Source organism: Triturus cristatus, chromosome 3_1 (genome assembly GCF_964204655.1).
Source record: "Triturus cristatus chromosome 3_1, aTriCri1.1, whole genome shotgun sequence".
NCBI lineage: Eukaryota > Metazoa > Chordata > Amphibia > Caudata > Salamandridae > Triturus > Triturus cristatus.
Genome location: NC_140583.1, coordinates 936,890,063 through 936,962,151, shown reverse-complemented (window position 1 = coordinate 936,962,151; position 72,089 = coordinate 936,890,063).

The following is a 72,089-nucleotide window of genomic DNA, read 5'->3' as shown; positions in this document are numbered from 1 at the left end:
AGACTCAAAGGCTGCCTGGGACTGGGTTGAGTCCTAGCAGGCAAAAGGCCCTTCCAAGCCACAAACTGAACGACGACTGTCTGGTGCTGATTGCTCGGGGAAACGGCTGCGTAAACGCCATAAGCGGACGGAGTTCAAGAGGTCGAGTCCATCTCGGATGGTGGCAGAGAGAGCGGCGGCGCTGGAAGCTGTTTTCCTTCTGATGCGGTCGGGAGACTTCTCATCAGAGAAAGACTCAGAGGCAAAATATGGCGAGGAAAAAGCTGATTCGGACGCCTCTCGGGCCACAAGTGTCACCTTGCCCATAGTGACTCCGCAAAGCTCAAACTAAATGTAGGACTGAAAGTCTTAGAGAGGGGGGGTTTCCTTTCTTTCTCTCTCCTGCCTCTTTGTATTATTTTGCCACCTTCTCCCGGTCTCCTTGGGCAGGGACACACCTTGAGGGCACTCAATCTGCTGCATGCCATTGGGGGTGGCGGGGGGGTTCCCTGGGCGGGCGCTCCCGGGTGCAGTTTTGGAACGGCCTATCATGGCTCCTGCCATGGGAGAATAGCATTTGGAATACTCGCTAGTTTCCTTGCACACTGCGCCCCCTCGCATGTCCTAGTGCAGTTAGCCTTGGATCTTTCCGAACTGGTGTAAGTTCCTACTATGCGATTTGCTTGTGTGTTTGGGCAGCTGACTGTTGTCAGTCCGCTCTTGGGACGGGGAGTTGTTCCGATGGGGCTTGTTGTTACATGCCAGGAGGGTGGTTTCAGGTCTGACATTGGGCATTGGGTTGGGGCCATGGGGGGGTTTGCTGATCGATACGATGGCTGGGTCTGATGGCAGCCTTGAGGGGCTTAAGCTTATGACCTGGAATATTAGGGGAATGGGGTCACCGTCTAAGCACTACAATGTACTGAATTATATCAAACGACAAGGGGCACATGTGGTATTACTGTAGGAAACCCACCTTATGTAGGGGGAGGTTTCCTGCCTGAGACGCAGGTGGCAAGGTCAACTCTTTGCAACTATGTACTCGGCCTTTTCTTGGGGAGTGCTGATATGGGTCAGACCGGAGGTTCCCTTCCAACTTATTCGGAAAGTTATAGATATTGAAGGGAGGTATGTGGTGCTCACTGGCATTTTGAAGGGCAGGGAGATCACGCTGGGCAGTGTGTATGGCCCTTACTGAGACCATATCCCTTTCCTGGACCGGCTGTCTGGGGTATTGGCGGGGTTCCCCCATGAGAATTTGCTACTGCGAGGCGATTTTAATTGTGTTTATGACTTAGAGTGGGATAGATCCACCCCTCCTCTACGGGGCACCACGGCGGCGACCACCTCCAAGGGACTTAGAGGCTGGGCCACGGGTTGGGATTTACATGGTGTTTGGAGGCTGCACAACAATGGTCGCAGAGAACATTCCTACTATTCCCTTCTTTATGACCTGCACACACGCCTGGACATGTTCTTCTGTTCGGCCACTCTGTCCCCCATGATGTCCAGCGTGGAATACCTCAGCAGATCCCTTTCTGACCCTAGCCCTCTGCTCGTAGTGTTTGTCCCAGTCCCAGAGAGAGCCCTGATGCCTCGGTGGAGGCTGGACTCGTTGCTGCTAGAGGATGATGGTTTCCGCCAGGGTCTTTCTGAGGCCTTAACTGATTATTTTCCGTCAATCAGGGAACTGCCAGCTCCCCTCTGGTGGAATGGGAGGCATTTAAAGTGGTGACACGGGGCATTGTCTAGGCAAGACAGTGGGCACTCGATGGCTGGTCACACAAGAACTGACAGACTTTGAGGTCCAAATCCTGACATTAGATAGGGAAACCACGGGAGTGGTCCAGAACCAAAGGAAACTATCGGAAGTGAAAAGCCTTTACAGTGCCACTTGGGACAGACTAAGGGCTCTAGATTTTAAAGCGTATCAGACCACACAACATAAGGAGGGGGGCAGGGCCGGGAGACCGTTAGCTTGGTTAATCAGACCAGACAGTAGAGGTTCACCCTTAGTGAGTGTCACAGATTTTCTGGGTCAGGTTCTCTCCTTCCCGAGGTCTATCAATGACACGTTTAGGGAATACTACGAGTCCCTCTATGAACCACCGGGGTGTCCCAGGGGGAACCATTACAGACATATCTAGTCAAGCAACGACTGACGCGATTGGATGCCCGAGACCAGTTAGCTTCGCCTATTAAGTCAGGTGAGATTAGGGCAGCAATTAGGGAAATGGCAAGGGAGAAAACAACCAGGCCACATGGCCTTCCAGACACATTTTATAGTACCTATATGGATATTCTGGCTCCACAGTTGGACCGTATGTATGCCGCCATGCTCCACGACATGCAATTACCACCCTCGCTTCGGGAAGCGCTAGTGATCCCACTACCCAAAACTAAAACGGCCCATCCTGGATTAACTGAATTCAGACCATTATCCATGTTAAACATGGACCTTGAAATTTTAAGTAAAGTACTGGCCTTGAGACTCCTTCCGCATATGTGCCGGCTGGTGCATACAGATCAGAGCGGTTTTATTCCCTTGCATTCCACGTCCAGAAATCTTAGGAGACTGTACCATGTTATGTTCCACTCGGACCTGCGAGACTATCCCGAAGCAGTGGTAGTGGCGATAGATTTGGAAAAAGCCTTTGACACCCTACGCTGGGATTATTTATTTGCAGTAATGGGCGTGATGCAGCTGGGAGACGAGTGGTTAGAGTGGGTCCGGCTGCTTTATGGAAACCCCACGGCTCGAGTGCGAACGGGGACTACGATCTCGTCGTCTTATCCCATTTATAGGGGGACCCAGCAGGGGTGCCCCTTGTTGCCACTGATTTTCACTCTCGCCATGGAGCCTTTGGCGGCGCAGGTGCTGAAGGAGAGCGAGAGGTTGGGGGTGACCCTCAACGGGATTCACCATTTCATCAAGCTTTACGCTGATGATGTACTGATTTATTTGCGAGACAGGACATCAGGAGTTCGCCAGGTACTGGACATACTATATGAATTTGCCACGCTATCTGGCCTGCGGGTGAATGGAAGGAAAACATTTGTGTTCCCGTTACACCACACTATGACCAAGCCACTGAACCTGCCGGCTACCTTAGCATGGACACCTGTGTCTGTTAAATATCTGGGGATTCAGATCTACCACACGTCGGCAGACTTGTTTGATGGAAACCTTGGAGGCACCTTGAGGACATTGCAACTGCAGGTGGCCTTTCGGTGCACTCTCAAGTTGCCACTTATGGCTCGGTTGGCATTGTCGAAAATGATAGTGCTCCTCCGCTTATTGTATTATTTTGTTAATCTTCCAGTGCTGATCCCAAAATCGTGATTTAAGACGCTGGACGGGCTCCTTAGAGACCTTGTATGGGATGGCAGCCGTAACAGAGTGTTGCTGCAGACTTTATGCCTCCCACTTACAGACGGAAGATTGCGGGCCCCAGATTTCGAAGCGTATTACTTGGCAACCCAACTCCAATGGGTGGCCAGATGGCTGGATAGCAGGGATTTGAATGCGTTCTCACTTCCCGCCGGGGCACTATTTACTAGGTTAATTCCCAGGATCCTGAACCGATGTCAGAAGATACAACATATGGGGACGTTACTCTCAGTAGCAATGAGGTGTTGAGACAGGTGTATGGCCCGCTCAAGAGACAGACTGCTTTCTGCCCCAAGACTCCCACTCGTAGGCATTCCCCAAGTGAGGCTAGGACCTCCCCTCACGCAGAGTCAATTGATGGGTTGGGGGGAGGCGGGAGTACAGAAGGTGGGCGATTGTTATAGGGATAAAGAGTGGCTCCTGTTGGCCGATTTTCTCGAATACCATGAGCTTCCTCCGGGGCAATTCTTGAACTATCACAAGCTCAGAGGGGCGGCATCGAAGCTGTGGGGGGCTGCCACAGGTGAACCGGATACTCACCAGGCCCTAGAAACGGTGGTGACCTTGGGCTCCACGGGACATCTGATATGATGGCTTTACCTAGCCATAAGGGAGCTGTTGCCTCGAACGTTGTTGGGCCTTCAGGAGAGATGGGAAAGGCTGCTGATGAGACAATTGACAGGTAAAGAATGGCAGAAAGTCCTAGCAAGCCTGAAAAATGTCTCAAGAAATATGGCCTTTAAAGCCCTTCAATTCAATATTCTCCATAGAACTTACCTCACCCCGCACTGGTTGAATGTGGTTTACAAGAGAGATGATCAGAAATGCACTAGGTGCCTACTGGGGATTGCAGATTTTGACCATATGATCTGGTCTTATCCTATGATTTCTACCTACTAGAGCAGAATTGTAGATATGGTCAACAGAGTGTTGTCTCGCGCCTTGATGTGCAGCCCTGAGGTCTGTCTCTTAGGCCTCTTTCTGAGACCTAAATCCCGCAAATTGGGGCATAGGTTCACAGACCTGGCCTTCCTCCTTGCCAAAAGGAGGATAGCGCTCCACTGGAAAGCAAAGAATCCGCCTCTGGTAACCACGTGGGAGGCAGATGTCACATGTTGGGTTAGAGCAGAGGAACGAGCACTAATTTCCGAAGACAAAATTAGTAAGCCGCATAAGCCGTAAGTGGAGTCATGGGGTGACATTACTCGGGCACGGGAGACACGTCATGTTCTTGATCAGGACCCTCAGTGCGACGGGTTTGAGTCTGGGGAGTAGACAGTCACATAAAGGCAGATACATACGCTTTACCCCCCGCTCTATTATATGGGCACACTTGCCCCCCTAAGCCCCCAACCCCCCTACAGCATCTCTACTAAGTTCATTTCTACAGACGAAACACATAGACTCCTGGCAGTTGTTGTTTTTTAGACGTTTTGGGTAAGTTTCCTTTACTGTTAGCAAGAACATACAGTCTTCTGGATCTGAGTTTGCTTTCCCTTTATTCTATCTGCTCCTTCAACAGCTACAGTGTATGGCCTATTGCACTTGTGGGGTCAGGTGAGTCTGCCCTTAACAGGCAACCGATGGGATCAACTAGAAATCTCCAGAGACTGGTTACTATACTCTGTGCTTGGGTCTGAATTTACACGCTACATATGGTGTAGGAAATGAGGGATCATGTTCTGAACGGGGAGTTGGGGAGGCATAGCAACTCTCTATACGCATTATTGATGGACGTGGACATAAATTGCAAGAACCATGTACGATACTCACTGAGACACTTGGCAAGGCGGTTCCACATCCTTTGGGAGACAAAACAGTTTTTGCTTAGAATTATATTTGTGCATGTTTATGTATGGTGGTAATCTCTCTATGCAGGCAATGCATTTGTGTAATTGGTATCCGCTAACATGTTTAAAAAATAAATAAACAGATTTTAAAAAATATATATATATATATATTTTAAACCAGCCAAAATTCCTTAGGAGAAACTGGTCAACTTAAAAAAAAGTAAAACCTACTCTGACAGTGGGCAGTGATCCCCTGCAACACTGTCTATTCCACCCAGAAACCTTTTTCACAATACACAAACGGGAAGAGGTCCAAAGGGGACCCCTTCCCTTTTGTAAATGAGTTACCACCCAAATTCTAGGGTTGATAACTTTTCAATGGTTTGTGACTGGAATTATGGCCACAAACCATTACACAGGGTAAAGATTCTGTATATGACACCGAGAACATGCCTTTTTTCCAAATACCAAATCTGTATCAAGACACAATCCCGTTTTAGGAGTTGGTCAAACTTATAAAATGGGATTGAAAAATAGAAAAACTCAATTTTGAGCTCACAAACTCTGATTTGGAGTATTTATAACTACAAAAAATGTTAGCACATCTGACCCCAAGTCATTAAGATACTTTGGGGCAGATTTACAAGCCCCATGCGCCACTTTTGCGCCGCCGTTGCGTCACTTTTGTGACGCTGCGGCAGCGCAAATCTAGCGCCATGCTGCGACAGATTTACAACGTGACGCATCTAGGGAGATGCGTCATGTTGTAAAGCCCTGCGCCACATTAAACCCGCATCAGGTTTAATGTATGCAGGGTGGGCGTTACGTCGGAAAAAGCCTCGGAAAAGTGACGCAGTGAAATCTACAAGATTTCACGCAGTCACTTTTCCGACGCTGGTGCGTCAAATCCTTACGCCTGCTTCAAGCAGGCGTAAGGCGTGACGCACCATGTTAGGGATAGCGCAGGTTGGAACAGTGCTGGAGTTGCGTCGCACTTGCGACACACCTTCAGCACTGCGCCAACCTTACGCCGGCGCACGCATCTGCTTGTCCTTGCGCCACGATGCACTGCATTGTAAATGCGGCGCATCTGCTGTGGCACAAGGGCAAACTTGCATAACGCATCTTCCCTGGCGCATCCCTGCTGATTTGCAGGGATGCGCCAGGGAACGTAAATCTGCCCCTTTGTATATGCTAAGGGTGCAGATTTAACATGCAGGCACTGTAAAAAGTGAACATTGACATAGTTGGAGCTATGATCACAATCTTTGTGTAGGTGCTGGTAGATACAGCTAAAAGCTGGATGTGAACAAAAGGAATTTAGAAGAGTACTACACATTCCATAAATTAACCCGATATGCAGGGAGTTTGTATCCTTTGTATGGGAGCAATTAATTATTTTCACTGCCATTCGCCACACTGTCTTGCTAAGAGGTCCTTGTCAGGAAAAATATGCCTTGGAATGCTTGTCATACATAAGTCTGGCCTTCTGACTCATTGACTGTGCATCCTAGTTGTAAATGAACCTCCAGGTCATAGGTTTCTGATAGGGGACCCAGCTGAGGCTCTGCCATGATTAATCCAGTGTTTCTCCAATTCTAAGTCAGATTGAAATACCACAGCTTTGCCTAGGTGAGACCCCTAATTGTTTAAAGAATGGCTCCTTCTCCACCATGGCATAAATGGCTCTTAAAGACATTTTTGTGTCAAAGTTGACTAAGCCAGGTCCAATCAATTGAAGGATCACTTCTATATTCCAGGATCATGTGTTGGTTTCTGTTGGTAGATGTGAATTATCAATCTTCATTCTGGGAACAAACCTAGATAAGGTTAATAAAAGGGCATTCAAATTGGAGAAAAGGTCAGTTTCAGCATTAAAACGATTCTAGAAATTGACAAAAGAGTAGCTCCATTTCAGACAATTCAAAAGATATTTACATCGAAGTTCTCTTATTCAAAATGACACATTGAAGACCTGTAGAAATCGACCTGATGGGGCCGGATGGGAGATGGTGAGGTTGCCACAGGCCCAAGACACCAAAGGATCTAAACTATAATTTGGAAGAGGACAGCATTCTAAGGAAGAGATTTTTTCAAATCAAGACATCATTCAGCAAGTGTAGTCAGAGGTGAATGACCAATCTGATAGTATGGACAACATACTCTTAGGCCTCTGCTATTTAAGGATCAACATGAGATTTGACTTTTTCTTGGTTACAAAATTAATGAGAATACAAAGTTGGATAATTTAAAAAAACGTTTTCTCAGGAAAGTAAAACAAACAAGCTTATGTCAGCAAGCCAACCTGTAGGTGATCTGGGGGAACAGAAAATGGTAACTTATAAGGACTGGGACTGCTGAGAGGATGATTCAAGCTAAGTGAAACTCTACAGTCTATGATGTGCAGCTATCAGTAAGATGCGTGAAATTTCTTAGAGAAACACTAAAGCTACTACAGTTACCGCCTGAGAGCTGCTAAGCAGGGGAATCTCTTCTTAATATCCTTCTTTTTAACCTTGAAGTCTCCACAACCCGGGCGAGCAGGTGATGCTGTGAGGGATATGACTGCAGCCTTTGCAGTCCAGTTCTAGTTAGACTTCTTTTGGATCTCTGGTTTGTCACCTCCAAAATAGTCACTCGGTGTATAGCTAAAAAGGACGTTCTCCATTCTACTCTATCAGCACTTTTTTTTATTCTTTAAACATACATTTTCACTTCAGTTTCTGACACAGTGGCAGAGATGCTTGCTAGATTTTATTGCCCATGTCACTTTCATGAGTCCATTCGGCTTGGGGTGGTTTGTGATTGCTCGTCACTGATCTAAAAAGAATCGGATCAGTAGAGTACAGCCAAAGCAAGCTTGGTCAAGCTGGTCGCAGTGCCACTTTATTCTATTAAAGGTTAAAATCACACCTTGGTTACCAGGGGATCTGCAGGGTTGCCAGTCACTTTGTAATGCACGATGCACTTTTCCAACAACATTTGGTTTATTGCCCATTGGTCTGCTACAAAAGTCTCGAGCACACAAGTCATTTTGCTGGCCAAATAAGACTTCCTCGACCCCGGAAGCCCAGCAAACCTCTCAGGTAGGGTTTCAGTTGCTTAATTTCATAGGATCCTCCAAATGCATGACAGTCACTTTTGAGGACAATATGGAATCGACTGGGGCTCCAAATTATGTCTTAATTCTTTCCATCTCTCTGGCCATTGCAGGTCAGCCCTTTTGTCTCTCATGTGACCTCAACACATTATCCAGCCCCTTTCAGCTCGGGGCTTGAACTCAGTCCTAACCTCTTTGTTGTATAGCATTGTTGTATAGCATTGCACCCTGCACTTTAGTGGATATTGCTTATAATTGAGTTCATTGAGTTGCAGTATGATTGGCTGGTTGAGCATGGTTGTTATATTATGTTAAATTTTGGAACTGAACATGCTGCATTATGTCTTCATGCAGCTTTTATTACTTTTAAGACAAATGTCATTTTTATATTGTGATGGTTTTAAATAACTTTAAACACTAAAACAAATATCTAACAGTCTATTTATCCATCCATCCATCAATCTATCTATCTATCTATCTATCTATCTATCTATCTGTCTATCTATCTATCTATCTATCTATCTATCTATCTATCTATCTGTCCGTCCGTCCGTCCGTCCGTCCGTCCGTCCGTCCGTCCGTCCGTCCGTCCGTCCGTCCGTCCGTCCGTCCGTCCGTCCGTCCGTCCGTCCGTCCGTCCGTCTGTCTGTCTGTCTGTCTGTCTGTCTGTCTGTCTGTCTGTCTGTCTGTCTGTCTATCTATCTATCTATCTATCTACAGTCCATGAATTAAAATTCTTTAATTGAAAGCAAGAGGCGGTACATCGATATGAGCACTGATCAACTTTGAGTATATTTGGTGAGTAAGCTATTATCATTTACATTTTTCCCATTGTGGTGTCTTTGTGGTGCGTGGCTGCCCTCAGAGCAGGGCGAGGAGTGGTTTGCACCTTCTACGTTAGCAAGAGTGCTTGGTCGGTCCTCTTGAGCCGCCCAAAACAGTCATGCACACATACAGTGTTCACCATGCCTGCTGCATTACAGCCTGCGTGGAGAGCATTTCCACCCGTCCAGCCTGTGGCTGAGCACTGTGTCATGTGTCTCAGACCAATCACAATGCTGCATTGCAGCGTTGTGATTGTCTGCACGGAGCCTGGGAGCCCTGGTGCTTCCTGTCTACCCCAAGAAGCCAGGAAGAGGACATAGGAGAGGCAGCAGCCGGCCAGTTAGTAAGTAATTTATTTTTGCCCATCTCCCCCACCACCCCTTTCCTCCCCCGCCCCACTGTTTCTTCCAGGTAGCAGCTGCTCCTGCAGGACTGATAACAGTATGAGTAGCCTCATTGGAAATTTCTGGCCTCTTGTTTAAAATGGTCATAACTATGAGTTTCCGTTATGGTAAACTACTTGCAAGGTGTTTAACTCAACTATTGTATGAGTTTATGGATTCATTCGAAGTGGGACTCATCTAAAATGCCCACACACCCTTCCTTATACCTTGATTTGCAAATGTGGAAAATTCTTGCACTATCCAATAATCTATACTTGCAAATCCATGTTGTGACCATGAAACTATACGGGTCTCTGTGAAATTTATGAAATGAGCTTGCTTTTTTCAAGTAAGCCAGATAAAGAAGCATTTTTGATTGTCAGGATAAAACTGCAATATTATTATAATTATATGGGTCTAATGTTAAAAGGACACCATTAATGGAAGAATATCATTTGAAGAGAATATCTTCCTACAAACGTGCACTACAACTGACAGGATACGTACGTTTTGGAAACCGGCCCATATAGGAGGTCTTGGGTGAGAAACCATTTATAATTGAATGAAAAAATTATAAAAATAAAGGTAACGAAGTGGGATTGATAGCACGAAATGTGTTTTAGTGATAATAGAGTGTACAATGAACCAACCCAGGATAGGAACATTCTTTTCTCTTTTATATTCTTTAGATTTTATGCTTGGTTTTTAACAAGAAATATATTGTAAATAAGTCCCGAAGAAGGCGGAGAAATGATAAAAGAACTGTCGAAATGCTGCGTCGACATTAGTTTTCTATAAATTGGACTCTGCACTAAAGGAAATTGCACAGTTTTTAAAGAGAAGGTTGTAACAATTTGTGTATAGAATTGTATGAATATATAAGAATGTGTTTTCCTATTTGTGATTTGTGAAAGAGACTTGGAATTTAGGAACTTGAAACCATTAATTAAGCCAAATCATTTTAATTATATTTCAATGAAATTTGTGAATAATAATTATGTATTTCTATGTGAATTGGATGTAATAATTGCATTTAAATAGATTGCAATTGCTAGACATTCATTATTCTGGTGTGAGGCTTTGGTTCAGTGTATACTATTATCAAAATAATTCTGGTACAGAAGGGGAATCTTGTTTTTTGTGACCATGAAAGTCTGCCATTCTTCATTATGAGACTCAGTGTGCGACATTACCTTTCCAAATGTTTTTTACACCCAGAGGCGAGTTTATTCTAGAAAAACCTTTAAAAATTGGCCTCAATAAGTATATGAAATGCAGTGTACACCACAGAGAATATAATCAAGAAAAATACATTAACATAGTTAAATAAGTGGCAGTACACAGGACAGTATTTCCCAATTTGAGATCCATGAATAACAAAGAGATGATAATTTACATGCATGGTGTTAGATGAACACAGCTATTGTAATTGCTTCAAGTAAAACCTCTATACCTATTCGTATGTTACATATGCTGGTTAAAAAGTGAAATCAAGAGAAGACAAAACTGTAATGTAAACAAATTTGATTATTTTAAAAAACGTTGTCAACTGCTTTAAAAGTTGTATTTGCACATTAAGGAAAAGTAGATGTATTCAAGAAAGTGAAGTATTAATTGGTGTGGATGTTAGTCTAGCACAGGTAATAATGTCACTAACATGTAGGTTCCGTCAAAGGTTTCAGTAATTTAAAACTAAGCTCAACCCTGCTAACTATGATACAGAGCACACAGGCTTAACCTAGAAACAATGTGCATACTATTTAGAAATACCAATCAGTTAAAAAGTCAAATCCCAACACAATAAAAATGTCAATAAAATCTATAAAAAGAGAGAACAAATTAATAAGAAACATTACAACGAAACAACCAAAATTCAGTAAGTGGAACTAGAGGTATGAGTTTTTTAAATATGTAAGTGAAAAAAGCACCAAGAAAAGTAAAGCACCCAATGTAAGCCAATGGATGTGGTATATCAGGACAAAGATGCAATTTTAGTCTGACTGTGATGGAACCTGGGTCAGATACACTAAGTGGATTGGTGCTCATGAGAGCCTGGATGTCAAAAAGGTTTCTAAATCCCTGCGCAGGTCACTATTTTGAAGAAAAACATTGACATTTCTTCAAAGTTTTAACACAGAATGGGATCTTGTCACTTTTTGATAACAAAAATCCTTCCAACAAGCCCGCTGATGAAATTGTAGTCACTGCCATGGGCCTATATTCCGGATATCTGAAGCTGGTTAGTCAACCTGGAATTCTGTGACTTTTGTTGATTTCTCGCAAAAAATGGTAATTAGTCATCCTTTCAGAGGTGCAAGAACCTTTGAATTGGACAAAGCTGATAAACAGCCTAACACTATGGACCTGCTGGATGAATACTTTTTCTGGTTGGTACCTCTGGAGTGCTGGAGAAAGGTTTCCCAACTTTCTTCAGGTGCCCAAATTACCACTGAAAAACACTTCTAATGCACTCAGGCCCCTCATTTGAGGCACTTAGAGACTCTTAGGGTGTCAGGCAGAGCAGGCTACAGATTAGGTGTAAATTTTGTTCAGTTGGACACTTTAGGAAAAAGGTCTCTTGCAGCTTGTTGTGTCCCTGCAGCCACACAGGAGGTCAGCCAATTAATCTTTGGAGTAAACATCTTTGCCGTGTGTACAAGTGGGAGTAGGTGCGGCCCTTCAGGTCCCATCCCAGCTCGGAAACAGAAGGTACAGTCCTTCTGTTCTTCCACAGGTCCAGAGAATGTTCTCAAGAGGGTGTCATGGGCTGCCACATTTATCTTTGGCGCTAGCTTGTGTGTGGGGGTGACTCTTGGGGACTCTCTAGCCAACTGGGTAAAGTTTAATGGGGCCAACCCTATCCACTTTTTAATGAGTTCCTTCTTGCCTTACTGCAAAAAGGTGCAAATGCCATGTCCCAGTGCAATGTAAAGATGGCCGGGATCATTGGCAACACAAACATGGGTTCAGGGAGTAGGAGGTGTGTATGGGTGGGTGTAGGAAAGTAGTTTCTGCTTCTTATGATTACTTCCACTTTTTGCTTGATGTCTCACTGTTTTTGACTAGTCTGACTGGGATACTGCTAATAAGGACCCCAGTCTATCTGCTTTCTCCCTTAAATTGACATACATGTACTTTGGTACACTCCAGCTTGGATACTGGGGTACCCTTATCAGTCCCTAGTATATGGTACACATGTACCCCGGGCATAGTTACCACAGAGGCCTCCCATGGGCTGAAGCATGTATTATGCCACCCATGGGAGACCATGTAAATTGGAACTCGAGGTCTGCTACTGTGTAAGCTGGTGCTTGCATCACTTACATTAGATATAGGTTCACTATATCAAATAGTCACTACACTTAAAACTTATAAGTCACCCCTATAGCAGACCTTGACAATCCTGAAGGCAGGGTGCTGGGTTTTATGTGAGAGTGTGCCCCTGCATGAGTAGAGCCTCTCTGCAGCCTTCGGAGACCATTTTTCCGGGTTGTCTGTGACTCAGCTGGACATATAGCTAGAGGTGCATTATAGCTTCGCGGTAAATGCTATCTCGAAAATGGCTGCATAGAAACATATCGAGTTTGATATCAAACACCTTGGAATCATACCTCCACATCAGTAACTGGTGTGGGAGGTATGATTCCACCCTTCTGCAGTGAGCTTTGTAGTGTCACTGGTCTTACCGGTGCCAGCCTTCTTTACCCAGACAGCACAAAATGGATGCTGCCGACCAGAGATACGGTTTGGTTTTTAAAGCTTTATTCGACATTTGTCATAAAAGCATTCCCCTATCCCTAATACAATAAATACTACATATAAAAAATACTTCTAAAAATACATATTAAACATGAAATGTCGAATAAATACATAATACGAATACAAGTACTTCAATTTATCAGATTTCTTAAAATATAGATTTTTCTATAAATAAAATACAATAATCCATATGGCAAAGTGCAAGATTAGGAATATACATAATTTCATTACGATGCAATTACCATAAGTGAACGAGTACGAATTAACCATGACCAAGCCAGAAATTTTGCTACCCCAACCACAAGCAATATGGAACAATCTGTTTCAAGTATCCTTAGGGCTACGGATTGGCTGCGGGTTCCCAAACTAGAGCACACAGGTTTTAACCATTTACGTCTTGGGGACGAGTACAATGGGCAACAGAACAAAAGATGGGAAATGTGCTCAATTTGTTCATTACAGTGGTGGCAATGTTCATCCCATGCTGGGGACCAGTGCTTCTTAAACGCATTCACCGGGAGTGTACCTATGCGAAATTGAAAATAAAGTTTTCTATCATAGGGTTTTTCAATAATATCCCAAAAAATTTCGCAAGAAGGGTACATTTTTATGTCTAAGAAGCGAGATGTTAGGCTTGTGCTTGTGCCGTCACTAAACATTGTAAGATATACCATTTCCCAATATAGATCTTTCAGCTTTGCCTTCGTAGGAAAGCAGGTTACGTCTTTGGTGTCCCATAGATGATTCAAGTTCAATTTTATAAGGAGTCCCCGGAGCTCCCTTAGCCATGGGATAGTATGGAAACGGTCGAATTTAATAACGTCCGTCAGTGCCGCCGCATAATGGCTTAATTCTGGGGTCACCATAATCCGTCTCCAATATAGAAGAGGGCGTAGCCTCGCTATGTCCTCTATTCCTTTTCTTCCCATATCCAATTTTAGTGGGATTGTGGGTGTGCTTTGGGGGACCATCACAATCCCTCGTAAAAACCTGTTTTCTGCTCGGCCCAGTTCTCTCAAATTAGAAAACCCCCATAATTCAGAGCCATATAAGCAAGCCCCCAGTACTTTCATAGAATATATTTCCAACACACAATTTACTGGCTTTGTCAGCGAGGAGCGGTGTTTTAGGGTAATTGCGCCTGCTAGCTGCCTAAACTTTAGTAAAGTTGTGGTTATGTGTGGTTTCCAACTCATTTTTCCTTGTAGAGTGATACCTAGGTAAGAGAAAGAGTCCACCCTTTCTAAGGGTGTACCTTTATATTTTATTACACCTTTGAAGGTGGACTGCTGGTTGAGGCACATGAATTTTGTTTTGGAGGTGTTCAGTTCAAGGCCCCTCTCGTCACAAAATATACCAAAGGCATCAACCACTTTTTGAAGCCCACTGGGGGTGCGGGAAAGTAAGAGCGTGTCATCCGCGAACATGAGGACAGGTACACGAGAGCCTGCGATTACTGGGGCGTCACTAGCAATCTTCTCTAGATGCTCAACGATACCATTTATATAAATTGAGAAGAGAGTCGGTGCTAGGACACACCCTTGCCTCACCCCACGTTCTACCGGAAAGGGATCAGTTACTTCTCCTTGCTTGCCCCACCTTATTCTTGCAAAATTATTTTCGTGGAGACGAACAAGGAGCGTAAGCAATTCCTGGCTTAAGCCCACGTCCGCCAAGGTCTGCCAGAGTTTTTCTCTGGGGACCAAGTCAAAAGCGGCTTTTAGGTCCACAAAAACTGCATACAATGTCCCCTTCTTTAGAGTAACATTTCTCCAGTAGATGGTTAAAATGTGGAGGACTTGATCAACGCTGCTAGTTAGAGGGCGAAATCCAGCTTGATAAGATGACAAGATATTATTTTCGTTGATCCATTGCTGCAGTTTATTTTGGACTAATCGGCCCATTAGTTTTTGTGCTGTATCAATCAGACTAATGGGTCTATAATTTTTGGCCAGGGTTCTATCACCTTTCTTGAATATGGGAATAATTTCGGCTCCCTTCCATGAGGCAGGCACTTTCCCTCCCATTGCCACCGCATTAGCCAGCATTGCAAAATAGGTACACCAGGAATTACGATCCGATAAAAATATATCAGCCGGAATTCCATCCATGCCTGGAGCTTTGCCCCCAGCCACACAATCCAGTACAATGCTCACATCCTTTTCAACAAATATTGGAGATTTGTAGAAGACTTGTGGAGGCGGACAACCAATGATAAATATGGGATTACAAGCATACTGTGGTTGGAAATATTCCACCCAATTGCTTTTCGAAACATGGTTCGTAGGATGGAGTGCTGTGCCACCCTTTTCCCATTTTACTGTGGTCCAGAAGCGCTTAGAATCCTTGGAGGCACACGCCTCCTTGAGTTCGCGCCAACATTCCTCATCCCAACGCTTCTTTGCCAGTTTTTGGACCTGTCTATACTGGTTTCTCGCCAACCTTACTGCTGTTGCATTTCCTGTTCTCAGTTCCACGCTAAGGTTATCTCGTGCTATCCTGCAACTCCTGTCATACCACCCTTTACTCTCTTGGACTTTTTTCTTTTTATTTGAGGCTACTGTTTTGACAAAGAAACTTTGAATTTTCGAAAATAGTTTCTCGTGGGCAGCCATCATGTAGTCTGTAAAATCAATCCTCCCATAATGGCACTTAATCTTGAATACCTCGGTCACCACTAATTCCTTTAGAGTCTCTAGATTGACAACATCTTCTAAGAGCATACTCCACTTCAGGTGGCGAAGATTGTTTGAGCTTACAAGATCTTGCGTCACCATTTGGTTCCCTCTTGGAAGGTCGGACATTTCATGGTAGGGATGGAGTGTCAGGCACAGTGGATTATGATCACTTTCTATTTTGTCTTTCACTTCCATATCCACCAATTTATCCCAAGCCCTTACGTCCAGTAGTATATAATCTATTCTGCTGGCTGCTCGACCGTTATCAAATGTATTTTTCCCCATTAAATCAGAGGATGCCCGTCCATTTACTGCTCTGAGCCCTCTTGATAGACAAAGACTCTTCAGTTGGATTGCTACTGTGCTCCATTTTCTAATTGCTGGGATATCCAGTTGGGGAATTCTCCACTTGGTATCCTCATCTTCGGCCAGGGTCCTATCCTCTTCGCCCAAAGGTTCGAAGGTGGTGTTAAAATCCCCGCCTATTATTACATGGGGTAGCACTGGTAGCATTTCAATATAGTGCTCGAGGGTCGTTAGGGTCTCTGATGGTTTACCCCTACCAACTCCCCTGGAATAGAGATTGAACAGGGCTAGTTGTTGACCATTTTGCCAACTAATGTCAAGAGCTATAATATCATTAGAGGGTATAGACCTTTGTTTAACTGAGCAATTCAATGTTTGACGTACCCAAATTAACAGGCCCCCAGAGTGTCGACCCACTCGGTTTCTTATGGCTGGGACATGAAAGTTCAAATACCCTTGCCGGAAAATTGGGGAGAGCGCCCAAGTTTCTTGCAACATTATTATATCGTAAAGGTCGATAAAATCGACCCAATCTGGGATGTTTAGCTTGTTTGTAATGCCAGCTATATTCCAAGAAATAATAGATAATGGCAATATGTCCAGTTGGTGCTGAATCTGATCAATATCAGAAGTGTATATTCGATCTTCGAGTTCTATACCTGGCGCTAAGTCACCATTCAATATTGGTGGATTCTCAATTACCTCTAGTGTTCTTTTTTGCCCCATCCAAACTCTACTTAGATCCTCTGGGGAGGGAGTGGGGGATGCCTTAGAGACCGGGGTCAATTTATCTAATACAGGCTCATTAGAAATAAAAGTCCTATCATGTCCCTGGTGCAGCTGGATTTCAGGAGCGACAGGAAAAGCACATGCGAGTCAATCACACTCGTTTAGGTCAGATAGCGCGGAGTAGTGGTTATCCAACCTTAACCCCCACTCGTATAATGGGTCAGTCCTGGCCCTTCTATTTCCCACAACTGTCCACTTTGTTCTCAATATGCTAGGTTTAGCTACTAGTCCTTTTCTACTATAGAAGAAATCCAGTGTCAGTGGTATTATTTCTGCTGTTCTAAGTTGTGGAGGGAAGATGTTCCGTAGGACATCAGATAAAACTTCAGGGCCCTTAAAATTCAAAACCACACAATCCCCTTGAAATTTCTTTGCCTTAGTGCCTATCCACTTAACCCTTCTTGCTATGAGCAGATCATCAGATAATTTTTCCTTACCCCAGGGAGATATGTGCATGTTATTGCTAAGCCACTGCAAAGCCTTATTTCGTAAGGAGTCCGAGGACTCGATCTGCCCTATTTTCAGCGTTGGTGTGTTTGCAAGTACTAGAATCAAGGGGGAAGCTTCAACGATTAATTCAACTGGGCCGGTTTCTGGATTAAGAGTCTCAGAGGCAGTATTTCCTACTGATTGAACTGTTTATAATGTTGAGGCGGTATTAGGAGTCTCACCATGTCCAGAGCAGGTTCCCCCAAGTGTTTTCCCTGCAGCCTCTATATGTTCAAATTTGGTTATTATTAGGTTTGATATTTCCCCCACCCCCTCATTGGTTTTTCTTAGGAGGGTCTCTAATTTATTAACTTTATTAGCTAATTGGTCTACTTTTGATATAAGAGGTTTCATTAACCCTGATAATTTGGACTCCAGTGTTCCCATGAGCTTATTTAAAAAGGTATCCTCCCAATCTACACTTTCGTTCTCTTCTTTCCTTATCCCTTCTTCCACCCTTTTCTTTGCTCTTCTTGGTAGGGTTACAGATTTAGTTTTACAGGAACGTAGGCCACCTCTTCTAGGAGGTACCTTAGTAATCCCTTTTTTAGCTCTTGGTGCAGGGACAGGAGTGGGAGGAGTGTTGCTCTCTGGATCTAGCTCCACAATTGTGTCAGATTTATTTGGCTCTTCTAGGATGAGTAGATCAACAAAGGGATCAAGTTGTTGGACAATAGAAGCCGTGGATACATTTATTGTGGAAGAATCATAGGGGTCCTCAATCGGGTCGATGGTGGTGATTTCATCTCTAGCGGACTGGAATATCCCTGATTGGTTAATTTGGGCACAAGGTGGGGAATCCATAAGTCCCAGGGAAGACCTCCGATCATTATTAATCTTTGCCACTACCTGGACCAAATAATTGTCCATTGTGTTTGCCAGGGTGACAGGTGTTTTTTGTCTCGACATTATGATCAGTCAAACCTGAGCAGAAATGCCCTGATGGTAAATATAATAAGTCAATTACACTTTGAATATGAATATATATCGTCTTACCACAGGTGGATTTGAGGTTAGGGGAAAGAGGGCTGGCCCAGTCCAGTCTCTCACAGTCTAGAACGGGCTAAAACGGGCCCGCCCTTGGCCCGGGCTTCGCCCGGCGTCCCGCGAGACGGGGGTGACAACAATTTTATGCGCCTCCTGGCGCTCGATTGACGCGGTCAGCGTCGCCGGGAATGCTGGGAAATGTAGTTTTGGCAAGCCGCAGCACCGCGCTCCGCTCAGCGGTCCGACCCACAGATGGAACAAGGGTCAGGCGGCGGGAGACGGGTGGGCGAAGACTCGGCTTCCTCAGATGCTTGTTCTAGGCAGCAGGAGTACTTTAGCAGCAGATAGGTTTCTCAGTTACACTGTCCCACAGTGCCAGTGTGGGGACTGCTAATTCACCAGCATCCTATAATCCAAAAACTGTATCTCCTTTGCCTGAATCACCATCTTAGCACAAGATTCTGATTTCTTGCTGCATGGTGCGGTTATCATCCGGAAGGCTTCAATATGGCTTCTTTGACAGCAGCCTACTGAAAGCTGTAGAAACTGCAATGAGTCCAGGTAGTAGGCAGTGATGTGGAACTTCAGTATGGCATTTCTGGCAATTAGCAAGTTTGGTGCCGCTCTTTGTTGATGGTGTTGTACCTCTCTTGCATAGGCTGGTCTGATAGAAATACAGCAGTGCCTATGTGTGCATGCTGCACTGTGACCCAGATAGGCTACACTCACGAACACCGGTGCTGTTCAGATGTGTCAGAAGTCCTTCAGCTACTTTAGGTTAGGAAGCCGAGACGTTTACAGCGAGAGGGACAGGCAATGTCATCGAGTTAAAAGTCAGGGAGTTCCTTCACCATCGGGAGGCGGGACAGGCAGCCGGGAGACTCTGACAGGACCAGAGATACATTTCTGCCCTCCTGCTGCTGAACTAAGCTCAAGCAGAGGTAGGCAGTGCAATAGGCATCCTGTCACAGGGAGGTGTGACCACCTCCCAGACAGGATTTAGTGTATTGGGGCAGGGTGGGTGCACTCCGCGAGTGCCTGAAAGTCTGCACTGGGGGCACATTTGGTGTCACTGTGCATAGTCCAGCTCAAACCAGTTCAGGGAGCCATTGCCTCCTGCTCTGGTACGAAACTGGACAAAGGAAATAGGTGTAGCCACCCCTCTGTCCTGCCCCTCCTCTAGGAGGGTCCCCTGAATCTGTCCAACCCCCTTCTATTGTTATAAAATGGGTTACCTGGCTACAGGACATTAGATTTTACATGGACAAGATTCTACAAAGAAGAAACCATTGACCTTCGACCGCCTGGACACTTGGAATTCTCTAGACCTCGACTGGGCTCGACTTCATCCCCCTTTCCGTGCCTTTGCTTCATACAGGCTCCGTGCAGGACCTATGGTGCACTTAAGACAACAGAAGAATCTCCCTTGGAGTGAAGGAGTCACTCCCCTGCTTCGCAGGCACCTGAAGCAAAAAGATTTCAGCAACACAGGAGGTGGGTTCCTGAAGGTCCCTGAGGTTCATCTGCCCTCTCACCGAGTTTGAGGCCAGTATCCCTCATGGGGGCTGCGTAACCTGAACCCCTGTGCACAGCGTCCATTTGCAAGTGCATCTGCTTGTTGGTGATTCCCGAGCTTGTGCATTGGACTCCATGTAGTCCTGGTCTGGAGCAGTATTTGCACCAAAGAACTCCAGCCTCCTCGCACCGTGTGCTTTGTGGACTGGTGCTTTGCAATCTTGCTCGAGGACCCCTCGCGACTCCTGGTCATTCGGCCTGTGGGTCCTCCTGAGTGTCATCTTGATTGTTCTTGGGCAATCCTGGTTGCTCCAGACGTGCCCTGACTCCCCATTGATGGTGAGTCCCCTTGACCTTGCTGGTCCACACCGTAACCTGTTTGACCTTCCTGCATGGGTTGCTTTTGCCAAGGCTTGTTGGTGCTCCTGCCAGACACTGACCCCTCAGCATTCGACATCCTTCGTGGGACAGCTCACCTCTGGCTCCTGGTCATCCTCGACATTTCCTTGTCCTCGTGGCTGCAGAGTCAAGCACCCCTTCTTCGCACCTTAAGCACCCAAGATCGGTGGGCATTTGTCTCCCAAGCCCCTGGTCTCTCTGAACCAGACTCTGTCCCCTCTGCTTTTTAGGTTCCTTCCTTTCAGAATCCAGGCTTGGATTCCACCGGATCCTTTTCACCTTCACGGCAGCAGTACTTTTCCACAGCCTTCCACTGAGAACAACAAGACTTTCCGATGTCACTTCAGACCTATGCATCCGGCTCCCCTGGGATAGGTAACTCTGGTACTACGTTATCCACAGGTGGGTGGCTCTCCAAACTCTTAAGTTCCAAAGGCTTCGCTCCAAGTCCTCTTAGAAGGGTCCTTAAACTTTAAGAAAGCAACCGCGACTTTCCCATAGAATTGTAAGGAGCCTGCAGTCGTGTTCCCACACTGCACTTGGCCTCCATGGGATCCCTGTCTTCTCACCTTGGGTGGCTCCTTGGGGCCCCAGCGATTCTACGTGCTTCAGACCTTGTCTTGATCCAATTTGTGATTGTCATACCACTATTTTAGTATCTGGTTCGGTCTCCCCCGGAGCCCGCTGTGTGTTATGCTACTTACAACTGTTCTATTGATCCAGTATTGTGTGCTTTGTGTTCTAATCTCGTGTAGAGGATATTAGAGAGTGTTATAATAATAAATACATATTTTTATATAACTACTGTGGGGTTCTTCTTCATTTAGTCATTCAGGAGGTGATATTCAGGTAAAACAAGCTGCTTTACATTCCTTCAAGATGAAGCCTGAAGGCTGCTCTCCATAGCTACCACTAGGATAGCTTTCATAAAGGTTATCTTTGACCTCATACATCATAAGTGTCGTGTGGACTGGTACAAGGTGCCCACTTTAATTAGTGGAAAGCATATACCAGGCCACCTCTCACAGTGGGTACTATACCAGTCCCCTCTCAAATCAAGCTCTAAAATCCAGTTTGAAGAAGGCCCTCAACCCACAACAAAACAGGAGAATAAAGTCTAGTAGGACAAAGGCAGGCTTACTTAGCAACCAGACAGGGAATACAGATATATTGTGTGATGGTCCTGATCGATCCTTCTCAAGGGTGCAATCTTTTACATGTGCCTAAAACAGACCTGCCAGGCAGGATTTGCCACTGGAGTGACAACAGAAGGGGCAGTAGCTCCCACCCAGAAGGACCCATTGAACTCAGAAGAGTCCTCCCTGCCTATTCAGGCAAATCTATCAGTCAATTATGTAGCTCCCGACCTGAGAGCAGTTTTACATCTCATTGTGGTCTAGCCATTGATTAACAGGTGCTGAAAAGCTAATGTAAATTAGCTTACTGGAGTTCCAGGCATGGAAAAGGTAACTTTCTAAAATGTACTTTCCCTAAATATTTATTAAAAGTCCAGCTTCATCATTGAATTGCGTTTGTGATAAATCATTTACAGGAGTAGTTGAATTATTTTTCTAGCTGGTCCTAAACTTAATATAACAGAATTAACATTTTAAACTGCACTCTTGTTTTCTCAGACAGCCCAAGCCTTCCACGTTGAAAATAGCTTTTGGGGCCTTGTCTCTGTAGGGACATGGTGACATTAATTTCTAAATCTCTATTTTTAAATACAATCCACCCTACCTTGCGAGCTAGGCTTACATAGGCGTGATTTATTAATAATTATACAGACGATTTTCTCCTGTCAAAAGGGTTATTTTGACAGGTCAGGCAACAGGTTGAAACTGCAGCAGTCAGGCTACAATGGTAGGCCTGCAGCCATTTTTATTTTCCTTGTCATACTACTGGATGGTACAAAGAGTGCTGCAGTCCATATGTGACATTTATCTTTCTATGCCATGGGTATAGCTTCGAAACCATATACTATGGAATTATAGTAGAGTTAAACATACCAATCAGGAATTAGTCAATCTTTACATGTTTTCGGGATCAGAGCACATACATTGGGCACTGAACATGAGTACTCTAGTGTGTAAAGTCAAAAACCAGCAATACATTTCTTCAAAATAATTGGGGTGAGCATCATACTAAATGGTGCATTTTATCACAATGTACATTGAAGATATGCATTGAAATGTTTATTTTGCATGGATGGTTATTGTTTCAGAGTGCATTCAGAATTTATTATCAGTTAATAGTTTCACATATGCTGCAATCTGGTTTACAAAATGATAATTGAGATCCATGCAGATCTGTTTGAAAACACCTGATGTTCGCCTTATTGCAATTGAGCCTTATAAATGTTGTTCTCTTAGATGGATATGCTGCATGAAAGTTGTGCTTCTGAAATTTGGGTATATTTTTAACATAAAAAATTATCTGCTTTTGTGTGTGAGCCATTTTATCTGCATAATTATGTTCACTCAAAAGAATTGAAAAGGTGTAGAACAGAGAATTCTGTACTTGATGTCACTATTGTGTAGATTTTAATTGAGAACACATGAATAGACCACTGTCAAAAACATAATTGTTTAGTTTGATTTCTTAATAATGTGCAGTACACAGATATATTTCCTTATGTGCAATATACAAAAAATATTAACCCAACTACATATGATGGAAAAATACAAACGGGAATTCATCTTTTTTCAGTTATTAATACTTTTACTGCTTGCATTTATAATCTGCAATATCTATGATAATTTCACAATCGGTATAACTTTGAGTAATTTTATATCACCTATTAAAAGGTCAAATCAATTAAGAAATGGCTGCTAGGTATAGATTTAATATCAAAGATGGAGAAACCGACTTTTAGCTGACTGTGTATGTATATATTTTACATTGAGAAGGACAGAAATGTTTTTTTTTCTTATTTACACTCATAATGCATTTCCGCCACATTCTTATTAATTTTGAATGTGTATTTGAATTAATTTGATATATTGTACGGGTTTTCTTAAAATAATTTTGAAAGTCTGTCTTCTGTTAAAAATTAGGCCTGGGCGAAAATTTCGTTCCGTTTGCGGAAATTGCGATAATTTGACATTTTCGCGTTCCGCGGAGAGCGCGAAAATGTCAAAAATTCCGGTTTCCGCAGCTTGGCGATAATTTGTTTCTTGCTCGCGCTGTAAAATAATACATTCTCGCACGCGCGCGATCGCCTTACCTGAATCCCTGCGTTCGCCGACAAGTTTTCTTGATCCGGTGGCGTTCTCCATGAGATGTTGTATTGTTTTTAGCCATTTGCGCTGTCTCGCGACAGTTCGCGCCCGCAGTGACGTCATGCATCGCGCGATCACGTCTTTCTTCTCACGATCATGCACCGCGAGACAACTCAAAACAAGATGGCCGCGCCCGCAAGCAACCACATGGGTAAGTTGGCGACCCGCAACCATGCAGAAAATCTCGCGAACATGCCGTAAAAAAACTTCCGCATCTTCGCGATATTTCCGCTTGTTTGCGATAATTTTAAACATTTTCGCGATAATTTGCGAAAGTTAATTTCGCAAATTCCGCCCACCCCTATTGAAAATGACATGGGTATCAACTGTAATGTACTCTGTTTTCTATGTCTACTAATTCACAGGAAGTGTTTTTAAGTTCACTCCCACTTCCGGGTCACTGTATGACTTTTTGACAAAGACTGGGTTGTTGAAACGCGTCAAAGTCAAATAAATATTTTTTTCGCTAATTTCAAATCCTGAGTGGGACTCCTTCTTGTGCTGTAGCACCGTGAGGTGATAATAGATATATATTTATATATATATATACATATATATATTATCTACTGGCGGTCGCCAGTAGATAGTTATAGTTAGGACCACGTTTCCATAGGAAATCCGCAACATTCTATTTGGAATAACTTTGGCGCCGGTCGACGAATCCTCGCGAAATTTTCAAAATAGGTGGGGCGCTATGCTCCGCTCCTACCCTGAAAGTCTCGGGGGGATTCGTCAAGCGGGGGCTGAGAAAAAATGGGGGTCCCAAAACGCGTTTTTCCCATGCATTTTTCCGTAGGACCTTTAGACACAGCTACAGACCGAACGGCTGAACAGAGTTACTTGAAATTTGGCAGAGAGGTAGTCTACAGGTCAAGGAAGTGCCTTTTGTAGGTTTGGTGTAAATCTGTTCAGTAGATCCTGACAAAATAGCCTTTAAATCAATATATATATCTGTGGCAGCTTACGGTGCGCTTACCGTGCGCTTACGGTAAGCTTACCGTACGCGTACGGTGCCGTGCGCGAGCGCGATTCTGATTGGCTGTTAGATCTTAGTAAACATTCGAATCGGTCGAAACCAGGAAGCGGCGGCCGCCATTTTCTATCTCGCACTCTGAGGGGGTGGAGGAAAAACCAAGGCAAAAAACATGTAAAGGGGCTGTTTAGACTGCTCCCAACCACTTAGCCTTGATGAAGGTGTCCCCAAAGAACCCCCAAGGCAAAAAGTTCTATTTTAATTTTTTTCGAAAAATCGCCGATTACGCTTACCGTACGCGTACGGTAAAAAACTCTAAAAAAAAAAAAATATCCACACTCTCCACACCCCATGTGCAAATTGTGCCTGAAGCGCACCATTTGTGCACGGCATATGGTATTTCAAAAAAATATAAAACATTAACTTTCACAACGAAGCGCATAATATGTCCTCCATGTGCGCACGGTGCGCAAAGCGCATCGTGCGTACATGGCCCATCCAGCGTAACGTGGGCACCGCGTGCCCACCGTTCGTGCATGGCACTAACTGCGTAAAGTGGGCGCACGGTGCGCAAAGCGCACCGCGTGCTCACTGTGCGCGCACGGTACGAACTGCGTTAAGTGGGTGCGCACGCCACGAATGGCGTAAAGTAACTTAGCATTTAAAAAAACGTACAAATTCACTGAAAAAAACATAGGTTTCACACACGTTATAGTTAGGAATTAGCATTTCAAAAACCTTGCAAATTCACTGAAAAAACCATAGGTTTCACACATGTTATAGTTAGCTGGACATTTTACTGATAAAAAACCAATGAAATTCCCCCGTTATAGTTAGTGCAGGCAACTATAACTCACGCGACCGCAATCCTCTGCTGATGCTAATACTGTATTTAGACAATTATTTGCCCATGTCTTCTTCCATTAAATTTTAGCTATACATATATTACAAATATTTTTTTTTCATAAAGACACATATGTCATCAGCAGAGGATTGCGGTCGCGTGAGTTATAGTTGCCTGCACTAACTATAACGGGGGAATTTCATTGGTTTTTTATCAGTAAAATGTCCAGCTAACTATAACATGTGTGAAACCTATGGTTTTTTCAGTGAATATATATATACATATATGTATATATTACCTACTGGCGATAGCCAGTAGGTAGTTATAGTTAGGACCACGTTTCCATAGGAAAACCTCAACATTCTATTTTGAATAACTTTGGCGCCGGTCGACGAATCCTCGCAAATTTTTCAAAATAGGTGGGGCGCTACGCTCCGCTCCTACCCTGAAAGTCTCGGGGGGATCCGTCAAGCGGGGGCTGAGATAAAAGGGGGGTCCCAAAACGCGTTTTTCCCATGCATTTTTCCATAGGACCTTTAGAACGAGCTACAGCCCGAACGGCTGAACAGAATTACTAAAAATTTGGCAGAGAGGTAGTCCCTAGGTCAAGGAAGTGCCTTTTGTAGGTTTGGTGTAAATCTGTTCAGTAGATTCTGAGAAAATAGCCTTTAAATCAATATATATATCTGAGCCAGCTTACGGTACGCTTACCGTACGCTTACGGTAAGCGTACGGTGGCGTGCGCGAGCGCGATTCTGATTGGCTCTTAGATCTTAGTAAACATTCGAATCGGCCGAAACCAGGAAGCGGCGGCCGCCATTTTGTCTCTCGCACTGAGAGTGATTTTTAAAATATCAAGCCCAAAAACATGTAAAGGGGCTGTTTTGACAACTCCCTCCCACATAGTCATGTTGAGGGAGTCCCCAAACATCCCCCAAGTGCAAAAACGGTTTTATTTTTTTTTCGGCAATTTCGCGGGGTACGCTTACCGTAAGCGTACGGTAAAAAAATAAAAATAAAAAAAACACTATCCACACTTACCCCACCCCCTGTGCTTTTGGTGGCCGAAGGCCACCAAAAGCATAGGGCTTATGTTAAGGGCAAAAAACACTATCCACACTTACCCCACCCCCTGTGCTTTAGGTGGCCGAAGGCCACCAAATGTACAGGGCTTATTATAAGGGAAAAAAACTTAGCATTTAAAAAACCGTACTAATTCACTGAAAAAACCATAGGTTTCACACACGTTATAGTTAGGAATTAGCATTTAAAAAACCTTGCAAATTCACTGAAAAAACCATAGGTTTCACACATGTTATAGTTAGCGGAAATTTTACTGATAAAAAACCAGTGAAATTCCCCCGTTATAGTTAGCGCAGGCAACTATAACTCACGCGACTGCAATCTTCTGCTGATGACATATGTGTCTTTATGAAAAAAAAATATTTGTAATATATGTATAGCTAAAAATGTATGGAAGAAGACATGGGCAAATAAGTGTCTAAATACAGTATTAGCATCAGCAGAGGATTGCAGTCGCGTGAGTTATAGTTGCCTGCGCTAACTATAACGGGGGAATTTCACTGGTTTTTTATCAGTAAAATTTCCGCTAACTATAACATGTGTGAAACCTATGGTTTTTTCAGTGAATATATATATATATGAATATATATATATATATATATATATAGATAGATAGATAGTTAGATAGATAGATAGATAGATAGATAGATAGATAGATAGATAGATAGATAGATAGATAGATAGATAGATAGATAGATAGATAGATAGATAGATAGATAGATAGATAGATAGATAGATAGATAGATAGATAGATAGATAGATAGATAGATAGATAGATAGATAGATAGATAGATAGATAGATAGATAGATAGATAGATAGATAGATTCACTGAATAAACCATAGGTTTTAGGGTAGGTTATAGTTAGTTCCTTGCATGATTAAATCTGTACAGACAGACCAAACAGGCAGATGGATCATCGCACAATTGTTTTTCGAGGGAGTAGAATTGACATGTTCATCTTTCTACGGCCTCAACTCAGATGATCCAACTTCTCTGGTCAGACTGCAAGATAAACTGATCAGGACGAATCCCCCTTTGGTAATAGGTGGGGATTTTAATATAAGGCTTGATCCCGTAGAGGATAGGTCTAATTTGAGTCACGTTAAAGGCAACCAGTGTTTTCGTAGGGTTATGAAAAATCTATTCTTAAATCTAAACTTGGTAGATCTCTGGAGAGCTAAGATGGGGAGTGTTCAAGGCTTCACCTTTTACTGTAAAAGATATCGTCACTTCTCCAGAATAGATTATGTTTTGATTAATAGAGAGAACTTAGATAATACTCTCAGTATATTGGTATTGCCCTCTCATTTATCCGACCATGCTCCCCTTCTGTTCTTATATTCTATAAATAACAACAGCCCTCAATCAAAATGGACATTGAATAGAACAATGTTGTTAGATCCAGGAATAATGCAGTCAATTAGAGACTTCTCACTTGAATTTTTCAACATCAATGTAGGTTCCACATCTATAGAATTTGTGTGGGACGCCTACAAAGCCAGTTTAAGAGGGTCATTACATAGCCTAATAAGATTTAAGAACAGAACTAAGGCCTTGGAACTCCAATCCCTGGAGAATAGAATATCTAAACTAGAAGTGGAATGGAGGCGTATAAATCTGGAGGATATCGAGAAATCGACCTTGATAGGGAAGAGATTAGAGGAGGCTGGGCAGGATTTTAGGATCTTCCTGGACTCGAAATGTAAGGCCCAGTGGCAAGTCCGTAACATGGAAAATTTTGAATACGTTGAAAGAGCCGGATCCCTACTGGCCTGGAAAGCGAGGATAGACCGGGCCAAAAACGACACGAACAAATTTATCATAGATAATGGGGGGACCAAATCCAGCAATCCAGAAGAGATGCAGAAATGTCTTCTGTCTCTCTTCTCGAATCCATATGAGGAGAACATAGACCCCTCTCATGACTTGATTTCATCGTGGTTAAGTGATAAGTCTTTGTCTGTCCTCACTGATTCCTCCAAAGACGCCCTAGACGCCCCCATATCTATTGAGGAGATTAGGGATCAAATTAAGAGATCAAAAGACAAAAAAGCAGCCAGTCTTGATGCCCTCGCCAATGAAGTGTACAAATTACTATCTAATGAACTTCTACCTATGCTCCACACCTTATTCAATTCAGTTTATAGCTCTATAGGGTTAATCCCCCAGTTCCTGGAGGGAGGCCACGATTGTTTTATTATTGAAGCCAGGAAAAGACCCATTGATGGCCGACTCCTACCGTCCAATCTCCCTGCTGAATGCCCACTATAAGATCTTTATGGTCATTCTGGCAGGGAGACTGGCAAAATTGGCACTAAGCCTGATCAACACCGACCAGAAAGGCTTCATGGTAGGGAGAATAATCCAGGAACAAACCCAACTTTTGATAGTAAATATCAACCTAGCTGAGACAAGGTCGGATTGCCTAGTGGTAGTGGCCTTGGATGCCGCCAAGGCTTTCGACCGTGTGTTGGAGATATCTTTGTGGGGTCCTGGAGGCCATAGGCATTAGCCCCATTTTCGTGCAGACTTTAAAGAATTGTTATAATGGGGCTATGGCGAAGATCATATTGAATGGCTCTCTGACCTCCTGCTTTGACATTCAGAGAGGCACAAGACAGGGATGCCCCCTATCTCCTCTCCTATTTAATATATATATTGAACCCCTAGCGCAAGCAATAAGACTGGATAGCACCATCATTCCATTCAGATCTCAGAATTATCAGTGCAAAATAGCACTTTACGCCGACGATTTTATTGTGTATACTAGCAACCTCGATTCTACCATTCCGCGGCTTGAAAACATACTGAAGGAGTTTGGTTTGATCTCAGGATATCTTGCTAACTCGGTTAAAACCGAAGTTATTTGTTGGAACATAGCTTATGAAGGCGGCCCCTCCTGCAAAGAATTTAAGTATCTAGGGGTTAAAATAGTTAAAGATCTGAATAAAATTCCTCTGATAAATCTGGCAAAAATCGAAATGGAAATCGACTACCTCTTTGCCAGATGGAAAAACCTCCCTTTGACGATCTACGGGAGAGTCAATCTGGTAAAGATGTCCATCCTCCACAAGCTGACATACCTTTTTAATGCTGTCCCCTTAACTTTCTCCCAGAAAAATATCAGCAAAATCCAGGGCAAAATAGGGAGCTTTATATGGGGACAAAAAAGCTCAAGGATGTCGTGGAAAAAATTAAGAAGAAAACTTTTAAAAGGTGGGTTAGCCCTTCCAGATATTACCTGGTATTTAATGGCTTTCCAATTCAAGGGCATCAGGATGCTGTTAACTACCCCAGAGGAAACGGCTTTAACGGAGGGAGGCAGTGGAGGTGCTGGGTTCCTATATAAATTCGGGGCACCCAGATTCTTCAAGCGTGTACGTCTTAAGGTCTTGAAGGCTGCTCTGTCGACCTGGTACAAACTGAGACGTATTTGGGGCATAGGTTATTTTTCCGATTTTACCCCCATTTGGGATTCCCCGGGGACCCCCTCCTGCTTGTGTCGGACCTGGTGGATTCAGACGGGGTCCTCCCCTGGGAGGTTTTACTAACTAAGATCGGCCCCACTTTTTCGAGGTTCACATTTCTTCAGTTAAAATCATGGTGTGAGGTTGAGGTGGGAGACATTAAAGGGAGATGGGAACTTGAACAGTTACTACAAGATCCGCAGCCTAAAAAGAAGGAAATCTCTTTGTGGTATACAAGGCTCCATGAAGCAGAGGACAGCAAGGTTCCTTCTCAAACATCAATATGGAACTCAACTCCACTCGTCCAAGGCATTGAAGAATCATATGAAGCTTCCCTCAAGTTACTCTATTGATATATATAGCCCGCCCACCTAAAGAAGAACCACTTCTTTGTGTTAAACAGGCTATATTATACCCTGGCCAAAATTGCCAAATTTGCCCCGGCACCTATTCCAACCTGTCCAAGATGTAAACTAGATAAAGCAGATGATATTCATATTTTCTTTGACTGCCCAGAGTTAAGCTCTTTCTGGAAAAATGTGGGGGATTCATTATCAGCTATTTTTGAAATTGATATTGAGGTTGACCTCCACCTTGTGTTTTTTTTTTTAAAACAAGCTAGTAAACGGGTCTTCTATACAGTCTCACAAGGGCTTATTGTTATATCTTATAATTCTGGCCAGGAGGGAGATTTGTATTAAGTGGAACGATCCGTCCCCTCCGGTCAGAGATAGCTGGTTAAAAGCCGCGCTGAGGATGGCCCTTCTTGATCAAGACAACATCTGGTTCCCATTATTATCCTGGGGACGTTGTCTTCGAATGATCCCTGGTTAGACAAAGGTGCCAACAGTGGGTCCTATGATTACACCAGACCCCAATAACGTGGGGAAGGCAATGATGGCCTAGACACAAGCAGTTACCCGAGAGGTGCCCAGTTTTTTAAGTAGTCGGCTTGTTAAATCTGCCAACGTCTTTGGTGAGAAGAGGACTAAAAAAAAAAAAAGGTTTTTTAAATGCTAATTCCTAACTATAACGTGTCTGAAACCTATGGTTGTTTTCAGTGAATTTCAAAGGTTTTTTAAATGCTAATTTCTAACTAAGCCTACAGAGGTAGGACATGTGAAGAAATAAGAAAAAAAGCAGAGAAAGAAGCAAAAGAAATGCCAAAGAAGCAACAGAAGTCCACAAAGACGAAGAAAAGTGCAGGAAGAAGGAAGACATGCAGAAAGAACCGACAGAGGAGCAGAAAGAGGCCTTGTTGCAAAATCATCCTGTGCCCACAACTTTTTCAGATGGGTACTGGTGGTAACTGACTCTGACTAACCAGGCCTAGAGCCAGTGCAATGCTAAAAGACACTTAGAATACAGTGACAACACCTACATACACTAGGGAACACTATGCGTTGGGGTACCCCTGTGATTAGCATGACCTCCTCTGTAAGTCCCTAGTACATAATAGGGCAGGGGGATTAAAACTACCTCTTAAAATGCGCCACGGGACGCGTTTGCACAGTGGTGAAGGGAGGGGGGACCTGAGGTGACATGTGTGGAAACACGCCATGTGGTCGTTTTAAGTTGGGAGATTAAGTCCTCTTGAATCCTGAGGGTCCCTGGGGTCCAACTAGCCCACCAGGTACCTCCAGTATGCGCCACAGAGCTGTGTTGCACAGACGTGTAAAAAGGGGCATGGCCTGGACTACCTCTCTGCAACGAAGCCCTGTGGTGCTTACTGGAGGTACCTGGTGGCCTAGTTGCCCCCCATAGGCCCTCAGGATTGAATGGGACTTAATTCCCCAACTTAAATCACGCCACAGGGCGTGTTTGCACACGTCACCTCTGGCCCCGCCCCCTACCTTTACCACTGAGCAAAGGCACCCTGTGGCATGTTTTAAGTTGGAGGATTAAGTCCCCTTGAATCCTGAGAGTCCCTGTGTCCAACTAGCGCAACACGTACCTCCAGTAAGCACCACAGAGCTGCGTTGCAGAGAGGTGATCCAAGGCCATACCCCATTTTACACCTGTCTGCAATGCAACTCTGTGGCACTTATTGGACGCACCTGGAGGGGTTAGTTGGCCCCCAAGGACCCTCAGGATTCAAGGGGACTTAATTCTCCATCTTAAAACGCGCCACAGGGTGCGTTTGTGCACTTGTGACATCAGGCCACGACCCCTCCCTGCACCACTGCGCAAACGCACCCCCTGGTGTGTTGTAAATTGGGGGATTAAGTCCCCTTGAGTCCTGAGGGTCCCTGGGGGCCAACTAGCCCACCACTTACCTCCAGTAAGCGCCACAGAGCTACGTTGCAGAGTGGTGTAAAAAGGGGCATGGCCTGGGCCACTTCTCTGCAATGCAGTGAAGTGGCACTTACAGGAGGTAAGTGGTGGGCTAGTTGGCCCCCAGGGACCCTCAGTATTGAAGAGGAATTAATTCCCCAACTTAAAATGCACCACAAGGTGAGTTTGCACACATGTCAACTCAGGCCCCGCCCCCTCCTTTCACCACTGAGCAAAAACGCACCTGTGGCGCGTTTTGAGTTGGGGGATAAAGTCCCCTTTAATCCTGATGGTTCCTGGGATCCAACTAGCTCACCAGGTACCTCCAGTAAACACCACAGAGCTGTGTTGCAGAGAGTTGTAAAAAGGGGCATGGCCATTGAACACCTCTATGCAATGCAGCTCCATGGCGCATACTGGAGGTACCTGGTAGGCTAGTTGGCCCACAGGGACCCTCAGTATTTAAGGGGAATTAATTTCCCAACTTACAACTTGCCAGGGGGTGCATTTGCACAGTGGTGAAGGAAGGGGGCGGGGCCTAAGGTCACACGTGTGCAAACACACCCTGTGGCGTGTTTTAATTTTGGGAATTAATTCCTCTTCAAACCTGAGGGTCCCTGGAGGCCAACTAGACCACCATGTACCTCCAGTATGCGCGAGGGAGCTTCGTTGCAGAGAGGTGTTCAGAGGCTTACACCTCTCTGCAACGCAGCTCTGTGGCGCTTACTGGAGGTACCTGGTCATGTGATCAAGGCCGTGGGATGGCCAAAACGCGTCATGGTGGACTAGCTAGGTGGCAAACAAATACAAAATTTAGAAGCACGGATTTGGGTTTACACTTGTTTTTTCTTGGAGAAGCGCAGAACGAGGAATTATATATATGAAAACACCCACTCTCGCCGTCACGAAAATAAACTCGGACTCCGAAGCTGCATGCAGATACTTTAATGTTCAAGTGCAAAAACGACGCGTTTCACCTTTACGGCTTGATCACGCTCGAAAGTGCAAACGAACCACCATGTTTAAATACATTAGTTCATTAAAAGACGGGCTTACACATGACAGCAGGAAGGATGTTACTATGGCGGCCATCTTGTAACATTGTCTAAATGAAATTAATACATACATGTGATAACAAAATGTTTGCAAATTCAAAAAAATACATATTGGCAGACCTGAAATATTCAATTGTGTTAACGATTATCGAAAATCATGTATTAAATCGCCCGAATGGACGTAAGCACGTAGTAATTACACATTTGGGGCCTCATGTAGGTAGCATACAAGTTACCACTTCTTAAATACCGAACGTTACCGAATCGGTATTTAAGAAGTGGTAACTTGTATGTAGGTAATCATTTGGGAAATATTACCGAATCGGTAAAATTCGGTAATTACCGAATCGGTATTTACCGATTCGGTAATGAGGCATACCTTCCCATTGATGGGAAGGTATGCCTCATTACCGAATCGGTAAATACCGATTCGGTAATGGGGGGAACACATGCAAGGGTGGCAGGGTGTCACATTGACACCCTGTTGCACCCCTGATTCGGCCATGTGTGCACATGTGGCACACATACATGCCCTAAGGGCATGTATGTCTGCCACATTGCACACGTCTAAGCGCTTTAAAATGCTTAAACACATCCATTCATTATTTACCACCAACTATTAGTTGGTGGTAAATACCGACTCATAAAAACACCCACACACTCCCCCTACATCTCATTTCTGTATTCGGAATTTACCGAATCGGTAAAATTACCGATTCGGTAATTTTACCGATTCGGTAAATTACCGAATACAGAAATGAGCCCCCTACATCTCAAAAGCCAAAATACCGGTCGGTAACGGTATAATTACCGAAAATCGGCCGTTACCGACCGGTATTTGGCTACCTACATGAGGCCCTTAATATCGAGTAGCCTGTCATTCACAGGTAACTGTATATAACAATGTCAAATTGTCGTAAGCCCTTGTAATTGTTCAAATTGTGTCTGCCTCTATAAGGCTGGACCCTAAGGAGAAAAAGTCAAACTTCCTGATGACGTAAATTACGTTGTCGTTTGTTGTCCAATCGCCCAAGTGGGCGGGACCAAAAAAAGACTCTGGTTAATGCAGAAATCATGCGAACAATAAAATCTACATTACTTAATATTAAGACAGGATTTGTTATTGACATGTCCATCCTAGGTCAAAAGAGGCCTTCTGATAGGACTGCCTCACACTATACATATAGTAAAAATTACATACACTTGTGCTCCCCAAGTGGGGTTAAAAGGCAAAAAACAATCAACCAAGAATTCAATTCATAATGAGTGAGAGTATATATTACCTACTGGCCGTCGCCAGTGGGTAGTTATAGTTAGGACCTATTATCCATAGCATATCTGCAACATTCTATTTGGAATAACTTTGGCGCCGGTTGACGAATCTTCGCCAAATTTTCAAAACAGGTGGGGTGCTCCAGTCCGCTCCTATCCTGAAAGTCTCGGTGTGATTGTCAAGCGGGTACTGAGGAAAAAGGGGGGTCCCAAAACGTGTTTTCCCTATGCAATTTTCCAAAGGAACCGTTAATCGCAGCTGCAGCCCGAACTGCTTAACGGAATTACACCAAATTTGGCAAAGAGGTAGCCCTTGGTTCACACTCGTGCCTTTTGGTTAAATGGTGTAAATCCGTTCAGTAGCTGCTGAGAAAATCAAAAGTAAAATCATAGATATATCTATGGCCTTGGAGGATTTGCGCACCCTATGCACACCCAGCGTGCACCCTCCTGAGCACGAGCTGCATGCTAATTGGCTGTCAACTGGCTGTAAACACTCCAAACCAGGAAGTGTTGGCAGCCATTTTGTGCCTCGGTAGAAGTGAGGCTTAAGATATCAGTAGATGAAGTGCGCAAAACACATAAAGGGGGCAGGGTAGAAATACCCTGACCCTCTAGACCTGCTTAGGGGGTCCCACGCGGATCCTTCCGTAAAAACAAAAAAAAACGAAGCGCAAACTCCGGAGCTTCTTTAATAAATAGCCCCGGGGATCGCCACCCCCCGGGGCTTCAAAATAAATGGGTGGGGTGCTCAAATTCCCCCCAAGCTCCGGGGACAACCGCCCCCGGGGCTTTTTATATTGTGGGAGGGGGGCATGTGGCTCCCCTCCTGGAGCCGTCGATAGCCCTGGGGACCGCCACCCCCCAGGGCTGGCTCTGGCAGTGTCTCGGGGTGCCCACCCCCGGGACACTGCTGTTTGCTATGGCAGGGCATGAGCCGAGGCTCCCGCCCTGTCATAGCAAACTTGGAAACCTGCTCTCTCTTTCAAAATGCAAACCATATTGCTTTTCCACATGGGGAGCTGCATGTTAGCAGCTCCCCATGTGGAAACGCAATGCGGGCTCCCGAAGGATGGGGGAGCCGGCTGGAACTGTGGGGGCATTGGGGCTCCCTCCACGGTCCCCATCATTGTATATAGGGGGATGGGGTCCCCAGGGAGAATAGAAATTAGTGATAGGTGTTATTTCCTTTTTTACGGGCAAATTAGGAGTCGTACACCCAGCGCGGCACTCAGCAAGGCCCCCTGGTGTGCACGCATAGGCTGCATGACTCCTATAGCGTTGGGTGCACGATTCCGCTTGCAGCCCCTGGTGTGCACGTGTTGGGTGCACAATTCCTCTCGCGTAGGGTGCGCGATTCCTAAAGCTTCGGGGCGCGACTCCAAGCAAAAAAAAATGAAATATTTTTTAGATAAACATCAAGCTTATGTGTTTAGATCTTGAATGGCTCTAAAACGAGCCATTGTGTTTATTGAGAGATTTTGGTACCTACAAGTAAGTACCTATACAGAGTCTAAAGTTGTTGAGGAAGACTCTGTTACCCTCATCAGTAAAATGTACACCATCTCTCCTATAGATGCCTTGCATATTAAAACGCAGATTGTTGTTGTAAATGGACCGCATCCTATAGTCTCTGAGATAAGCAGAAACAGCTTTATTGACATGTTTCCTAGCTTTCTCAATCTGTGGACAAAAATGATTGGACCAGTTCCATTTCTGTCTTTGGCATATGTTAGAATACACAAATGCAGTTCTGGGGAAAAGTGACATTAATTCGCCAAAGGTGTCCTTCATAAGCATTTCCAGACCTACCCCAGTCAAATTGCCTAGGTCATTGCCACCACAGTGCACAATTATGAGGTCAGGGTGTTGGAGATGCAAAAAGGATTTAACCAATGGCATCAATTGGTGCCACTTTAATCTTCTCTGACCAATCCATTTAATGTCAACATTTGGCAAAGCTAGGTCTTTATCAATACCTGTGTTTTCTGTATACCTTTGGCTCCAGAAAATATAGCTGTGTCCCACAATCCACACTCTAAGCATCTTGGAAGGAGGTCTGGATGCACTCAGAAGGTGTCTGTATGTGAAATGACAGTTTGAAAAGTAAGATTTTTCTAAAATGGTGGATTAGTGGAGAAGTGTGGCTCAATGGTTAGAGCGGCAGACCCTGATGCAGAGGTCTGGCCTGGGACCAGGGTTCAATTCCCGCCTCAGCGGCTCTTGGATTAAATTTCCCCGGACCTGATAATTCTCGCCTCGGTGCCTATTCTAATCATGGGTCCCACTGTGCAACTCTGGGCAATAGCTTGCTTAATCTCCACAATAGCCCCCACAGCGCTAAGATGCCTGGCTTCACCTTGGGAGGTGCCCAGGAGTGGACATCTCACAGGAAAACCAGGAAGGGTTCCACAGCAGTATGAATACAGCGCTACGAGACCTCTGGGTAGAAGTGCGCTATATAAGTACAAATACATTTAGATGTAGTTTTGAAAAAAAGAAAAGAAATGATTGGCTGTTTGAGAACATTCTAGACTGAAAAGTAGGGTGCATGTTTGTATTTGTTAAAAGCATGTTTCTTATTGGTTAACAAAAACTATTTGAAAGGAACATTGCATAGGGTAAGCTGATATTTTGAAAAGTCAAGCACACTTGCTGTTTGGAGTAGCAACATTGTGTGCTGAACTTGTGACCTTTGTGCTCAGTTGACTGTTTCATGAACTGTTACCGTGGTAACAGACAGTAAGCAGGTTGGTGGTAGGGTTCAAACTTATGTCAATTGGAAAGGGTTGAAATGTGTAACCAATAGAAATGTGTGTTAGTTTTTGAATTAATGTGGGAAGCAATGTGATTTGATATTTACATGTATATGTGTGTAGAATGAGAGGGAAAGTTTGCCATTTTTTGGCTTTGCTAAGAGCATTGCAGTACAGATATTCTGTATAAGAAAATCTGGTGTGTGACTGACATACTTCTTAATCTACAAAACAATTTGAAAGGTGAGTTAATAATTTGTGAGGGGTTGTATGTGGTGCCTTTGTTTTTAATAAGAGTAATGTGTTTTTCCTGCTAAAAGTCCAGGGAGTACTTTTGCTTGTGTAGTATCACATTGTGAGTCTGTGTGCATTTGGGAACCATTGTGACAGAAACATGTGGGTACTTTATGTCTTTGTATCCACATAACTGCTTAAAAACCTATCCTGTTCTCAAGTTTTGGTAGAATTAGAAGCCAGTCATTACATATGCATTCGGAAAATGAGTCAGGCTTTGACACTAGAGTGCAGTACTGAAATATGTAGAATGTGTGCAGTTACCTTACCCCTTCCAGAGTAGTGAATGTGTTTTGGTAAAGTCCAAGGGATAGTGTTGCTTGTCTAGAATCACACTGTGAGTCTGTGTGCATTTGGCTAACTATTGGGAGAGAAGCATGTGGTAACATCGTGTATTTGCTGACAGATAATTGCTTTCAAACTTGTCATGTTGAAAAGTTTTAGTAGCATTAGAAGCCAGTCATTGCTTATGCATTCACAAAATGAGTCAGCCTTACATTGTATTGTGCAGTATTGAAATATGTAGAATGTGTGCAGTCACCTTACCCCTTCCAGACTAATAAATGTGTCTTGATAAAGTACAAGGGATAGTGTTGCTTGTCTAGAATCACACTGTGAGTCTGTCTGCATTTGGGAACCATTGTGAGAGAAGCATTTGGTGACATCATGTATTTGCTGACAGATAACTGCTTTAAAACCTGTCATGTTGTCAAGTTTTTGTAGCAGTAGAAGCCAGTCATTCCTTATGCATTCACAAAATGAATCAGGCTTTTAAAGTAGTGTGCAGTATTGAAATATGTAGAATGTGTGCGTTACCTTACCCCTTCCAGAGTACTAAATGTGTCTTGGTAAAGTAGAAGGGATAGTGTTGCTTGTCTAGAATCACACTGTGAGTCTGTGTGCATTTGGGCAACCATTGTGAGAGAAGCATTTGGTAACATCATGTATTTGCTGACAGATAACTGCTTTGAAACGTGTCATGTTGTCAAGTTTTTGTAGCGTTAGAAGCCAGTCATTGCTTATGCATTCACAAAATGAATCAGCCTTTTACAGTAGTGTGCAGTATTGAAATATGTAGAATGTGTGCAGTTACCTTACCCCTTCCAGAGTACTAAATGTGTCTTGGTAAAGTCCAAGGCATAGTGTTACTTGTCTAGAATCACACTGTGAGTCTGTGTGCATTTGGGCAACCATTGTGGGTGAAGCATTTGGTAACATCATGTAATGTAATGTAATGTAAATGGGTTTTGTATAGAGCAGGTTACACTCCACGGAGCATCTTTGCGCTTCTGAGTGAGAAAGAACCAGAGGAGATTGATTCTTGTGGTGTATAGGGGTTAAAATGTTATATCATATTTTTGCATTTAGTATCGGATAAGGTATAGATCCAAGTTTTAAGGGTCCTTCTGAAAGGAATTTCTGTGGGGATTTGTCGGAGTGGGGGCGGCAGAGAGTTCCAGGCTTTAGATCCCAAAACTGCCAGTGCTTTACCTCCTTTGGTTTTAAGTCTAAAATTAGGGATGGTAAGAAGATTCTCACTTTGGGATCTTAGACAACGTGCGGGGACGTAGTGTTTGAAGAGATTTTCAATGTATTTGGGTCCTGTTTTATTAAATGCCCTAAAAGTGATTAACAGGATTTTAAACAGCACCCTTTTATGTATTGGCAGCCAATGCAAAATGATCAACGCTGTTGAGGCTGAGGTCCTTCTTTTCCATCCCAACACTAATCTGGCCGCTGCATGCTGTACCATTTGCAGTTTATGGCATACCGTCCTATTTGTTCCTGCGTAGATGCTATTGCAGTAATCAATACGGGATGAAATGAGGGCTACTGCCACCATCTTCCTTGCTGCAAAAGGGATCAGATCGAAAATATTTCTGAGTCCTTTTATTATGCCAAAGCAGGTCCCTGCCACAGCTGTTGCTTGTTGTTTGAAACTCAGAGAAGGATCAAATTTTATCCCCAGATTACGGACTACATTTGCTGTATTAGGGGGGACGGTAGCATCTTCTGGCCACCATAGAGTCGGGTTGAAGGAGTTGTTTTTTCCAAATGGTAAAATCTCAGTCTTCCCTGAATTGCATTTAAGATGATTCATGCTCATCCAGTGGACAATGGCCTTTATACAGTTTTTGAGTCTGGCTTCTGCTTGGCTGGATTCATCCTCCATCACTAAGATGAGTTGTGTATCATCTGCATATGAGATGGTAGCTATGCCGAAGGATGATATAAGGGTAATCAGGGGGGCCATGTATACATTAAAAAGTGTCGGACTCAGGCACGAGCCCTGCGGAACACCTGAGTTTAGTGGAATCTCTGCTGATCTAAATTGGCCCAAGGTGACCACTTGTCGTCTGTTTGTTAGGAAACTCTTTAGCCAGCTCAGTACCTGACCCGTTATCCCTGCCGTGGCTAGTCGGTCTATCAGGATGGTATAGGACACCGTGCCGAAAGCCGCAGACAGGTCTAAAAGTATAAGGACTGCTTTTTTGCCCTGGTCTAGTGCTGCTCTAAGTGTTTCCAGGGAGAAAATTAGAGCTGATTCCGTTGAATGTTTTGCTCTGAAACCAGCTTGGTTTGGGTGCCAGATATTATTTGCCTCTAAAAAGATGGTGAGCTGTTTATTTACTTCCTTTTCTGTAAGTTTGCAGAAGGTAGGGAGTAGTGAGATTGGTCGAAGATTAGTAAGAATGGTGGGGTCAGGTAATGGTTTTTTTTGTAGGGGTCTTACTGCTGCTAGTTTCCATTCTTCAGGGACCACTCCCCGGGAAAGAGAAAAATTAATAATATTTTTAATGATGGGATTTACGATCTCCACCATGGTGTGGAGGACATGAGAGGGGCAGGGATCGAAGGGAGAGCCAGAATTGATATTTAGGATTTGTGTCTTAGATTCTTCCAGGCTAACTTCCTGAAAGCAAGCTAACTGGCTTGTCACGTTGTTGTTTTTGGTTTGGGACTCTTCCAGGAGGGGGGGGGTATGGGAAATCTTTGATGATCATCTGTATTTTCTCACGGAAGTAGTCCGCGATGTTATTGCATAGGGTTTGGGAGGGGGGAATATCTCTCTGCAGGTTCTTTGGGTTTGTGTATGAGTTGACAATATTGAAAATGTCTTTTTGTTTATTGTTGCTATTGGTTATGGCATCAGTGAAAAAGTCCTTTTTAGCTGTTTTTATCATCCCATGATAGTGTCGGCGAGCTACTTTATAGCTGGACTGATCAGTTATGTTATAGTTTGTGCGCCAGGTCCATTCTAATGCTCTGACCTTCCTTTGTTCTTCCTTTAGGGTCTGGGAAAACCAGGGGGCAGAGGTTCTATGTTTCTTATTGCGCCTTACACTTGGTTTTATTATGTCCTTTTCCATAGCTAGGGCATCCATCCATTTCCTGAAGGACTGACTATCCTTCTCAGGGTTCCCTACTGCTGGTGGTCTAGTTTCTAGTGCCTTAGTGAGAAACCCCGGTTTTCCTGTCAGGTTCTTCCAGTGGGGCCCACCCTGGGGGGCGCAAGGCTTAATCCCTGGTTTATGTTTCATTATTCCTTGGAGTTCAAAAGGGATATAGCTGTGATCGGACCAGATTAATTCTTGGGAAGGTTTTACGAGAAGTGTGTCCATATTTGAACAAATGCAGTCAAGGATATGACCTGCATTGTGTCTGGGCATGGTGGTAAGTATTTTGAGGCCGAGGACCTTCATTGTTTCCGTAAAGCCTAAGGAAGCATGATCCAAGAAGGAGTCTAGATGTATGTTTGTGTCTCCTAAAATCGTGAAATTAGCAGATTTCAGGGCTAGGTCTCCTGCTATTTCTCCTTTGCTATTCAGGAAATCCGTAGGTGTTCCCGGAGGTCGATATATTAATATTCCTGAGAAGGTGAAAGAATCATGAGCTCTTAGGGCGAAACCTATGCTTTCCGCACCTTTAATACCTGGGATTCGGTAGGTCATGCAGCTCAGTGAGTCCCTATAGATGATTGCTATTCCTCCGCCCCTCTGGGGGTGTCTATCTTCTCTGGCAATTAGGTATCCCTGCGGGAGAGCGGTTGTCACATCCGGGTTGCTATTTTGGGTTAGCCAGGTATCTGTCATAAAAAGACAGTCCAGCTCCCTTTCCAGGATTAAGTCGTAGATATGTTGGGCGTGCTTGCCCATGGACCTGACATTAACAATGCCGCAGTGTAGGTTCTCCGTTTTGTTAGGGTCTAGTGGGCTCTTTATTAGGGTGTCCCCAAAACAGTTTTTACATGTATTGCAGCACCAAGGTTCTACCCAGTTTTCCATGGTAGGCGGAGGTGTACAGATGAATGCTTTAGTCTGTGAACCTAACAGGGTATCTCTAGAATATTGTATGAGATGGCCAGGGGGTGTGGCCCTAGGCCCGGGCGAGGCACGGATGGGCGCAGACGGGCTTATCTTTGGCGCACCTTCGGCGCTCCGTCGGCGCCGCCGCTGCGCTCCCTGGGAAAGTGTGTCATTTTATCCTGTTGATAACGGGATGGTGGGGAGGGGCCAAGCAATCGTCTGCTCACCCTATCCAAGATGGCAGGTCCCCAGGCAGCGCCTACTCGGCTGCTATGGGGCTAAGGGAGGCACAGGTGAGGAGACTCTAATACTAGCCGAGTCTTTTACAGCGGTGCCGTAGTCCGCTACACACAGCGGCTTTGGCAGATCAAAAAGATGAGATAACACACCAAGTAAGTCTCCAAATAAAATATAACAAATAGAACAGTTAAAAAGATTCGTCCCGGCTTTCCGCCTCAGGACTCTCTCTCTGCACAACCACACTCACTCGTAATCCTGTATTTGCTGACAGATAACTGCTTTAAAACCTGTCATGTTGTCAGGTTTTTATAGCATTAGAAGCCAGTCATTGCTTATGCATTCACAAAATGAATCAGCCTTTTACAGTCGTGTGCAGTATTGAAATATGTAGAATGTGTGCAGTTACATTACCCCTTCCAGAGTACTAAATGTGTCTTGGAAAAATACAAGGGATAGTGTTCCTTGCTTAGAATCACACTGTGAGTCTGTGTGCACTTCTGCAACCATTGTGACAGAAGCAGGTGGTTACTTCATGTCTTTGGTGAGACATAACTGCTGAAAAACCTATCCTGTTGTCACGTTTCAGTAGTATTAGAACCCAGGCCTTGCTTATTCATTCACAGAATGAGTCAGGCATTCACACTTGAGTTCAGTAGTGAAATATGTAGAATGTATGCAGTCATCTTACTCCTTCCAGTCTACTGAGTTTCTCTTGCTAAAGTCCAGGGAATCGTTTTGCTTGTCTAGAATCACACTGTGAGTCTCTGTGCACTTGTGCAAGAATTCTAACAGAGCCATGTGGTTACTAAGGGTGGGCGACAATTTCTGTTCCGCTCGCAGAAATTGCGAAAATTCGGCATTTTCGCGTTTTGCGCGGAACGCAAAAATGTCGAAATTTCCGCGATCCGCGGGGGAAGCGGAAATTGTCGCCCACCCTTATATATCAGCACACCAATAAAGCTATTTTGGAGATGATCCCAATTGTATTTTTCTTCTAGGTTCCAGAATAAAAGCTCATCTTTTGAAACATCACTACCGCAATAAGTTCTTCCTCCATCCTAACACATAGGGGTCCTTTTGTTTTATACTGCACGTCCCGCTCCTATGGTGGTATCAGAAGTACTTTCTAAAACACACTTTTGACCACCTCTCAGATGCATTTTTTAAATGTGTTTCATAGACGCGCTGTCCAACTTGGGTATTGCTTTCTTTAAAGGAGTATGCCCTGCTAGAAATGGTGGAGGAAGGCAAGCAGCTGCCTCGCCCTTTCCATGCCAGTCTGAGCATTTCTCTGCAAGGTTTGTTCCTTTTAATTTGCCTTCAAACAACATTAGTATAAGTTGAGCCACAAGTGAGAGGAGTCTGGGGTCGTTCAGTGATTTGGGTTTTCATGATAGAATTCCAAAGAGAAAGAAACAGGGTGTTGCTGGAGCAAGACAAAGCAACATGTAGAGCTACTTGCAGACGTTTTTGAGTTCCATTTTAGTAACCCTGATACTTGTGTTTTGCTATTTTAGCAGTGCAGGGGACAACCATTCTGTCTGTTTCGTCTCACGTTAATATTAGGTTTTCTGAAAGCTTTCCTGTAAGATAAAGCGTTGCACATGCAAAGTTAATATCCTGATGAACTCAAGCTAAGCGGTTCCGATGTGTAAAAATACATAGTTTGAAATCTGAAGAGACTTTTATATTTGTGTACGCTTTACATGCCACATGTGAAAGGCTCGTGCAGGGGCCCCAAAAGCCAAGCCAGACCCCTGGCTCGGCTCTCGCTGTTAATTTGATCCACGCCCGTCTCTAATCTCCACCAGTGCTTTCTGCTGCTGTGACGGGGTCAACAGAACACAGCCCACTCCCACTGGCTTCGAAGCACTATGAAGCGGCAACAAGACGACAAGCTGGCCCTTACAAGGGGATCGCATCTCAGACCGACACAAATCACCAAAAGAACCCACGTAAAAAGAGAGTGTGAAATTAAAAGTATTTCTATTACTGGAAGGTTTTACTTATGTGCAAAACACTTGCTGGTTATGGGTACCACTTAAAGAGTGTGGTGGTGGCGAGCCCAACAAAATACATGTAAAGGGCATGCACTTCAGAGTAATCTTCTGGCCTCAGCCCACTCCAACAACTCAATATCTAGAGGCTAGAGCCACATTCTGTCAACATCTGCGGCCGATGCCCGGAGGCGAGCACTGCACGCCCAGCTCCACGGCTGAGCACCCCACTGCACAAGGCATGGAGGCTCGGTCCGAGCGCGGGAAAGACAATCCGTCTTCAGCACAATGCGTTTACTTTCACCCTTTGTGCTTTATTCCAGAGGAAAAGCACATTGCACCACCCACGTAAATGGATGTGCTTCATCCGAGCCTGGGGCAGCCCCCAAACCCCTCCAAACTTCATCGCCTGCACAAGGTGTGTAGCCAGAATCCCAATTGCACGAGACGAGACAGGGAGGTAGTTGCGGCAAACTGTAGGTAATTCTCTAAAAGACCTGTTGCACGCATAAAAAAGATTTTTTTTTAAATGTAAAAAAAATGGGGCAATTCCAAAAGGAATGCATTTTGCCACTTTGACCGCCGTGGCCTGAATGTAGGTACATTAATGGGCCATGCGTCTGCTGTACAGACGGCGAGAGGCCGATTCAAAGTAGCGCAGGGCAAACTCTGCCATTTATCCAACCATCCGTCTAGGGTTGAAATGGGTTCATAGTAACACTATGATTGGATGTTTAGTTGCGCGGAAAACAATGTATTATGTAACATAGTTTTTAGAACTGTCAAACGTTTTGTAATGTATTAAGTGGCCTTAGGCAAATTATTAGTTGAATAGAGGTATTGCATCGGTGGCATCTTCGTGAATAAATATGCAGGGCAGGATTCATTCTGGCACAATGCTCCTGTCACAAATATTAAACCTCAACAGGAAGCACTTACTTATACTGAATTTGATCTTCAACTCGGGCACCTGCTTTATTTATATCTGTACGTCTTACAGATATAAATAAAGCAGGTGCCCCTGTTGAAGATCAAATTCAGTATCGCATTAATCAGCACAAAATCTCTGCGATCACGCGAAATTTCGCATGATCGCGGAGATTTTTTGCCGTTTCGCGATATTTTGCGAAAGACACTTTTGCAATATCCGCCCACCACTAGTGGTTACTTCATCTGTTTCCTGACACATAACTGCTTAAAAACCTACCCCCATAGCACTCTTCTAGTAACCCATTCAGCACCATGAACTAATCCATTCACTGCGCCAAAACCCAACCACTTATAAATTCACCCAGGCACACTGCTTGCAGTACTCTAATCATTCAGTCAGTACCCAAGTATTCATGCAATGAGCCAGTCCTTAGCGCATGGACTGCTTCAAACCCCTATCCACTATGCATGCAGACCTCTAACCACCTACACAATTGTCTTTCACACCTTCAATTCCCTAGTCAGTATCTATACACTCCAGCAAACACCCTGTCACTCCCCTTGGACTCCTCCATTGACCTATTCAGCACCATGTACTAATCCATTCACTGAGCAAAACCAAACACTTATAAATTCACCCAGGCACTCTCCTTGCAGTACTCTAATCATTCAGTCAGTACCCAAGAACTCACTCAGTGACCCAGACCTTAGCACATGGACCGCTTCAAACCCCTATCCACTATGCATGCAGTCTTCTAACCAACTACACACTTGTCTTTCACACCTTAAATTCTCCAGTCAGTATCCATACACTTCCAGCAAACACCCTGTCACTCCCCTAGCACTCCTTTCGTCACTCATTCAGCACCATGTACTAATCCATTCACTGCGCCAAAACCCAACCACTTATAAATTCACCCAGGCACACTCCTTGCAGTACTCTAATCATTCAGTCAGTACCCCAGTACTCATGCAGTGAGCCAGGCTTAGCACATAGACTGCTACAAACCACTCTCCACTATGCATGAAGATGTTGAACCACCAACACACTTGTCTTTTACACCTTCAATTCCCCAATCAGTACCCATATACTTCCAGCAAACACCCTGTCACTCTTATTGCACTCTTATAGTGACCCATTCAGCACCATGCACTAATCCATTCACTGCGCCAAAACCCAACCACTTATAAATTCACCCAGGCACTCTCCTTGCAGTACTCTAATCATTCAGTCAGTACCCCAGTACTCATGCAGTGAGCCAGACCTTAGGACATAGACTGCTACAAACCCCTATCCACTATGCATGCAGATGTCAAACCACCTACATACTTGTCTTTCACACCTTCAATTCCCCAGTCAGTATCCATACACTTCCAGCAAACACCCTGTCACTCCTCTTGCACTCTTCTACTCACCCATTCAGCACCATGTACTAATCCATTCACTGTGCCAAAACCCAACCAATTATAAATTCACCCAGGCACTCTCCTTGCAGTACTCTAATCATTCAGTCAGTATCCAAGTACTCATGCACTAACCCAGACCTTAGCACATGGACTGCTTCAAAACCCTATCCACAATGCATGCAGACCCCTAACCAACTACACACTTGTCTTTCACACCTTCAATTCCCTAGTCAGTATCCATACACTCCAGCAAACACCCTGTCACTCCCCTTGCACTCCTCCAGTGACCTATTCAGCACCATGTACTAATCCATTCACTCAGCAAAAACAAAACATTTACAAATTCACCCAGGCACTCTCCTTGCAGTACTCTAATCATTTAGTCAGTACACAAGAACTCAACCAGTGACCCAGACCTTAGCACATGGACTGCTTCAAACCCCTATCCACTATGCATGCAGTCTTCTAACCAACTACACACTTGTCTTTCACACCTTCAATTTTCCAGTCAGTATCCATACACTTCCAGCAAACACCCTGTCACTCCCCTAGCACTCCTTTATTCACTCGTTCAGCACCATGTACTAATCAATTCACTGCGCCAAAACCCAACCACTTATAAATTCACCCAGGCACTCTCCTTGTAGTACTCTAATCATTCAGTCAGTACCCAAGTACTCGTGCAGTGAGCCAGACCTTAGTACATAGACTGCTACAAACCCCTATCCACTATGCATGCAGATGTCGAACCACCTACACACTTGTCTTTCACACCTTCAATTCCCTAGTCAGTATCTATACACTCCAGCAAACATCCTGTCACTCCCCTTGCACTCCTCCAGTGACCTATTCACCACCATGTACTAATTCATTCACTGAGCAAAAACCAAGCACTTATGAATTCACCCAGGCACTCTCCTTGCAGTACTCTAATCATTCAGTCAATATCCAAGAACCCATCCAGTGACCCAGACCTTAGCACATGGACTGCTTCAAACCCCTATCCACTATGTATACAGACCTCTAACCACCCACACACTTGTCTTTCACACCTTCAATTCCCTAGTCAGTAACTATACACTCCAGCAAACACCCTGTCACTCCCCTTGCACTCCTCCAGTGACCCATTCAGCACCATGCACTAATCCATTCACTGCGCCAAAACCCAACCACTTATAAATTCACTTAGGCACTCTCCTTGCAATACTCTAATCATTCAGTCAGTACCCCAGTACTCATGCAGTGAGCCAGACCTTAGCACATAGACTGCTACAAACCCCTATCCACTATGCATGCAGACGTCGAACCACCTACACACTTGTCTTTCACACCTTCAATTCCTCAGTCAGTATCGATAAACTTCCAGCAAACACCCTGTCGCTCCTCTTGCACTCTTCTACTCACCCATTCAGCACCATGTACTAATCCATTCACTGCGCCAAAACCCAACCAATTATAAATTCACCCAGGCACTCTCCTTGCAGTACTCTAATCATTTAATCAGTACACAAGAACTCACCCAGTGACCCAGACCTTAGCACATGGACTGCTTCAAACCCCTATCCACTATGCATGCAGTTTTCTAACCAACAACACACTTGTCTTTCACACCTTCAATTCTCCAGTCAGTATCCATACACTTCCCGCAAACACCCTGTCACTCCCCTAGCACTCCTCTAGTCACTCGTTCAGCACCTTGTACTATATCCATTCACTGCGCTAAAACCCAACCACTTATAAATTCCCACGGGCACTCTCCTTGTAGTACTCTAATCATTCAGTCAGTACCCAAGTACTCATGCATTGAGCCAGGCCTTAGCACATACACTGCTACAAACCGCTATCCACTATGCATGCAGATGTCGAACCACCTGCACACTTGTCTTTTACACCTTCAATTCCCCAGTCAGTATAAATACACTTCCAGCAAGCACCCTGTCACTCCTCTTGCACTCTTCTAGTTACCCATTCAGCACCATGTACTAATCCATTCACTGCGCCAAAACCCAACCAATTATAAATTCACCCAGGCACTTTCCCTGCAGTACTCTAATCATTCAGTCAGTATCCAAGTACTCATGCACTAACCCAGGCCTTAGCACATAGACTGCTTCAAACGCCTATCCACTATGCATGCAGTTCTCTAACCACCTACATACTTCTCTTTCTCACCTTCAATTCCCTGGTCAGTATCTATACACTCCAGCAAACACCCTGTCACTCCCCTTGCACTCCTCCAGTGACCTATTCACCACCATTTACTAATCCATTCACTGAGCAAAAACCAAACACTTATAAATTCACCCAGGCACTCTCCTTGCAGTACTCTAATCATTCAGTCAGTATCCAAGAACCCATCCAGTGACCCAGACCTTAGCACATGGACTGCTTCAAACCCCTATCCGCTATGTATGCAGACCTCTAACCACCCACATTATGTCTTTCACACCTTCATTCCTTAGTCAGTATCTATACACTCCAGCAGACACCCTGTCACTCCCCTTGCACTCCTCCAGTGACCCATTCAGCACCATGCACTAATGCATTCAGTGCGCCAAAACCCAACCACTTATAAATTCACTTAGGCACTCTCCTTGCAGTACTCTAGTCATTCAGTCAGTACCCCAGTACTCATGCAGTGAGCCAGACATTAGCACATAGACTGCTACAAACCCCTATCCACTATACATGCAGATGTCGAACCACCTACGCACTTGTCTTTCACACCTTCAATTCCCAAGTCAGTATCCATAAACTTCCAGCAAACACCCTGTCGCTCCTCTTGCACTCTCCTACTCACCCATTCAGCACCATGTACTAATCCATTCACTGCGCCAAAACCCAACCAATTATAAATTCACCCAGGCACTCTCCTTGCAGTACTCTAATAATTCAGTCAGTATCCAAGTACTCATGCACTAACCCAGGCCTTAGCACATGGACAGCTTCAAACACCTATCCACTATGCATGCAGTCCTCTAACTACCTACATACATCTCTTTCACACCTTCAATTCCCTAGTCAGTATCTATACACTCCAGCACACACCCTGTCACTCCCCTTGCACTCCTCCAGTGACCTATTTACCACCATGTACTAATCCATTCACTGAGAAAAAACCAACCACTTATAAATTCACTCAGGTACTCTCCTTGCAGTAATCTAATCATTCAGTCAGTACCCAAGAACTCATCCAGTGACCCAGACCTTAGCACATGGACTGCTTCAAACCCCTATCCACTATGCATGCAGACCTCTAACTACCTACACACTTGTCTTTCACACCTTCAATTCCCTAGTCAGTATCCATACACTCCAGCAAACACCCTGTCACTCCCCTTGCACTCCTCCAGTGACCTATTCAGCACCATGTACTAATCCATTCACTGAGCAACACTCAAACACTTATAAATTCACCCAGGCACTCTCCTTGCAGTACTCTAATCATTCAGTCAGTATCCAAGAACCCATCCAGTGACCCAGACCTTAGCACATGGACTGCTTCAAACCCCTATCCACTATGTATGCAGACCTCTAACCACCCACATTATGTCTTTCACACCTTCATTCCCTAGTCAGTATCTATACACTCCAGCAAACACCCTGTCACTCCCCTTGCACTCCTCCAGTGACCCATTCAGCACCATGCACTAATCCATTCACTGCGCCAAAACCCAACCACTTATAAATTCACTTAGGCACTCTCCTTGCAGTACTCTAATCATTCAGTCAGTACCCCAGTACTCATGCAGTGAGCCAGACATTAGCACATAGACTGCTACAAACCCCTATCCACTATGCATGCAGATGTCGAACCACCTACGCACTTGTCTTTCACACCTTCAATTCCCAAGTCAGTATCCATAAACTTCCAGCAAACACCCTGTCACTCCCCTTGCACTCCTCCAGTGACCTATTCAGCACCATGTACTAATCCATTCACTGAGCAACACTCAAACACTTATAAATTCACCCAGGCACTCTCCTTGCAGTACTCTAATCATTCAGTCAGTTCCCAAGAACTCATCCAGTGACCCAGACCTTAGCACATGGACTGCTTCAAACACCTATCCACTATGCATTCAGACTTCTAAACAACTACACACTTGTCTTTCACACCTTCAATTCCCTAGTCAGTATCCATACACTCCAGCAAACACCCTATCACTCCCCTTGCACTCCTCCAGTGACCTATTCAGCACCATGTACTAATCCATTCACTGAGCAACACCCAAACAATTACAAATTCACCCAGGCACTCTCCTTGCAGTACTCTAATCATTTAGTCAGTACACAAGAACTCACCCAGTGACCCAGACCTTAGCACAACGACTGCTTCATAACCCTATCCACTATGCATGCAGTCTTCTAACCAACTTCACACCTTCAATTTTCCAGTCAGTATCCATACACTTCCAGCAAAAACCCTGTCACTCCCCCAGCACTCCTCTATTCATTTGTTCAGCACCATGTACTAATCCATTCACTGCGCCAAAACCCAACCACTTATAAATTTACCCAGGCACTCTCCTTGTAGTACTGTAATCATTCAGTCAGTACCCAAGTACTCATGCAGTGAGCCCGGCCTTAGCACATACACTGCTACAAACCGCTATCCACTATGCATGCAGATGTCGAACCACCTGCACACTTGTCTTTTACACCTTCAATTCCCCAGTCAGTATAAATACACTTCCAGCAAACACCCTGTCACTCCTCTTGCACTCTTCTAGTCACCCATTCAGCACCATGTACTAATCCATTCACTGAGCCAAAACCCAACCAGTCATAAATTCACCCAGGCACTTTCCTTGCAGTACTCTAATCATTCAGTCAGTATCCAAGTACTCATGCACTAACCCAGGCCTTAGCACATAGACTGCTTCAAACGCCTATCCACTATGCATGCAGTTCTCTAACCACCTACATACTTCTCTTTCACACCTTCAATTCCCTAGTCAGTATCTATACACTCCAGCAAACACCCTGTCACTCCCCTTGCACTCCTCCAGTGACCTATTCACCACCATTTACTAATCCATTCACTGCGCCAAAACCCAACCACTTATAAATTCACCCAGGCACTCTCCTTGCAGTACTCTAATCATTCAGTCAGTATCCAAGAACCCATCCAGTGACCCAGACCTTAGCACTTGGACTGCTTCAAACCCCTATCCACTATGTATGCAGACCTCTAACCACCCACACACTTGTCTTTCACACCTTCAATTCCCTAGTCAGTAACTATACACTCCAGCAAACACCCTGTCACTCCCCTTGCACTCCTCCAGTGACGCCTTCAGCACCATGCACTAATCCATTCACTGCGCCAAAACCCAACCACTTATAAATTCACTTAGGCACTCTCCTTGCAGTACTCTAATCATTCAGTCAGTACCCCAGTACTCATGCAGTGAGCCAGACCTTAGCACATAGACTGCTACAAACCCCTATCCACTATGCATGCAGATGTCAACCCACCTACGCACTTGTCTTTCACACCTTCAATTCCCCAGTCAGTATCCATAAACTTCCAGCAAACACCCTGTCGCTCCTCTTGCACTCTTCTACTCACCCATTCAGCACCATGTACTAATCCATTCACTGCGCCAAAACCCAACCAATTATAAATTCACCCAGGCACTCTCCTTGCAGTACTCTAATCATTTAGTCAGTACACAAGAACTCACCCAGTGACCCAGACCTTAGCACATGGACTGCTTCAAACCCCTATCCACTATGCATGCAGTCTTCTAACCAACAACACACTTGTCTTTCACACCTTCAATTCTCCAGTCAGTATCCATACACTTCCAGCAAACACCCTGTCACTCCCCTAGCACTCCTCTAGTCACTCGTTCAGCACCATGTACTAATCCATTCACTGCGCCAAAACCCAACCACTTATAAATTCCCCCGGGCACTCTCCTTGTAGTACTCTAATCATTCAGTCAGTACCCAAGTACTCATGCAGTGAGCCAGGCCTTAGCACATACACTGCTACAAACCGCTATCCACTATGCATGCAGATGTCGAACCACCTGCACACTTGTCTTTTACACCTTCAATTCCCCAGTCAGTATAAATACACTTCCAGCAAACACCCTTTCACTCCTCTTGCACTCTTCTAGTCACCCATTCAGCACCATGTACTAATCCATTCACTGCGCCAAAACCCAACCAATTATAAATTCACCCAGGCACTCTCCTTGCAGTACTCTAATCATTCAGTCAGTACCCCAGTACTCATGCAGTGAGCCAGACCTTAGCACATAGACTGCTACAAACCCCTATCCACTATGCATGCAGATGTCGAACCACCTACGCACTTGTCTTTCACACCTTCAATTCCCCAGTCAGTATCCATAAACTTCCAGCAAACACCCTGTCGCTCCTCTTGCACTCTCCTACTCACCCATTCAGAACCATGTACTAATCCATTCACTGAGCAAAAACCAAACACTTATAAATTCACCCAGGCACTCTCCTTGCAGTACTCTAATCATTCAGTCAGTACCCAAGTACTCGTGCAGTGAGCCAGACCTTAGTACCTAGACTGCTACAAACCCCTATCCACTATGCATACAGATGTCGAACCACCTACACACTTGTCTTTCACACATTCAATTCCCCAGTCAGTATCCATACACTTCCAGCAAACACCCTGTCACTCCTCTTGCACTCTTCTAGTCACCCAATCAGCACCAGTTACTAATCCATTCACTGAGCTAAAACCCAATCAATTATAAATTCACCCAGGCACTCTCCTTGCAGTACTCTAATCATTCAGTCAGTATCCAAGTACTCATGCACTAACCCAGGCCTTAGCACATAGACTGCTTCAAACGCCTATCCACTATGCATGCAGTCCTCTAACTACCTACATACTTCTCTTTCACACCTTCAATTCCCTAGTCAGTATCTATACACTCCAGCAAACACCCTGTCACTCCCTTTGCACTCCTCCAGTGACCTATTCAGCACCATGTGCTAGTCCATTCACTGAGAAAAAAACAACCACTTATAAATTCACTCAGGTACTCTCCTTGCAGTACTCTAATCATTCAGTCAGTACCCAAGAACTCATCCCGTGACCCAGACCTTAGCACATGGACTGCTTCAAACCCCTATCCACTATGCATGCAGACTTCTAAACAACTACACACTTGTCTTTCACACCTTCAATTCCCTAGTCAGTATCCATACACTCCAGCAAACACCCTGTCACTCCCCTTGCACTCCTCCAGTGACCTATTCAGCACCATGTACAAATCCATTCACTGAGCAACACCCAAACACTTATAAATTCACCCAGGCACTCTCCTTGCAGTACTCAAATCATTCAGTCAGTACCCAAGAACTCATCCAGTGACCCAGACCTTAGCACATGGACTGCTTCAAACCCCTATCCACTATGCATGCAGTCTTCTAACCAAATACACACTTGTCTTTCACACCTTCAATTCTCCAGTCAGTTTCCATACACTTCAAGCAAACACCCTGTCACTCCCCAGCACTGCTGTAGTCACTCATTCAGCACCATGTACTAATCCGTTCACTGCGCCAAAACCCAACCACTTATAAATTCACCAAGGCAATCTCCTTGCAGTACTCTAATCATTCAGTCAGTACCCAAGTACTCGTGCAGAGAGCCAGACCTGAGTACATAGACTGCTACAAACCCCTATCCACTATGCATGCAGATGTCGAACCACCTACATACTTCTCTTTCACATCTTCAATTCCCTGGTCAGTATAAATACACTTCCAGCAAACACCCTGTCACTCCTCTTGCACTCTTCTAGTCACCCATTCAGCACCATGTACTAATCCATTCACTGCGCCAAAACCCAACCAATTATAAATTCACCCAGGCACTTTCCTTGCAGTACTCTAATCATTCAGTCAGTACCCAAGTACTCTTGCACTAACCCAGGCCTTAGCACATAGACTGCTTCAAACCCCTATCCACTATGTATGAAGACCTCTAACCACCCACATACTTGTCTTTCACACCTTCAATTTCCTAGTCAGTATCTATACACTCCAGCAAACACCCTACACACTTGTCTTTCAAACCTTCGATTCCCTAGTCAGTATCCGTACACTCCAGCAAACACCCTGTCACTCCCCTTGCACTCCTCCAGTGACCTATTCAGCACCATTTATTAATCCATTCACTGAGCAAAAACCAAACACTTATAAATTCACCCAGGCACTCTCCTTGCAGTACTCTAATCATTCAGTCAGTACCCAAGTACTCGTGCAGTGAGCCAGACCTTAGTACGTAGACTGCTACAAACCCCTAGCCACTATGCATGCAGATGTTGAACCACCTACACACTTGTCTTTCACACATTCAATTTCCCAGTCAGTATCCATACACTTCCAGCAAACACCCTGTCACTCCTCTTGCACTCATCTAGTCACCCAATCAGCACCAGTTACTAATCCATTCACTGAGCCAAAACCCAATCAATTATAAATTCACCTAGGCACTCTCCTTGCAGTACTCTAATCATTCAGTCAGTATCCAAGTACTCATGCACTAACCCAGGCCTTAGCACATAGACTGCTTCAAACGCCTATCCACTATGCATGCAGTCCTCTAACTACCTACATACTTCTCTTTCACACCTTCAATTCCCTAGTCAGTATCTATACACTCCAGCAAACACCCTGTCACTCCCTTTGCACTCCTCCAGTGACCTATTCAGCACCATGTGCTAGTCCATTCACTGAGAAAAAAACAACCACTTATAAATTCACTCAGGTACTCTCCTTGCAGTATTCTAATCATTCAGTCAGTACCCAAGAACTCATCCAGTGACCCAGACCTTAGCACATGGACTGCTTCAAAACCCTATCCACTATGCATGCAGACCTCTAACTACCTACACACTTGTCTTTCACACCTTCAATTCCCTAGTCAGTATCCATACACTCCAGCAAACACCCTGTCACTCCCCTTGCACTCCTCCAGTGACCTATTCAGCACCATGTACTAATTCATTCACTGAGCAACACCCAAACACTTATAAATTCACCCAGGCACTCTCCTTGCAGTACTCTAATCATTCAGTCAGTACCCAAGAACTCATCCAGTGACCCAGACCTTAGCACATGGACTGCTTCAAACCCCTATCCACTATGCATGCAGTCTTCTAACCAAATACACACTTGTCTTTCACACCTTCAATTCTCCAGTCAGTTTCCATACACTTCAAGCAAACACCCTGTCACTCCCCAGCACTGCTCTAGTCACTCATTCAGCACCATGTACTAATCCGTTCACTGCGCCAAAACCCAACCACTTATAAATTCACCAAGGCAATCTCCTTGCAGTACTCTAATCATTCAGTCAGTACCCAAGTACTCGTGCAGAGAGCCAGACCTGAGTACATAGACTGCTACAAACCCCTATCCACTATGCATGCAGATGTCGAACCACCTACATACTTCTCTTTCACATCTTCAATTCCCTGGTCAGTATAAATACACTTCCAGCAAACACCCTGTCACTCCTCTTGCACTCTTCTAGTCACCCATTCAGCACCATGTACTAATCCATTCACTGCGCCAAAACCCAACCAATTATAAATTCACCCAGGCACTTTCCTTGCAGTACTCTAATCATTCAGTCAGTACCCAAGTACTCTTGCACTAACCCAGGCCTTAGCACATAGACTGCTTCAAACCCCTATCCACTATGTATGAAGACCTCTAACCACCCACATACTTGTCTTTCACACCTTCAATTTCCTAGTCAGTATCTATACACTCCAGCAAACACCCTACACACTTGTCTTTCAAACCTTCGATTCCCTAGTCAGTATCCATACACTCCAGCAAACACCCTGTCACTCCCCTTGCACTCCTCCAGTGACCTATTCAGCACCATTTATTAATCCATTCACTGAGCAAAAACCAAACACTTATAAATTCACCCAGGCACTCTCCTTGCAGTACTCTAATCATTCAGTCAGTACCCAAGTACTCGTGCAGTGAGCCAGACCTTAGTACGTAGACTGCTACAAACCCCTATCCACTATGCATGCAGATGTTGAACCACCTACACACTTGTCTTTCACACATTCAATTTCCCAGTCAGTATCCATACACTTCCAGCAAACACCCTGTCACTCCTCTTGCACTCATCTAGTCACCCAATCAGCACCAGTTACTAATCCATTCACTGAGCCAAAACCCAATCAATTATAAATTCACCTAGGCACTCTCCTTGCAGTACTCTAATCATTCAGTCAGTATCCAAGTACTCATGCACTAACCCAGGCCTTAGCACATAGACTGCTTCAAACGCCTATCCACTATGCATGCAGTCCTCTAACTACCTACATACTTCTCTTTCACACCTTCAATTCCCTAGTCAGTATCTATACACTCCAGCAAACACCCTGTCACTCCCTTTGCACTCCTCCAGTGACCTATTCAGCACCATGTGCTAGTCCATTCACTGAGAAAAAAACAACCACTTATAAATTCACTCAGGTACTCTCCTTGCAGTATTCTAATCATTCAGTCAGTACCCAAGAACTCATCCAGTGACCCAGACCTTAGCACATGGACTGCTTCAAAACCCTATCCACTATGCATGCAGACCTCTAACTACCTACACACTTGTCTTTCACACCTTCAATTCCCTAGTCAGTATCCATACACTCCAGCAAACACCCTGTCACTCCCCTTGCACTCCTCCAGTGACCTATTCAGCACCATGTACTAATTCATTCACTGAGCAACACCCAAACACTTATAAATTCACCCAGGCACTCTCCTTGCAGTACTCTAATCATTCAGTCAGTACCCAAGAACTCATCCAGTGACCCAGACCTTAGCACATGGACTGCTTTAAACCCCTATCCACTATGCATGCAGTCTTCTAACCAAATACACACTTGTCTTTCACACCTTCAATTCTCCAGTCAGTTTCCATACACTTCAAGCAAACACCCTGTCACTCCCCAGCACTGCTCTAGTCACTCATTCAGCACCATGTACTAATCCGTTCACTGCGCCAAAACCCAACCACTTATAAATTCACCAAGGCACTCTCCTTGCAGTACTCTAATCATTCAGTCAGTACCCAAGTACTCGTGCAGTGAGCCAGACCTTAGTGCATAGACTGCTACAAACCCCTATCCACTATGCATGCAGATGTCGAACCACCTACATACTTCTCTTTCACATCTTCAATTCCCTGGTCAGTATAAATACACTTCCAGCAAACACCCTGTCACTCCTCTTGCACTCTTCTAGTCACCCATTCAGCACCATGTACTAATCCATTCACTGCGCCAAAACCCAACCAATTATAAATTCACCCAGGCACTTTCCTTGCAGTACTCTTATCATTCAGTCAGTACCCAAGTACTCATGCACTAACCCAGGCCTTAGCACATAGACTGCTTCAAACCCCTATCCACTTTCTATGCAGACCTCTAACCACCCACATACTTGTCTTTCACACCTTCAATTTCCTAGTCAGTATCTATACACTCCAGCAAACACCCTACACACTTGTCTTTCACACCTTCAATTCCCTAGTCAGTATCCATACACTCCAGCAAACACCCTGTCACTCCCCTTGCACTCCTCCAGTGACCTATTCAGCACCATGTATTAATCCATTCACTGAGCAAAAATAAAACACTTATAAATTCACCCAGGCACTCTCCTTGCAGCACTCTAATCATTCAGTCAGTACCCAAGTACTCGTGCAGTGAGCCAGACCTTAGTACCTAGACTGCTACAAACCCCTATCCACTATGCATGCAGATGTCGAACCACCTACACACTTGTCTTTCACACATTCAATTCCCCAGTCGGTATCCATACACTTCCAGCAAACACCCTGTCACTCCTCTGGCACTCTTCTAGTCACCCAATCAGCACCAGTTACTAATCCATTCACTGAGCCAAAACCCAATCAATTATAAATTCACCCAGGCACTCTCCTTGCAGTACTCTAATCATTCAGTCAGTATCCAAGTACTCATGCACTAACCCAGGCCTTAGCACATAGACTGCTTCAAACGCCTATCCACTATGCATGCAGTCCTCTAACTACCTACATACTTCTCTTTCACACCTTCAATTCCCTAGTCAGTATCTATACACTCCAGCAAACACCCTGTCACTCCCTTTGCACTCCTCCAGTGACCTATTCAGCACCATATGCTAGTCCATTCACTGAGAAAAAAACAACCACTTATAAATTCACTCAGGTACTCTCCTTGCAGTACTCTAATCATTCAGTCAGTACCCAAGAACTCATCCCGTGACCCAGACCTTAGCACATGGACTGCTTCAAACCCCTATCCACTATGCATGCAGACTTCTAAACAACTACACACTTGTCTTTCACACCTTCAATTCCCTAGTCAGTATCCATACACTCCAGCAAACACCCTGTCACTCCCCTTGCACTCCTCCAGTGACCTATTCAGCACCATGTACAAATCCATTCACTGAGCAACACCCAAACACTTATAAATTCACCCAGGCACTCTCCTTGCAGTACTCAAATCATTCAGTCAGTACCCAAGAACTCATCCAGTGACCCAGACCTTAGCACATGGACTGCTTCAAACCCCTATCCACTATGCATGCAGTCTTCTAACCAACTACACACTTGTCTTTCACACCTTCAATTCTCCCGTCAGTATCCATACACTTCCATCAAACACCATGTCACTCCCCTAGCACTCCACTAGTCACTCGTTCAGCACAATGTAATAATCCATTCACTGCACCAAAACCCAACCACTTATAAATTCACCCAGGCACTCCCCTTGCAGTACTCTAATCATTCAGTCAGTACCCAAGTACTCATGCAGTGAGCCAGGCCTTAGCACATACACTGCTACAAACCGCTATCCACTATGCATGCAGACGTCGAACCACCTACACACTTGTCTTTTACACCTTCAATTCCCCAGTCAGTATAAATACACTTCCAGTAAACACCCTGTCACTCCTCTTGCACTCTTCTAGTCACCCATTCAGCACCATGTACTAATCCATTCACTGCGCCAAAATCCAACCAATTATAAATTCACCCAGGCACTTTCCTTGCAGTACTCTAATCATTCAGTCAGTATCCAAGTACTCATGCACTAAACCAGGCCTTAGCACATAGACTGCTTCAAACGCCTATCCACTATGCATGCAGTCCTCTAACCACCTACATACTTCTCTTTCCCACCTTCAATTCCCTAGTCAGTATCAATACACTCCAGCAAACACCCTGTCACTCCCCTTGCACTCCTCCAGTGACCTATTCACCACCATGTACTAATCCATTCACTGAGCAAAAACCAAACACTTATTAATTCACCCAGGCACTCTCCTTGCAGTACTCTAATCATTCAGTCAGTACCCAAGTACTCGTGCAGTGAGCCTGACCTTAGCACATAGACTGCTACAAACCCCTATCCACTATGCATGCAGATGTCGAACCACCTACACACTTGTCTTTCACACCTTCAATTCCCCAGTCAGTATCCATACACTTCCAGCAAACACCCTGTCACTCTTCTTGCACTCTTCTACTCACCCATTCAGCACCATGTACTAATCCATTCACTGAGCCAAAACCCAATCAATTATAATTTCACCCAGGCACTCTCCTTGCAGTACTCTAATCATTCAGTCAGTATCCAAGTACTTATGCACTAACCCAGGACTTAGCACATAGACTGCTTCAAACGCCTATCCACTATGCATCCAGTCCTCTAACTACCTACATACTTCTCTTTCACACCTTCAATTCCCTAGTCAGTATCTATACACTCCAGCAAACACCCTGTCACTCCCCTTGCACTCCTCCAGTGACCTATTCACCACCATGTACTAATCCATTCACTGCGCCAAAACCAAACACTTATAAATTCACCCAGGCACTCTCCTTGGAGTACTCTAATCATTCAGTCAGTACACAAGAACTCATACAGTAACCCAGACCTTACCACATGGACTGCTTCAAACCCCTATCCACTATGCATGCAGTCTTCTAACCAAATACACACTTGTCTTTCACACCTTCAATTCTCCAGTCAGTATCTATACACTTCCAGCAAACACCCTGTCACTCCCCAGCACTCCTCTAGTCACTCATTCAGCACCATGTACTAATCCATTCACTGCGCCAAAACCCAACCACTTAAAAATTCACCCAGGCACTCTCCTTGCAGTACTCTAATCATTCAGTCAGTACCCAAGTACTCGTGCAGTGAGCCAGACCTTAGTACATAGACTGCTACAAACCGCTCTCCACTATGCATGCAGATGTTGAACCACCTACACACTTGTCTTTTACACCTTCATTTCCCCAATCAGTACCCATACACTTCCAGTAAACACACTGTCACTCCTCTTGCACTCTTCTAGTGACCCATTCAGCACCATGTACTAATCCATTCACTGCGCCAAAACCCGACCACTTATAAATTCACCCAGGCACTCTCCTTGCAGTACTCTAATCATTCAGTCAGTACCCGAGTACTTGTGCAGTGAGCCAGACCTTAGCACATAGACTGATACAAACCCCTATCCACTATGCATGCAGATGTCGAACCACCTACGCACTTGTCTTTCACACCTTCAATTCCCCAGTCAGTATCCATAAACTTCCAGCAAACACCCTGTCACTCCTCTTGCACTCTTCTACATACCCATTCAGCACCATGTACTAATCCATTCACTGCGCCACAACCCAACCAATTATAAATTCACCCAGGCACTCTCCTTGCAGTACTCTAATCATTCAGTCAGTACCCCAGTACTCATGCAGTGAGCCAGGCCTTTGCACGTAGACTGCTACAAACCGCTCTCCACTCTGCATGCAGATGTTGAACCACCTACACACTTGTCTTTTACACCTTCATTTCCCCAATCAGTACAAATACACTTCCAGCAAACACCCTGTCACTCCTCTTGCACTCTTCTAGTGAACCATTCAGCATCATGTACTAATCCATTCACTGCGCCAAAACCCGACCACTTGTAAATTCACCCAGGCACTCTCCTTGCAGTACTCTAATCATTCAGTCAGTACCCAAGTACTCGTGCAGTGAGCCAGACCTTAGCACATAGACTGATACAAACCCTGATCCACTATGCATGCAGATGTCGAACCACCTACGTACTTGTCTTTCACACCTTCAATTCCCCAGTCAGTATCCATAAACTTCCAGCAAACACCCTGTCACTCCTCTTGCACTCTTCTACATACCCATTCAGCACCATGTACTAATCCGCTCACTGCGCCAAAACGCAACCAATTATAAATTCACCCAGGCACTCTCCTTGCAGTACTCTAATCATTCAGTCAGTATCCAAGTACTCATGCACTAACCCAGGCCTTTGCACATAGACTGGCTCAAACGCCTATCCACTATTCATGCAGTCCTCTAACCACCTACATACTTCTCTTTCACACCTTCAATTCCCTAGTCAGTATCTATACTCTCCAGCAAACACCCTGTCACTCCCCTTGCACTCCTCCAGTGACCTATTCAGCACCATGTACTAATCCATTCACTGAGCAAAAACCAAACACTTATAAATTCACCCAGGCACTCTCCTTGCAGCACTCTAATCATTCAGTCAGTACCCAAGTACTCGTGCAGTGAGCCAGACCTTAGTACCTACACTGCTACAAACCCCTATCCACTATGCATGCAGATGTTGAACCACCTACACACTTGTCTTTCACACATTCAATTTCCGAGTCAGTATCCATACACTTCCAGCAAACACCCTGTCACTCCTCTTGCACTCATCTAGTCACCCAATCAGCACCAGTTACTAATCCATTCACTGAGCCAAAACCCAATCAATTATAAATTCACCTAGGCACTCTCCTTGCAGTACTCTAATCATTCAGTCAGTATCCAAGTACTCATGCACTAACCCAGGCCTTAGCACATAGACTGCTTCAAACGCCTATCCACTATGCATGCAGTCCTCTAACTACCTACATACTTCTCTTTCACACCTTCAATTCCCTAGTCAGTATCTATACACTCCAGCAAACACCCTGTCACTCCCTTTGCACTCCTCCAGTGACCTATTCAGCACCATGTGCTAGTCCATTCACTGAGAAAAAAACAACCACTTATAAATTCACTCAGGTACTCTCCTTGCAGTACTCTAATCATTCAGTCAGTACCCAAGAACTCATCCAGTGACCCAGACCTTAGCACATGGACTGCTTCAAAACCCTATCCACTATGCATGCAGACCTCTAACTACCTACACACTTGTCTTTCACACCTTCAATTCCACAGTCAGTATCTATATACTCTAGCAAACATCCTGTCACTCTCCTTGCACTCCTCTAGTGACCCATTCAGCACCATGTACTAATCCATTTACTGTGCCAAAACCCAACAACTTATAAATTCCCCCAGGCACTCTCCTTGCAGTACTCTATTCATTCAGTCAGTACACAAGAACTCATACAGTAACCCAGACCTTACCACATGGACTGCTTCAAACCCCTATCCACTATGCATGCAGTCTTCTAACCAAATACACACTTGTCTTTCACACCTTCAATTCTCCAGTCAGTATCTATACACTTCCAGCAAACACCCTGTCACTCCCCAGCACTCCTCTAGTCACTCATTCAGCACCATGTACTAATCCATTCACTGCGCCAAAACCCAACCACTTAAAAATTCACCCAGGCACTCTCCTTGCAGTACTCTAATCATTCAGTCAGTACCCAAGTACTCGTGCAGTGAGCCAGACCTTAGTACATAGACTGCTACAAACCGCTCTCCACTATGCATGCAGATGTTGAACCACCTACACACTTGTCTTTTACACCTTCATTTCCCCAATCAGTACCCATACACTTCCAGTAAACACACTGTCACTCCTCTTGCACTCTTCTAGTGACCCATTCAGCACCATGTACTAATCCATTCACTGCGCCAAAACCCGACCACTTATAAATTCACCCAGGCACTCTCCTTGCAGTACTCTAATCATTCAGTCAGTACCCGAGTACTTGTGCAGTGAGCCAGACCTTAGCACATAGACTGATACAAACCCCTATCCACTATGCATGCAGATGTCGAACCACCTACGCACTTGTCTTTCACACCTTCAATTCCCCAGTCAGTATCCATAAACTTCCAGCAAACACCCTGTCACTCCTCTTGCACTCTTCTACATACCCATTCAGCACCATGTACTAATCCATTCACTGCGCCACAACCCAACCAATTATAAATTCACCCAGGCACTCTCCTTGCAGTACTCTAATCATTCAGTCAGTACCCCAGTACTCATGCAGTGAGCCAGGCCTTTGCACGTAGACTGCTACAAACCGCTCTCCACTCTGCATGCAGATGTTGAACCACCTACACACTTGTCTTTTACACCTTCATTTCCCCAATCAGTACAAATACACTTCCAGCAAACACCCTGTCACTCCTCTTGCACTCTTCTAGTGACCCATTCAGCATCATGTACTAATCCATTCACTGCGCCAAAACCCGACCACTTGTAAATTCACCCAGGCACTCTCCTTGCAGTACTCTAATCATTCAGTCAGTACCCAAGTACTCGTGCAGTGAGCCAGACCTTAGCACATAGACTGATACAAACCCTGATCCACTATGCATGCAGATGTCGAACCACCTACGTACTTGTCTTTCACACCTTCAATTCCCCAGTCAGTATCCATAAACTTCCAGCAAACACCCTGTCACTCCTCTTGCACTCTTCTACATACCCATTCAGCACCAGTTACTAATCCATTCACTGAGCCAAAACCCAATCAATTATAAATTCACCTAGGCACTCTCCTTGCAGTACTCTAATCATTCAGTCAGTATCCAAGTACTCATGCACTAACCCAGGCCTTAGCACATAGACTGCTTCAAACGCCTATCCACTATGCATGCAGTCCTCTAACTACCTACATACTTCTCTTTCACACCTTCAATTCCCTAGTCAGTATCTATACACTCCAGCAAACACCCTGTCACTCCCTTTGCACTCCTCCAGTGACCTATTCAGCACCATGTGCTAGTCCATTCACTGAGAAAAAAACAACCACTTATAAATTCACTCAGGTACTCTCCTTGCAGTACTCTAATCATTCAGTCAGTACCCAAGAACTCATCCAGTGACCCAGACCTTAGCACATGGACTGCTTCAAAACCCTATCCACTATGCATGCAGACCTCTAACTACCTACACACTTGTCTTTCACACCTTCAATTCCCTAGTCAGTATCCATACACTCCAGCAAACACCCTGTAACTCCCCTTGCACTACTCCAGTGACCTATTCAGCACCATGTACTAATCCATTCACTGAGCAAAAACCAAACACTTATACATTCACCCAGGCACTCTCCTTGCAGTACTCTAATTATTTAGTCAGTACACAAGAACTCACCCAGTGACCCAGACCTTAGCACATGGACTGCTTCAAACCCCGATCCACTATGCATGCAGTCTTCTAACCAACTACACACTTGTCTTTCACACCTTCAATTCTCCCGTCAGTATCCATACACTTCCATCAAACACCATGTCACTCCCCTAGCACTCCACTAGTCACTCGTTCAGCACAATGTAATAATCCATTCACTGCACCAAAACCCAACCACTTATAAATTCACCCAGGCACTCCCCTTGCAGTACTCTAATCATTCAGTCAGTACCCAAGTACTCATGCAGTGAGCCAGGCCTTAGCACATACACTGCTACAAACCGCTATCCACTATGCATGCAGACGTCGAACCACCTACACACTTGTCTTTTACACCTTCAATTCCCCAGTCAGTATAAATACACTTCCAGTAAACACCCTGTCACTCCTCTTGCACTCTTCTAGTCACCCATTCAGCACCATGTACTAATCCATTCACTGCGCCAAAATCCAACCAATTATAAATTCACCCAGGCACTTTCCTTGCAGTACTCTAATCATTCAGTCAGTATCCAAGTACTCATGCACTAAACCAGGCCTTAGCACATAGACTGCTTCAAACGCCTATCCACTATGCATGCAGTCCTCTAACCACCTACATACTTCTCTTTCCCACCTTCAATTCCCTAGTCAGTATCAATACACTCCAGCAAACACCCTGTCACTCCCCTTGCACTCCTCCAGTGACCTATTCACCACCATGTACTAATCCATTCACTGAGCAAAAACCAAACACTTATTAATTCACCCAGGCACTCTCCTTGCAGTACTCTAATCATTCAGTCAGTACCCAAGTACTCGTGCAGTGAGCCTGACCTTAGCACATAGACTGCTACAAACCCCTATCCACTATGCATGCAGATGTCGAACCACCTACACACTTGTCTTTCACACCTTCAATTCCCCAGTCAGTATCCATACACTTCCAGCAAACACCCTGTCACTCTTCTTGCACTCTTCTACTCACCCATTCAGCACCATGTACTAATCCATTCACTGAGCCAAAACCCAATCAATTATAATTTCACCCAGGCACTCTCCTTGCAGTACTCTAATCATTCAGTCAGTATCCAAGTACTTATGCACTAACCCAGGACTTAGCACATAGACTGCTTCAAACGCCTATCCACTATGCATCCAGTCCTCTAACTACCTACATACTTCTCTTTCACACCTTCAATTCCCTAGTCAGTATCTATACACTCCAGCAAACACCCTGTCACTCCCCTTGCACTCCTCCAGTGACCTATTCACCACCATGTACTAATCCATTCACTGCGCCAAAACCAAACACTTATAAATTCACCCAGGCACTCTCCTTGGAGTACTCTAATCATTCAGTCAGTACACAAGAACTCATACAGTAACCCAGACCTTACCACATGGACTGCTTCAAACCCCTATCCACTATGCATGCAGTCTTCTAACCAAATACACACTTGTCTTTCACACCTTCAATTCTCCAGTCAGTATCTATACACTTCCAGCAAACACCCTGTCACTCCCCAGCACTCCTCTAGTCACTCATTCAGCACCATGTACTAATCCATTCACTGCGCCAAAACCCAACCACTTAAAAATTCACCCAGGCACTCTCCTTGCAGTACTCTAATCATTCAGTCAGTACCCAAGTACTCGTGCAGTGAGCCAGACCTTAGTACATAGACTGCTACAAACCGCTCTCCACTATGCATGCAGATGTTGAACCACCTACACACTTGTCTTTTACACCTTCATTTCCCCAATCAGTACCCATACACTTCCAGTAAACACACTGTCACTCCTCTTGCACTCTTCTAGTGACCCATTCAGCACCATGTACTAATCCATTCACTGCGCCAAAACCCGACCACTTATAAATTCACCCAGGCACTCTCCTTGCAGTACTCTAATCATTCAGTCAGTACCCGAGTACTTGTGCAGTGAGCCAGACCTTAGCACATAGACTGATACAAACCCCTATCCACTATGCATGCAGATGTCGAACCACCTACGCACTTGTCTTTCACACCTTCAATTCCCCAGTCAGTATCCATAAACTTCCAGCAAACACCCTGTCACTCCTCTTGCACTCTTCTACATACCCATTCAGCACCATGTACTAATCCATTCACTGCGCCACAACCCAACCAATTATAAATTCACCCAGGCACTCTCCTTGCAGTACTCTAATCATTCAGTCAGTACCCCAGTACTCATGCAGTGAGCCAGGCCTTTGCACGTAGACTGCTACAAACCGCTCTCCACTCTGCATGCAGATGTTGAACCACCTACACACTTGTCTTTTACACCTTCATTTCCCCAATCAGTACAAATACACTTCCAGCAAACACCCTGTCACTCCTCTTGCACTCTTCTAGTGACCCATTCAGCATCATGTACTAATCCATTCACTGCGCCAAAACCCGACCACTTGTAAATTCACCCAGGCACTCTCCTTGCAGTACTCTAATCATTCAGTCAGTACCCAAGTACTCGTGCAGTGAGCCAGACCTTAGCACATAGACTGATACAAACCCTGATCCACTATGCATGCAGATGTCGAACCACCTACGTACTTGTCTTTCACACCTTCAATTCCCCAGTCAGTATCCATAAACTTCCAGCAAACACCCTGTCACTCCTCTTGCACTCTTCTACATACCCATTCAGCACCATGTACTAATCCATTCACTGCGCCAAAACGCAACCAATTATAAATTCACCCAGGCACTCTCCTTGCAGTACTCTAATCATTCAGTCAGTATCCAAGTACTCATGCACTAACCCAGGCCTTTGCACATAGACTGCCTCAAACGCCTATCCACTATTCATGCAGTCCTCTAACCACCTACATACTTCTCTTTCACACCTTCAATTCCCTAGTCAGTATCTATACTCTCCAGCAAACACCCTGTCACTCCCCTTGCACTCCTCCAGTGACCTATTCAGCACCATGTACTAATCCATTCACTGAGCAAAAACCAAACACTTATAAATTCACCCAGGCACTCTCCTTGCAGCACTCTAATCATTCAGTCAGTACCCAAGTACTCGTGCAGTGAGCCAGACCTTAGTACCTAGACTGCTACAAACCCCTATCCACTATGCATGCAGATGTTGAACCACCTACACACTTGTCTTTCACACATTCAATTTCCGAGTCAGTATCCATACACTTCCAGCAAACACCCTGTCACTCCTCTTGCACTCATCTAGTCACCCAATCAGCACCAGTTACTAATCCATTCACTGAGCCAAAACCCAATCAATTATAAATTCACCTAGGCACTCTCCTTGCAGTACTCTAATCATTCAGTCAGTATCCAAGTACTCATGCACTAACCCAGGCCTTAGCACATAGACTGCTTCAAACGCCTATCCACTATGCATGCAGTCCTCTAACTACCTACATACTTCTCTTTCACACCTTCAATTCCCTAGTCAGTATCTATACACTCCAGCAAACACCCTGTCACTCCCTTTGCACTCCTCCAGTGACCTATTCAGCACCATGTGCTAGTCCATTCACTGAGAAAAAAACAACCACTTATAAATTCACTCAGGTACTCTCCTTGCAGTACTCTAATCATTCAGTCAGTACCCAAGAACTCATCCAGTGACCCAGACCTTAGCACATGGACTGCTTCAAAACCCTATCCACTATGCATGCAGACCTCTAACTACCTACACACTTGTCTTTCACACCTTCAATTCCCTAGTCAGTATCCATACACTCCAGCAAACACCCTGTAACTCCCCTTGCACTACTCCAGTGACCTATTCAGCACCATGTACTAATCCATTCACTGAGCAAAAACCAAACACTTATACCTTCACCCAGGCACTCTCCTTGCAGTACTCTAATTATTTAGTCAGTACACAAGAACTCACCCAGTGACCCAGACCTTAGCACATGGACTGCTTCAAACCCCGATCCACTATGCATGCAGTCTTCTAACCAACTACACACTTGTCTTTCACACCTTCAATTCTCCCGTCAGTATCCATACACTTCCATCAAACACCATGTCACTCCCCTAGCACTCCACTAGTCACTCGTTCAGCACAATGTAATAATCCATTCACTGCACCAAAACCCAACCACTTATAAATTCACCCAGGCACTCCCCTTGCAGTACTCTAATCATTCAGTCAGTACCCAAGTACTCATGCAGTGAGCCAGGCCTTAGCACATACACTGCTACAAACCGCTATCCACTATGCATGCAGACGTCGAACCACCTACACACTTGTCTTTTACACCTTCAATTCCCCAGTCAGTATAAATACACTTCCAGTAAACACCCTGTCACTCCTCTTGCACTCTTCTAGTCACCCTTTCAGCACCATGTACTAATCCATTCACTGCGCCAAAATCCAACCAATTATAAATTCACCCAGGCACTTTCCTTGCAGTACTCTAATCATTCAGTCAGTATCCAAGTACTCATGCACTAAACCAGGCCTTAGCACATAGACTGCTTCAAACGCCTATCCACTATGCATGCAGTCCTCTAACCACCTACATACTTCTCTTTCCCACCTTCAATTCCCTAGTCAGTATCAATACACTCCAGCAAACACCCTGTCACTCCCCTTGCACTCCTCCAGTGACCTATTCACCACCATGTACTAATCCATTCACTGAGCAAAAACCAAACACTTATTAATTCACCCAGGCACTCTCCTTGCAGTACTCTAATCATTCAGTCAGTACCCAAGTACTCGTGCAGTGAGCCAGACCTTAGCACATAGACTGCTACAAACCCCTATCCACTATGCATGCAGATGTCGAACCACCTACACACTTGTCTTTCACACCTTCAATTCCCCAGTCAGTATCCATACACTTCCAGCAAACACCCTGTCACTCTTCTTGCACTCTTCTACTCACCCATTCAGCACCATGTACTAATCCATTCACTGAGCCAAAACCCAATCAATTATAAATTCACCCAGGCACTCTCCTTGCAGTACTCTAATCATTCAGTCAGTATCCAAGTACTTATGCACTAACCCAGGACTTAGCACATAGACTGCTTCAAACGCCTATCCACTATGCATCCAGTCCTCTAACTACCTACATACTTCTCTTTCACACCTTCAATTCCCTAGTCAGTATCTATACACTCCAGCAAACACCCTGTCACTCCCCTTGCACTCCTCCAGTGACCTATTCACCACCATGTACTAATCCATTCACTGCGCCAAAACCAAACACTTATAAATTCACCCAGGCACTCTCCTTGGAGTACTCTAATCATTCAGTCAGTATACAAGTACTCATGCACTGACCCAGTCCTTAGCACGTGGACTGCTTCAAACACCTATCCACTATGCATGCAGACATCTAACCACCTAAACACTTGTCTTTCACACCTTCAATTCCCCAGTCAGTATCTATCTACTCTAGCAATCACCCTGTCACTCTCCTTGCACTCCTCCAGTGACCCATTCAGCACCATGTACTAATCCGTTCACTGCGCCAAATCCCAACTACTTAAAAATGTACCCAGGCACTCTCCTTGCAGTACTCTAATCATTCAATCAGCACCCAATTACTCACGGAGTGAGCCAGGCCTTAGCACATATACTGCTATAAACCGCTATCCACTATGCATGCAGATGTCGAACCACCTACACACTTGTCTTTTACACCTTCAATTCCCCAATCAGTACCCATACACTTCCGGCAAACACCCTGTCACTCCCCTTGCACTCCTCCAGTGACCTATTCTGCACCATGTACTAATCCATTCACTGCACCAAAACCCAACCTCTTAAAATTCACCCAGGCACTCTCCTTGCAGTACTCTAATTATTCAGTCAGTACCCAAGTACTCATGCAGTGAGCCAGGCCTTAGCACATAGACTGCTACAAATCGCTATCCACTGTGCATGCAGATGTCAAACCACCTACACACTTGTCTTTCACACCTTCAATTCCCCAGTCAGTATCCATACACTTCCAGCAAACACCCTGTCACTCCTCTTGCACTCTTCTAGTCACCCATTCAGCACCATGTACTAATCCATTCACTGCTCCAAAAAAAACCAACCAATTATAAATTCACCCAGGCACTCTACGTGCAGTACTCTAATCATTCAGTCAGTATCCAAGTACTCATGCACTCACCCAGGCCTTAGCACATAGACTGCTTCAAACGCCTGTCCACTATGCATGCAGTCCTTTAACCACCTACATACTTCTCTTTCACACCTTCAATTCCCCAATCAGTACCCATACACTTCCAGGAAACACCCTGTCACTCTTCTTGCACTCTTCTAGTGACCCATTCAGCACCATGTACTAATCCCTTCACAGCACCAAAACCCAACCACTTGTAAATTCACCCAGGCAATCTCCTTGCAGTACTCTAATCATTCAGTCCTTACCCAAGTACTCATGCAGTGAGCCAGGCCTTAGCACATACACTGCTACAAACCGCTATCCACTATGCATGCAGACATCGAACCACCTACACACTTGTCTTTTACACCTTCAATTCCCCAGTCAGTTTAAATACACTTCCAGCAAACACCCTGTCACTCCTCTTGCACTCTTCTAGTCAACCATTCAGCAGCATGTACTAATCCATTCACTGCGCCAAAACCAAACACTTATAAATTCACCCAGGCACTCTCCTTGGAGTACTCTAATCATTCAGTCAGTACACAAGTACTCATGCACTGACCCAGTCCTTAGCACGTGGACTGCTTCAAACACCTATCCACTATGCATGCAGACATCTAACCACCTACACACTTGTCTTTCACACCTTCAATTCCCTAGTCAGTATCCATACACTCCAGCAAACACCCTGTTACTCCCCTTGCACTCCTCCGGTGACCTATTCAGCACCATGTACTAATCCATTCACTGCGCCAAAACCAAACACTTATAAATTCACCCAGGCACTCTCCTTGGAGTACTCTTATCATTCAGTCAGTACCCAAGTACTCATGCACTAACCCAGGCCTTAGCACATAGACTGCTTCAAACCCCTATCCACTTTGTATGCAGACCTCTAACCACCCACATACTTGTCTTTCACACCTTC